General features: G+C 44.5%; 1 protein-coding gene and 1 long non-coding RNA gene across 2 annotated transcripts; one reads left to right on the top strand and one right to left on the bottom strand.

The window, feature by feature from the left end:
• Positions 1-4,307: 4,307 nt before the first annotated feature.
• Positions 4,308-5,690, bottom strand: LOC144151857 (uncharacterized). Its single transcript, XR_013318993.1, has 2 exons — positions 5,572-5,690; positions 4,308-4,482 (listed from the first exon to the last, which is right to left on the bottom strand). It is a non-coding gene; the product is annotated as an uncharacterized LOC144151857 (long non-coding RNA).
• Positions 5,691-17,865: 12,175 nt separating this feature from the next.
• On the top strand, positions 17,866-26,180 carry LOC144151625 (complement inhibitor CirpT4-like). The gene is made up of 3 exons (XM_077682738.1): positions 17,866-18,013; positions 24,195-24,306; positions 25,934-26,180. Exons 1-3 carry the CDS (start codon positions 17,905-17,907, stop codon positions 26,040-26,042), a joined length of 330 nt encoding a protein of 109 aa, XP_077538864.1. The 5' UTR covers positions 17,866-17,904; the 3' UTR covers positions 26,043-26,180.
• Positions 26,181-72,089: the final 45,909 nt, after the last annotated feature.

Raw genomic sequence — 72,089 nt, forward strand, 5'->3', positions numbered from 1 at the left:
GTCTTTAGGGGATGCTGCCGGTACCGGCCGCTTTTGTCTGCCACAGAAAGGCAATTGCTGTAAAGAGTAACGACAGGCAGCCGAGACATTCTGCCTTAATGGCAACAATTGCCGACACACACTCAAGCTCTTCCTGGCACATTTTGCCCCATTATTCCCAAACAATTATGCGCGCGCTTTCACTTCATATTTCGGGGCTCAAATGACTTCTTTAAAGGGCGTATGCTTATCACAGATGATAATTCATTGCTTATTATCGTCGAATTGCCTCCACCAGTAAAAGCTAAGATGTTTTTTGAAATGGTTGCGCATGCCCTTTTGCCAACCAACCTTTCCGCCGGCAGTCTCTTTTCCGGTTTGACAGTCTGCCCTCTCGAAGGTTTCATGGTGCCTATATTTCACGAAGGTTTCATGGTGCCTATATTTCACGAAGCTATATTGCATAGCCATACCTCCAATATCAATGCTGCGTAAGATGAAGCGAAAAAGTCTCTCCAAGGCCATTTTGTCTTCAAATGGTGGCAAGGAAACTACAGTATAGTTGTTTTGCTTGAGGACAGTAGAGCAGTTTGATATCCTTTTGCTGCGTAAATGTGTGAAGGTTTGCTTCTTGGTTATAGGCTGAACTAATGCATCTTTGGCAGCCTCTCAGTTCTTTTGTAAAATTGGAATATTTTGGGTGCTTTTCGAAGTTGGCGGATGGCAAAGTTTTGGCGTTGAGCTGGTTGTAAAGGCAATCCCCATGGCGTCGCTGTTTGGATAAAGGGATCAAAGCACGCAATGCAACAAAAAATACCTAGTCAACTGGTATAAATAGTAATTTTTGCAAGTGCTGGTATTAGCTTTGCTCTTCATCACAACTGCTAAACCACATTAGTGGCGAGGCTTTTCCGATCCTTTGCGTGGCAGGATTTTGCGAGTAAAAACACGAACACAGAACCCAAGAGGGGAGAAAACTGGTTCGATAAATCTGAAAGTGCACCGTGATACTCGCTCGAAAGTGAACATTAACTGATGTTATTTCTGGGACCGAGATGTTTTGCGTACCACCGAGCAGTTATGAATTGGTATTTCTTTGTCTAAAAAATTTCTCTCAAATATTCTAATTCTGCTTCTGGCGAACTCCTAAATTAACTTCATAAATAAATATATCACGCCGTACAGAAAACTAACAACATATTTTAAAAATTTATAATACTAAGTATGCGCTTGTGCTTTTGGTATTGTCTGCCATTAAAACCACAAATGCAAGCATACGCTCACGCGAATTCAGTACTTTGTATACCCCCATACCACACAAACCTAACACGAGTACACAGGCATAATTTGGGAACCCCCCCAAAAATTATGTTTTATTCCTTGAGAATACCAAAGGAGAGTTGGTAGTTCAATTCGTAGATGATTACGGGTGGAATCAGTATCCATCGGCCTGAATAGAAAGAAACTTTATTTCAACAGTTGAATCTAGATGTAAAGTTCAAACCGGCCGAGGCGCTGCCGCCTATTTTAAACAAAAAATTTTATGAAACATCCCCCTCGCGAGGGGCACGGTCAAATGCAGAGCATTTTCGGGGGGCGCACGACGTTAAGTAGGTTGGGTGACGTTAATGTTGTTGCAGTTGTTGCTGTTGGTTGCTATTGTTATTGTTGTTGTTATAATTATTATTGTAATTAATGAGGAGTCGTAATTAAGTGGTCACGTGACATCATTTATTATCTGGTTCGAAAGAAATTGACAGCGAGGGCGAACGCCGAGAACCGCCCCATCACGGCACGACCGCGCCACGACCACGTCACGACTACGTCACGATCACGCCACAACTGTTGCTCCCGCGCCAAACTACGACGCATTCGCGCCCCACGGGCCGTATTCTGCTGGGCATCCGGCGCGCCTCGGATTAGATCCGAGACGCAGTCCGGTGCGGTCACGTGAGGAGGCGCTCGGATGGGGTGTCACGCGATTGGCTCGGAGCGAAAACGTCAGCCGGCCTGCGTCACGCGGCTATATTTTGGCGACTTTATGGTGACGTCACGTAGCCAAAGGCTCCCGCTCGTTCTCCCGCGACCGGCGGGGGAAATCCGGCGCGGTTGAGAGCACATCGGATTGTACGATGGCTGCGTATATGCCGCCTGTGTTTGCACTTTTGTTGGAGCTGCTGGAGGAGGATCCCGTGCCTGAGCGTCGACTGAGCGACGGCGACTTTCAGCGCCGTTTCCGTGTCAACAAGGGCCCGGCGCGGATGCTGTGCGACGCACTTGACGAGTACGTTAGGCCTCGAGGTGCGACGGGGCTATCTACGGAAGCGAACGTGATGTGCGCGCTGAGGCTCTTCGCTACCGGCAGCTTGTCGGTAGCGGTGATACTCTTGGCATGACGCAGCCGTCGGTCAGCTGCAGCATTCACGCCGTTGCCAAGGCGCTGAAATTGGAAGCCCTTATCGGCCATCGAGGTGCAGCGAAGTGTCAACAGATACGAAGGTGCTGTGCTTGCTGTGTCCCTCTTCGCAACTGACAGTTTGCAAAGCGTTTTCTGCCACCATGAAACACTGTCGCACCCCGACGCCAGTCGCAGCGTTCAGACTGTGGTGTCGGCACTGACGGAGCTCCGACACACGAGGGTTTTGAATACCCCGGCGACGTAAGCACGGTGTAAGTACTACTTGTTTCTGGCTACGTTTGTTACGGAAGCAAAAAATTGTTTTGCATCGAAGGGAAAAGGAGCGCGATGTCTGAAAAGCGGTCACTGAAATGTGTTAGTTTTAAGCGGTGTGGTGTGGTGTGGTGTGGTGGCAGTGATCTCCCATAAATTTCGCAATTGTGCATGATCAAATAGTGTGTCAAATAAAAATAAAACTTAGCAGATGCATGCATATGTAAATAATCTTTTAACTCTCCGGCCTATGTTCGCTTAACTGAAATGATATCGAAAAGGTATGTCAATAAATGTAGCTAAAATGAACACGTTCAGAGGTATCGAATAGGGTGGCGTCTTGAAAGAAAAAAAGCTTATAAAGAAAGATAAACAGGTGTATTGTGTTGGTCGTCTAACTGACTTCATAAAGAACCGTGTAATATATGCGTAACGTATATCGCCCTCGCCCCGCCCCCATCGTGTGTCAACTGCTTCGGCGCCTTGTCACTTCGGCTGAGATGTTTTCCCCTGCTTGACACATAGTGAAAAGGTGACAAGTTCAGCTTGTCGGCTCGTTTTAAGGGTTTATCGATTTCGAAATGCGGGGTGGGGAGGGGAGGTTGTGTTCCCCAGTTGTACCGCATAGATGGGTGGGAGGGCCCTTATCTATAGTTGTAAGTAACCAATTTTCCTCTCAGGTCGCCTGCATGCTCTAATTCCCCTGCTACGCGAAACAGCGACGATTAATGAAAAGGCACATACAACACGGTGACGTCGTTAGTCGTTGCATGCAGTTGCGGAGTGAATCAGTTCCAAGTAACCCAGTTCTTTGTATTCTTGCTCTTGTTTATTACCTTTTCCTTTTTTCAAACTGTGTACTTGTTTAATGCTTTAGTACATATTTGTGTTATGTATTTCTTTCAGGTGTGCGACGCCAGTATGAAGGCCCTGACCGTGACTGCCGACTACAGTGCCTTTGTGTGACTGGCTGTTCACTTTTGCCCGTGACGTGTAAAGCCTGGCGAGTTCTGGGGTTGATGGTGGCCACCTGCTCGAGTCGTGGCTCATACTGCGGACTCTTCTGGACACATTTAGTTCAATCCTGTCAAGAGTTATATTATGACATAGCACAACCATTGCACGGTTACTTCGTTTGGAAATCTCTGACAGATCATTTTACTTAAGAGAACACGATATGCCAGTATGCATCTCCACTGTTGATACAAAAAGTAAACATGCTTAAAATGTTTGAGGCTGTCTCTTAACAAAGAGTTCACTGTCATGGTTTACTCTGAAATTCTCATGATAAGTGGAAAAATGGTCGCAAAAGTTTCATTTACCCCACCATTGCATGTATTCTAGCACTCAGTGCTTTGATGACTGCTTGCTTAGATTTTTAAAGTGATATTGCGATTTTTTTCTATCATGAAGGACACCTGCTTGTAAAAAATAATTATGATATGCCAACAGCAGCATCTACAAAGGCGTATTGAATTTTTCCTCAATAAATCAGGGTGTGACAAGTTATGTTGAACTGTTTCCTTTTCTCCTGCATGCAGCAGCACCGTCCAAGAGTAACCAACACTGGGAAAAAATAATCGTGACAAAATCAAATATAGCATTTCTGTAGTAATGGTACACAGCCTTATTTAAAGTGCACAGAAACCAACGCAACTTAATTGCAAAAATAAAGAAGGGCACATTGATGTTTGTGATTCAAATCCAAAACTGCTTTCTCTACTCCAGCTTGTTAAAGTGCTCATAGTTGGCATCTATTCTTGTTGAGGCCCACAGTACTGGTTGTTCGTTCAGGGCCTTCCACAACCAGCAGCTCTCCAGCTCCAGTGTGCCTGAAAATGTGTTCATTATGAGCTTAACGGCCAAAAAACAATAAGGGGTTGAAAATTCGGTCTCTATCTTAGTTAACGAAGCGTATTGCGGTATACTTTACCTATTTAACCCTCAAAGGTAGAGGCATTAAATAGGGAAATGGCATTACAAAATATGCTAATGTAAGGATACATTGCAGGTGCTCAATTACAAAAATTGCACCTCATTGCACAGTTGTACCTATGCTTGTAGAAACAAGTGATTATCGTGGATGGAAACAATACCTGCGGGAAGGCGGTTCGATTCTCGGGATGTTTTAAGAAAAACACTGAGCAAACTACTTCAAGTTGCATGATTAAGCACCAAAGTTGTGGGCGTGGTCAATGTGACGTGATACAGGCTTGGGCTGTTAGAGCAGTTCGTCACGCAGAATAGCATATTATATAGCTCATGAAACAAAGCTAGGCGGGAAACGTATCCTCGGGACGCTAAAGATTAGAGGTCAGTACTCTCAATCATTGACGTTGCACTTGCACCCCTGCTTTCATTAAAAAAATTAAAACGAGCTTGCCGTGATATTACCGCGAACCATGTATGCGTTTGTTTATTTATTGTTTGTTTTTATCGCCCGGCCACGCCTGGCTCTGTTATCTGTGTCCGCGAAGCGCGTCTTCCATTCTTTATTTTTATGCCGCACGGGCTATCTCATTCAGATAAGCAGACTGTTTCGCCCTAACGGCACTAGCCCAGAATAATCTTCTCTGATCTACAATGTTTAACACTTGCGCCGAAAGATAAAAGCGTGCAGAGCAGACGCCGCGGCATTCGATTCGACGACACTCGCCTGCACAAGTCACTCTGTTGACCGCTGCTTCGCCGCCTCTGTATTCTTTTGAGTTGTTAGGGGAGCACAAGTTCGCTACAATAAACTTGTTTTTCCTTCAAGACAACTGCGTCATCCTTGGCTTCGTGACAATATAAGTACACAATCTGATCGTGCGCAAAACGCGCACACATGCGTTTTGAAAAACGGGTTTAATTCACTGCACAAGCGAGAGTGGCAGAACAATGACATGGCGTTAGAAAATCCATCAAAATATCGTACTCACGTCACAGCCCTCTTATATATAACTGCCGGGCAACAGCGTACCGTTTACGTCGCTTTTCGTCCCAAGAGAACGCCCTTGTGGGACGAAATTTTTGCGCAGCAACTGTACTGAGCGTTGAAATATGCCTCCTTTAAAAACAGCTGTGCCGTGCGCAGCGCTCCCTGGCGCCTCATAACGGAACAAAGTAAAAACATAAATGCGTGTAAACCTGTTAAACTAGCATTAGCAGCAACGGCAGTGCCCGTGAAAACACACAAACAGGAAAGGCTTTGTTATATTTAAACAATTTTATTAATTTCGATCTAGCAGCATTTCAAAGTTATGAGATTGTCCCCGAAGGCGTTGACACGCACTTCCGGACATGACGTACTGCCCGCGATCTCCCGAGGCATGCTCCGAGGGCGGAGCTTTGGCGATTTTTACGTCATTTTGGCGTCACGAGCATCCGAGGCGCATCGGATCAGCAGAATACGGCCCAACGCGATCCGAGCACGCAGAGAACACGCGAGGAGCAGCGGAGAGCAGGCGGGGAGGAGTGGGGGAAGGGCGCTCCTGGAACGGCTGTTGCGAACGGGGCCGCGCGCTCCCGTTTGACTTCGGCGCCGCGGAGCGCAGCCGCGGCGGAGAGGAAGCAGACGACGCAGGCGACGCGCCTCCGTTGCCATAGCAACGCGGCGCATGCGCAGAGAGCAGTGGGGGTGAGATCAAGTGCGAAACGCGAGGAGCAGCGGAGAGCAGGCGAGGAGGAGGGGGGGAGAGGGCGCACCTGGAACGGCTGTTGCGGACGCCGAGGCACGCCAACGCCGGGTGACATCGTGAGTTAAAGAAATGCTCTACATTTAAAACATCCCCCTCGCGAGGGGCACGGTCAAATGCAGAGCATTTTCAGGGGGCGCACATACCCGATTTTATCTGGTTCGAAAGAAATTGACAGCGAGAGCGAACGCCGAGAACCGCCCCATCACGGCACGACCGCGCCACGACCACGTCACGACTACGTCACGATCACGCCACAACTGTTGTTGCTCCCGCGCCAAACTACGACGCATGCACGCCCCACCTGTTGCTGAACGCGATCCGAGCACGCAGAGAACACGCGAGGAGCAGCGGAGAGCAGGCGAGGAGAAGTGGGTGAGAGGGCGCACCTGGAAAGGCTGTTGCGGACGCCGAGGCACGCCAACGCCGGGTGAGATCGTGAGTTAAAGAAATGATCTGCATTTAAAACTTTTCGCGTGAACTTGTTTCATCAGTTAGAAAAACAAAAAATAAAACTACATTCCATGCATTGCGGGGTTACTGGTAACGAGGCAAAATCATTATGCAAATGTTTAACCTTAAGCCCACATTTCGTCAATAGAAATTTGTTCTCAGTGTTTTGTTCTGTGCACGAATGAGCTCTGGATAAAACGAGTGAGCTTCCGCCTCTCTCCAATCAACTCGTTTTGTTAAGCAACACGTTAATTTACTGATGTAATACAGATTTCGCACTTTAATCTCTTCATTGTGCCTTTGGTTACTTCTTGCGAGTAATTTCTTGCTATGCCTGCTTTCTTGCAATTTTTTTATGCCACTCCTGATTAATCCCGAATAATATGCGCGGCATTAGGCAAATATGTGAGTCATCAAGTCTTCGTGACAGATACGTAATCGTAGTAATGCGCTACAGTAAAAAAACAATAGAGAAAGCAGCGAATTTGTTAATTCCTTTTAGGGATTGCTACCCGAGGGGTACAGAATGCGCGCCTGATACAAATCCGCTGTATTGTGGCCGATATTCTCCCCAGCTTATAAACGGTGCTCACCTGAACGTGTTCTAGTATTCGACTTAAATATATGTATTAGCGCCGTTTACCGAACGTGCAGAAATATGTTGAGCATGCCAATTGCAGAAATAGTTAATCAGTCTTTCCCGAACCGCTTTTCTGATGGAGGCGAAAAGCAAAAACGCCCGTGTGTACGAGATTTCGGCGCACGTTAAACATCCCCAGGTGGTCAAAATTAATCCGGAGCCCTCCACTACGGCGCGCCTCATCGCCTGCGCTGCGTCGGCGCGTTAAAACCCTAGAATCAATCAATCAAGTCTTTCCCGAATAGCGATCATCCAGTGCTGACACTGGGAAGAAGAAGAAAACGCGAAAGCAAAAAACGATAAGGACGTAAAATGAAAGGTTTTGCTGACGTGATGCTTGCTGTGTCCTCCCCCGTTTTATTTAAAAATGATCGGATTTAGAATGCTTTTAGATTTGGGTACTTTCGCACGTCATGAAAATTCTCCTAAAGTATACCCTTCTATAGTTAGAGTATTCTTTTTTAAGTATTTCATATATTTTTTGGCTCTCAACATAAGGCACAAAATCATTTAAATTTCCCTAAATTACTTTCCTTGAGTTCCACAATTTTATATAAGATTTTTCTCTAACCACTGAAGTTTGTGAAATCTTTGAAGATCCTCAAAAAGGAAGTTGATGATAGTAATTATTGACTATATCGCACCGCTGAGCTACAGGATGAAATAATTCAACGGGAGGAAAAGGTCCCTTGTTATGCTCGGAGGTCATCTGTTGATGGAATAAAAATTTTAGATAAGGAAGTCGAAAGGCAAGGGCAATGCTGCAACACGTAAACATGAATACGCCCTGTGTACAGAGACTACTACACTGGACATAAATCCAGTTTTGTTCCTGTATTGATAAAGATGGTTTTATGAAAATGTCTGCGTTTGAATTACTGAGTTCTAATAGGTAATTTTTAATATTAGAGTAGGTAGAAAATCATTTCGCCAGTACTGACATTAACCAAACAGCGTTTTTGCATATTTTTGACAGAGTGTAAATAACCAACTTTATATTTCAAGTAACATGTATATAGGCGGAACAACATTCGGGTCGTCTGTTAAACTTTGTGCCCTAGACGCAACTTTCTTGGAAGCGTTGTTACGTTTTTGTAGAAATACGCAGAGGCTACGGGAAACCGCGGCGCTTGTGCGGTAAAATAAGTGCTCCAATTTGAGCAGTTAACTTCACGCGGTGATATCCGTATTCATTTTGTTGCCTTCGAGGTTGGTCACAAACAGAATAAAAAGTTTTTTTTTTATGGAAACAAAGGAATACTGTTTCATCGTTTACTTTAACCCCAAACTCTTGCTCAAAGAAACAGCGGTATCGAAGTACGACTTCTAAGCCGTGAGCACAATGCTATCCTTCATTCGTGCTGCCTTTTTGTTTCGTGGGTAAGCGTACCTTCATCAATTGGTTGTGTGGTTATGGGTTATCAAATAGGTATTATGTGTACTGGTATTTCCCGACGTCTGCGTCTACAGTGGCTCCCGACGGCACAATCAACACTCACTGTAGTGGCGCCTACCGGCGTTCCGATTAAAAAATGCCGCTGACCGCGCAACTACGCCCTACAATGACGTGGCGTAACATAACGTAACCATGGCATGAGACGGGCAGACAACGGGTGGGCAAAGAGGGTAAAAAATGAATACCAAGAGATGAGTCTAGAAGAAGGGAAAGGCCATTGACCCGATGAAGGGAGAAAATTAAGAAATTCGGGCATAAATTGTGGACTGGAGCAGCGTGGGATAGGAGCGGTTGGAGGTCAGTGAGACAGACAGACAGACAGACAGACAGACAGACAGACAGACAGACAGACAGACAGACAGGCAGACAGACGGACGGACAGACGGACAGACGGACAGACGGACAGACGGACAGACGGACAGACAGACAGACAGACAGACAGACAGACATAGAACTTTATTGAAGTACAGAAAATCATGGCAGTCTTAGTGACTGCGTCCTGGGAATGCCAGCCGTACTTGCGCCTGGGGCGGAAGTCCCTGTTCCTCCGACATCTCGCAAGCAATCTAGACATCGCGGAGTTGAGTCCCGTACTCTTCACTTTGTAGTTCTTCTTCCCACTCTTGTTCTGTAATACAGCCACGGCGCGGTAATGCAGGGAATTGCTAGGGAAAGTGGTTTAAGGAGCACGTGGTGCTACTACATTTTGTGCAGTGTGATTGGATGTTGTGTACACAGTGGCTAAATACGCTTCTCGAGGAGAATGTACCCGTTTGGAGCATTTTAAATGCAGTGGATTGGGATCGCTGAAGCTTAGCGTGCGGGGATGGGTATTTATGTCTCCTTAGCTTGTAGTGTGCCGTGATCTCGTTGAATGTTTGTAGTAGATCTCTATACTCTTCCCAGTCGCTGGTCCTCGAGCGTCCTACGCTGCCGCGGCGTGTGACTTCACGCGCGCAGTCGTGGGACACCTCGTTGGCGTTCGGAAAGTTCTTGGGTATTCCGTGTCAAAAGTGGGCAGGGAATCACGTAATGTAGTGATAGTCGTCCTCGCTGCTGTTGCTAATTATTCGCGCTACTCCCTTGGCTATCATTCATTTGAGGAACGCACGGACTGCTGCGCTTGACTCTGAGTAGATGTTCGCTCTCGACGGGTCGTTAATAGCCAGGAAAATCGCCCCTTGTTCTACGGTCGCAGGTTTGTGGTTAACTACAGATGTTGTGTTGGGTTGTTCGCCAGCTGGGTTGGTCACGACTGCCAAGTATTTGTTGAATCGGCCGTATCGTGTGCATCCACAAACGCCGTCGTTCGCCGCCCTTGTGCAATTCTCACTAGTGCTTTGGCCTTGCCCAAGGCCCTACTATGTCTTTTGTTTGTTGTTCTTTTACAGCCATACAAGGTTCACATATTCCGTTGCCGCTCCAAGTGCCAGTAACCCCAACCGGCTTTGAAATTTTTTTGGTTTTGAGAAACGGAAAAAAATTTCACAACATAGCTTCCGGTATGTTTTCCCCTGTCCACAAGGTGCTATACATAAATTGTTTGTCAAAAAAAGAGACGTGGACCCGGCATGCCTGTTTACTTTCTCTTGAAAACACTCCTTGGAATTATTGGCAAGAAAACCGTCAGTTTTATGCTGATGCAGTGTAAACGTAAGATGAAAAAAATCAATGACTGTGGGGAACGGCCCAAATCATAAAGGCGTGAAATTTCAGCAGAGAATTATACAGCACGTCAACAATAGGCAAATCTAGAATTTTGTTTCCACAATCTCGCAATGTTCTGCGCACAGCGAATATTTTCCCCCTATTTACCCAAGTTTCGGGTCAGTGATGCGTAACTATAGATATTCGATCGTAAAAATGTTGCCTTCACTCCACGCTGTGAAGGTGCTTGGAAAGCAAAGCTTTGAACGACGCCCACAACAACTTCCCTAGCGACGTCTATTGAATTCACACACGTGGCTCTACAAAGAGTAAAACCAGATATTCTGCCAGCCATTACCTGGAATACGCAGGGCCGGTGTCCCGAACGCAGCAGCGTTGGGCATGGCCGGTCTAGAGCACGGACACCTCCACTGTAGAAAAGGGAAAGGAGCGTCTTTCCAAGGATGAGACAGCGGAACCTAGCCATCCTGATGTGCTAGTTCGGGGAGACACCGCCGCGTGACACAAGCGCAGACACCGAAACAATTTGGCATGTGAGCTTAGTGATTCCCATTTATACCGATTTAAACTAGTTAGTTTAGTAAGTTGTAAAATTGCGAGAACACTGTGGGAACTTGTATAATCGCCGTTGATCAGATGCAGTTCCCCTTTCGCATTTTGTAATACCTCTTAAAACACAACCGAATTGGTATTCACCAGTTTGGACAACGGAGTCCCATTCGTGGCAAGCAGTACGCTAAACGTAGCGTTTCTCTAGCGGCCCGATGCCTGTATGTGGTCTCTATGTTTTCTTTTCCAGCCATGCAAACCACTCCTTCAAGTATTTTTGCCGTACGCTCACTTCATTGTGTCGGGTCTGGGTTACCGAGAAGTTGCTGTCCAAAACGTTAATCAAGCCGTGCGAAGAAAGCGCGGAATGGAAGCGCAGCAGCGCTAAAACAAGCTTAAAACAACCGTTACTGAAACAGACGACAAAGTTGTCCCGCCCGCGCCCGCCATTGCGTGCAGTCACCTTCGTGCGGGAAAAGCTGGGTAATAGCACCCTATCGCCGCGCCATCGACACTACCAACGCAGCTGGGGAACGGCGAGGGGGGGGGGGGGGGGGGGGGGCTCCATCTTCAAAGCTCCTCCCCCCCCCCCTTCTCCAGCCGTGTTGGAAGTTCCTTGTCCCGCACGCCACGAAGGAAGCGTTGGCCGGTGGAGCTAGAAAGCGTTGCTTTAAAAGCTCCTGAAAGTGCATATAATTCACGTATCCACGAGCGAAAAGTTCCTAGTTTAAAAAATTCTTAGGAGGATGAAAATAATCAAACATCTTCCAGACAAGAAAGTAAGTAAATGGAGACGCTCTTCAGTGAACACTTTGAACTATTCTCACATTTGAAAGCAGTTAATCATCTCACAGTCATAAACTGTACCTTTAACTAACCTCGGCGTTGTAAAAAAGCTCTATATGGGACATATGGAAAGGTATGGGTTATAGCAAGGGCGGGTCGTTATGTAACGAAGTGGACCGGCCGCGTCTACGAATGTTTCGTACGCTTGTGGCTGATGAGCCGTGTTCTGGAATAAAGAAGGGAAGCGCTATGCCCATAGAACAAAGGTCGAAGAATAGAGAGGTGCTCTTTGAAACAGAAGATAGCAAGTTGGGCTTTGGTCTCCAATGCTTTAGGCATAAACATTCATGCTCCAATATGGGTTCAAATACAGGAAGTTCTCCACTCAGACCATTGGCGATGAGGGAAAGACTCGCCGCTCCAGAAGACTTGTGCTAGACCTCTGTTCATCCAGAATACTGCTATGAATGTGAGGTAGAGGTATCGACAGTGTGACGGTTTATTGGAACTGAGGCGTAATTTCTAGGGCTTCTGATTGTGCGATATCATAAAAATTTGAGGCAGAACAGGATGCGAACAGAGGAGACGCTGCCATGGGGCCGGATGGTTGCCTCATACCATTTACACAGCGAGACTGGGGTGTTTGCCAAAAGGCACTCTGCCAAACTGTGCGGCGATCTGTCATCATTAGAGGCCGGATTTTAGGCAAATGCCTATTTTTTTCCTTGCGTTCCTATCGCCCCATTTTGATATATGAGCATGAATTGGAGGTCAAGCATGTCTTTTATGGTGGTTTTATAGTGCCTATAAATGCCTATTTTGAGTGTTGGTGCCTAAACTCCGATAAATGCCTATAAATGCCTTTTTTCTCAAATTGGCGCCTAAATCAGCACTATGTAGCGTCAAGTTTCACTTTGGAGTGCAATTTGATACCTTTATTCATTCTACCTGGAAATATTTACTGTTCTGAATTCTATGGGTTTCAACCTGGTCCTCTTTTTAACTCCCCCTTCTCCCTTTGCGCCGGTGCAACCGGAGCGGCGGCTTCTGCATGCTTTACGGGTGGCTTTCCTGCAGGACTTGGCTGTGGACGCACGACTCTACTCCCCAGGGGAACTATGATACCGTCAGGGGCAAAGAAAGTGACGGGGAAAAATTACGCCCACCTCCTCTCGCGGGAACCCTGGTGTGATGCAACGCATCTGGGTCGTTCCATTGGTGTTTCCGTTGGGTTGATTCTCTAAAGGAACCGTCGCATCAAGCAATCGTCGAGTACTGCGAGAGAGTTCAAACAGAGCACGGACGACCGTCGACTGAGACCGCGTTAGCTATCGGAGAGAGGAGAGAAGGAGAGTGGAGGAGAGACGGATGCCGCCGCCGGACAGACGCAGGAGTGACATAGCCCCGAGCACGGAGCAAGAATAAGATAGGAGGGGAAACGAAGCTTCCTAGCGCGGCCAGATAATGTCACAAGTGCTCGTCAGACGTTAAGCTAGGGGCATCTGCCGCGGGCAAAGAAACTGCGCGGCCACCGCGATCAGCATTGCACTGCACAGCCACGGAATGAATTGCGGCCGCTATCATTTCGTCCATCAGGTGCCGCTACCCTCTCCTTCGGAGTCGGAGCTACGAATTTTGGCAGTCCGCCTTGGTTTTCATTGAACATTATCTGGTCGCTCTCCCGCGCTTGCCGCAATGGGCCGTTTCCCCTCCTATATACTCTTGCTCCGTGGCCCCGAGCAAGAACACACTGTGACGTATCTAAAAACACTGTGACGTACACGCCCTTATCTTGTTTGTAATTTACTAGTTGAAAGGTTCACCACCAGGGGAGAAATTGGCTCTAGGCGATTGCACCCGACCAATAGGAGGCACCCTTCCCTTCTGGTGCGGTCTTTCAACGTGCACGGTCTGGCTTCCTCCGCTGCCCTTTTCAGCCATGCCGAAATGGAAGACGCCTAGAAGTGCGTTCATCCGACAGTGGCCACTTAACTCACCATGCTACAGAATAGACGGAGAGACCGTGTTCTGCCAACCGTGCGGAAAAAATGTGAACCGACGAGTTTTTACATGGCGTAAGTGTTTCATGTGTTATTCGAAACCCCGGCCCCTCGATCAAGTGCGCTTGATCCAGGGGCCGTGGTCGAACTCGAAACTATATAACGTTGTCCATTGCGCCGCTTTGGTTGGCGCCTGGGCGTCATGGCCGCGATTCGCTGTTATTGCTTTTAAGTGCGAATGCACTTTATAAGCGACCCCAAACCATCCACCGCCGGCGTCGGCGGCGTTGGCTTCCGCAGTGCTCCTCTATATTTGAAAAAGAAACAGCATCCGGCGCCAGGTTTCGATCCGAGGACTTTGCGGCCGCAGCGCGACGCTCTACCGACCAAGCCACGGACGCGACGGTGATATCAGTGTTAGACGCGCCTTATATCTAACGCATTCAAACTACGTCGTCAGCGGCGTGCGTTGGCGACTCAGCGGCGTTATAGCGGCTTGATAACTGCGTGGTGAACACGTGATACTACAAACCCGATGGAAGAGATGGAAGAGAAGGCGGCGAGGCGGTGGGCTGCGGGGGCCGAGCGCAAGCGCCGCAAGCGGGCCGACAACCGTGCATTCGCACTTTCACATTCTCCCCCTCGGGGAAATGCGGGGGAATTTTTGTTTATACTGCCCCTTCTTCTGAGAAAAGAAAGGAGGCACCTGTGTATTTTGAATACGGCAGACAGCATTCCTTTCGGTGCCTGCATTTTTTCAAACGTTGGTTATTTTGATTGCTAGAGTTGTTTATAAGTTCTAAACTTTCAATACCATTGCGATTATTGAAATGAAATATTTTAGATACCTTGAGAATGAGAATCACATTTTTATGTACCGTCCCTGTGTGCTGCGGTAAGTGAAAATCCAGAAATTTCTTAATCAAACGAGCAATTGATCGGTTGGTACTGAAGGATGATGTTTCAAAACTAGCGCTGATGAACGAAGCGTGTTTTTAAGATATGCACTGGACATCCGTTAAATCGAAGTCCACCTCGTAGCTACTCGGTTAATTACATGCAGGTTAACACGCAATTGAATCTGGTATCTTACTCCCCCGCCGTGCCACCGTGAAATTTAGGGTATTGATGGCGCGCGCCGAGTCAGTTGAACAGAACGTCAATGGAATCTCACCTTTTTGTTTTTCAAGTACGTTTTGGTGGTATGACACGCGTAGCAGCGCGGCGCTCAAGTGGAGTTATACCATCAAATAGTACGCAGCAGGGGTGTTCGAGCGCTTCTCTGCGGAAGTTAGAATGTTTATTGATGCTTATCGTATTTATTTGTCTTCTGTTAGCATGTCAAGACGCTTAGTATGCTAGCATCTTTGTCTGCGCTATGATGTTGAATATACGCTTCGTATTTAAGAAATCCTAACGCATTTGCGCAGATTCCTTGCGAGAAGAAGCACCACCTGGCTCAGCATGAGAAGACGGCAGGTCACCTGGCAAACCTTAAGCGGGACAAGCCTTCAACATCCAAACAGTCTTTTTTGACAACAGCCTTCAAGGACGACAGGACGAACGCTTTCAACGTTGATTTGTGCGAGGCCCTGGTGGCCGCAAATATCTCTTGGACCAAAATTGAAAATCCCGTCCTGAAACAATTTCTACAGAAATACTGCAATCACAACGTGCCGTCTGAGTCTACTTTAAGGAAGAACTACCTCCGGCCTTTGTATGAACAGACATTAGCAAGAATCAGAGAAGAGCTTGGTGACTCCTGCATTTGGATTTCCGTAGACGAAAAACAGACGTCAAAGGGCGCTTTGTCGCTCACTTTCTTGCTGGGAAGCTTGCGGCGCACGAGAAGACAAGGGCTTTCCTCGTGTGTTCGAAACCTTTGGAGGGAACAAATGGGGAGTCTGTAGCATTCTGCGTAAACGAATCCCTAAAGGTTCTTTACCCTACAGGAGTGTAGGCCACCAAGGTTCTGTTGCTCTACACAGACGCTGCAGCCTACATGCACAAGGCCGCTCATCTCCTGAAGGCCTTCTACCCGCAGATGCTCCATGTCACCTGCCTAGCGCATGCGCTTCATCGTGTTTGCGAGGAACTGAGGAAGCACTTCACTGACGTCAACGAGCTTATTGGTTCAGCCAAGGCCGTGTTCCTGAAGGCACCCTGTCGCGCGCGCGTCTTCAAGGAGATGCTGCCTGATGTGCCCCTTCCGCCAGAACCCGTCGTCACACGATGGAGAACATGGCTAGAAGCTGTTGAGTACTACAACTGCTACTTTTCGGACGTCAAGGCCGTGATCAACGGCCTTCCAATTGACGAGAGTGTTGCAGTCACAAAGGCTCAAGCTGTGCACTTCGTGAATAGCCTTCCAGGAGACCTGGCGTACCTTTGCGCCAACTTCACGTTCTTAGCGGATTCTATAAAAAAAAACTTGAAAGTGCGGGAGAAACTCTTGTTACGAACGTTGCGCTAATTCTCCACACCCAGGAAAGAATTGCCAATGTTCCCGAAGGACCCATCGCCGAAAAGGCACGTGCGAAGCTGCAATCGGTCTTGGACAAAACCAAGCGGTTTTCTGTCCTTAAAGAAGCTTCAGAAGTCCTTGCTGGTGAGCACTGTAGGATCCCAGAATCAATTAACCGATAGAATATTCCCAAGTATAAGTACGCACCAATCACATCTGTCGACGTCGAGCGTTCGTTCTCCGCGTACAAACTCATTCTTAGCGACAAGAGGCACAATTTTGAACACGGAAGTCTGGAGATGGTGGTAGGTACCTATTGTTTCTATAATTTTCATAGTGATTCTTAAACTAGGTTCCGCGTTCTGTCCAAACACAATTCTTAATATTTATATTTCGAATGAGCGTATGTGTATTTGGCAGTGCTGAAAGGTCTTGCGTGTATAATTATGGTACCTGTAGAAAATTGTTAAAGTTTGTACGTAAGTTCTCACGTAACAACATGTTAATTTCTTAACAAACCTTGTCTATCTTGCATTTATTATTTTCTTGCTTTATTGTAATTAAATTGCGTCAGGCAGACATAACTTTGCGCTTTTATAAATCAGTATTACCATATTTCAAGTATTGTTTCTCCGGCCTGTTTCCCAATATGCGACGCTTGAGTGACCTTCCCATCTGAACATGTATGTAAGCAATGCGCTTGTGAAATTAAGCCAATTGATCGCCATTATCCCAGAGGTATTACGGGGCAATTCCACGTCTAAGGTCACTGTATAGAACTTGTTATGAGAGAAAAATAAAGAATTGAATTGAATTGAATTGAACTGTTACTGCTATTGTGGCCTCATAGCAATGACATTTTTAGATTTCATGTCGTGCTTACAGTTCGCTCACGTCTTCACTTGAAATTATTAGCATTTATCTAAAAATTTATTGCGCCTATTTTGTTCTTTTTAGTGCGTAAAACGTTGTTTTTGCCGCCTATTTTTGGCGCCTAAAACGTGCTTTTTTAGTGCCTAAAAATCCGGCCTCTAGTCATCATCATCAACTGTTTTATTGAGAAAACAGATTATAGAGGAAACTGGAGAGAAGAACCTTCTGGCTCTCCCTCGGTCCCGACCCTGTCGATTAGCTTGCGCTCGTCGTCCAAGATTCTACTACCCTGGTTTGCATCCCATGTATCTTGAAAAGAAGGAGTGTTGTTTCGCGCTTGGTAAAAGATGAAACGATTGTATATGCGCTCCTTTTGGCAAAAATTCTTCTCCCACCTAATTGTTCTGAGACAGATATAGTGAGGATTGCTACAAATGAAGGCAGAAAGCAAACATTCTGTACCTTACACGGCTGTGGCCTTGGCTCATTTGGCCTTCAAGCACGGGGCCAAGTTGGTTCTTCTTTTCTGGTATCATCACAAACTCCTGATAGACAAAAAGGCTGCTGCAGATATTTCTTCAAAGCTATCGAAAATTCTAAACAATATCTGTACCAGGATTACAACAGTTATTCAGGGGAAACAATGTGGTGAATCGGGTAATGCTAGCTCCTAGATAAAGAGCCCAGTATGATGCGGAGCCGCGTTCCCGTACTCGTTGTCGTCTTCGCCTTCCTTGGCGTGAATTGGCCCCAATCCACTGCATACGTCGGTCGAGCGAATGTGGAAGTAGTGGATGGTAAGTCCTGACTGATTCGTGAGGATGAATTACGCATGTTTATTCTGATTTTACTCTTCGCGAGAAAATAAACATTAGGCTCAAGGATTTCACTGTAGATTTGAATTTTATTTCATTTCAGCCACTTAGGGACGTGAAGCAGTCCCTTGTACTTTTAAGGGCGTGATAAGCCAACTTTATTATCTCCGGAAATGGAACGAAATACAATTGGCTTGTAGGTTAAAATGCGGCATATTTTAAGAGGAGCCAATGCGTTCTAACTGTGCGGAAAAAGATATAGAAAAGGACTTCTTTTTTGGTTAAAACATCTGTCTCTTTCGGCGACAGGAGCTCTCCTAAAGCACTCACGCTTGCTTCATGAATTCAATAAACAAGCCAAAATTGATTTCTGAGATAAATTTAAACTGTTTCTATAATTTTCGGTTCTAATAATGGTGACACTGTCGAGGCGAATTTCATAAAACACACAGTAATCAAACGTGTATGTTTGAATACTTGCAGATTGCCGAAATACATGCTTTGATATGTGTTAATGGCATAACCAAAAATCTAGAAATTTGAGTGTAACAGTTTTACTGACGCAGGTTTTGTGAGACTTATATAATCACTTCGCTGTAATGAAGCGGAAAAGACGTGTTGTTATTGAAGGCACGATAGAGGATGCATTATACTGCACCACATGATCACATCTAAAAAGAAATATTCATCAGGGGTGACTTGCGGTGGGCATTTCCATGCGGGTGTAACTTCAGATCCATCCAAAGAACAAAGAAAAATTCTAAAATTCAACTAACGGATTGCGAGTATTGATGTCAGCGATTCGGCGCAGCCGTTTATTCGATCGAGATGGCCGCCGAACAGCAAAACCACACAATAATGATGGTGCACAGATGAAGCCTAAGCATCCTGAGGCCACCGCTGGATATTCGGGATTTTCGCGTGATGCAGTGAAAGGGTGGCTTGAGGTTGATATCTTTCCAGACGTATATTCCTCCTCCCCGCTCCCATGGGTGAACCAAGCCGCCTGACCTAATCTGTCCTCACCGAACTCTTATCCCTTGAGACCTCGAAGACAGTACCTCGGAGCTGACGGCCCCGATTGCCAAGGGGTTCAACGCAAGATTGTGTGATGAGATGAATTTCTAGATATTCCACTGTAATGTAAGGTAGATAGATAACAAGTTATTGCAATCTTTTAACGCACTTCTAGCGGCGCTTTCTTTGCAGCTTTGCACTTACGAAAATGCAAGCAACAGGAGCCATCTTTTTAGTTTGCTGGGTTTAGCAGGTGTATGTTGGTACAAATTACTTTCCGCCGGGCGTGGTAGGTTAGCGTATAGGACATTGTGCTCATGAACATGTGAACTCGTATCCAATTTATGCCGCGACGGTGACTCTGCAGGTCAAGGCGAACAGCAAAAAAAAAATACTTGTTTGCAAGGTTTTGGCATGTGTAAAGATATTTTGCTCGTCAAAATAAACCCGGGGCCCTCCACTGTGGTGCGCGTAGGCATTCCGAGACACAACGCAAGTTGGGAGTACAGTGAAAGCTATTTCGGGTATATTTAACGCTGTGAACATTGGTTTGTAGAGATATAGCTTGGTTTTTTGGGCACGTATCCGCAATTTATCCGCAATCACCACTCCGCACACCAGGTGGTCAAGCAATACATTACTGAGTGCATTATCACATCGCTTTTATTCCGACTCTTTATCTCAGCGTTTGGCCGTATAGCGGGATTTAATGCATCGTCCCGTACTACACTCCTCTAAACTTGGCACCATACAGCCCCACCTATAACTTCTGGAAAGCACGGCCAACTTGTACGGTAGCTGGTGACTACGTGAACACCTGCGCACTTGTCAACCGCCTGCGCACGGCTCAACGACTGGTGCTAAGTCAACCTCCCCAGGATGGCGTCTTCAGTACGTTAATTGGCCAATGTATTGCCAATCTTCTCTTCCCATCTTCTCTCCCCGTCTCCCCATCTGATGGCCCCAGCTTCGCTCACGTTCGGGAATATTTTATGGGCGCAACGGCCGGCGAATTAAGTATTTTCCGGGACAGGATTTTCCCGAGTTGGGCGGATTCGACCTTTGAGTTGGTTTTTCAGCAGCTTTATCTATAGGCTGGAGACTCCTTCGAACCTTCAGGCAAGCGTTCAAACTGCATCGAGAACCAACCGCTTCTGCTGTGGCAGCAGAATACTGAGCGGCTTACTTTACTCGGCGGGGTGACGCTCTCGAAGGCAGTACTACTCATTCCTTGTCACCTATTCGGCTCTCTCCGCCTCATCGCCGGCGCAAGTCGCCGTTTTCTAAATATAGAGCCAGTTATTTCGGAGGCCCGGGTTTCACCCGCTGAAGCTGAAATCATAATACACCACTCCTGCGTTCTGGGGACATTTTCCGGCGGTATTGGCAAGAGAAGTGGGTGGGCCCTCCCGAACACCTCTGTAAGAGTCCATGATACCTTACACAAGCTCGACCAGAACATTAACAAATTTATGACAGGCGGCCATTTTAGCTGTTCAGGAAATTAACACATACACTTCGGTTTTTTATTGCGAAAGAAAGCCTTCGCGGTCTCTCCCGTCGATCTACTTGTTTTGAGTGATCGAGCCCCACCAAAAAATTCGCATAAGCGACCTCAACATAATGGACGTCGGCAAGGCAGGCCGCATCAGGCTTGTATAAATAGGTAACTTTTACACTACGACGTCCGTGTTCCATCGGAACAATGTCCTTCCTTTTCTCAGACACATAAGTTAAGCTTTCGCCAGCAACGCTGTCATAGAAACGCCCCCCAAAATGTTTTCCCTGCGTGGGAAGCCCTGTTAGACATATTCTAGGGACAGATGCGGCCTAGAACTCTGAATATTTGGCGAACCACTGGTCCTTCCAGTGTCTGCCGTGCGAAAGGAAGGGGGCCACGGCGTTGTTATTAATGTCCTATGTATTTGCCCCGCAAGCGTGCGAAATAAGATCAGTCCGTGAACAGACCTCGGCCGATTCTTATGCTTCAGCCTGGAATATCAGCTACATCTTACGATCAGCGGAGCCTCTGAACAAGCTATTTTAATGTGAGTACGGGTCGCTGCAGCCTATCGTCATATAAACCGAACGTTCATTATATGTCATTCCCTCTCTATCGTATTGCTAGTTGCATATTTCCCTCCCGTGGCACATGCTAATTCGTCACCAATAAATTGAGATTTTCTTTTAAGGGGCTTTAAACTGCAGTTGTCTACAGATACCAGAAGATTTGTCTAAAATATGGTATGGTATATCAAAAACACTGGCTTCAACAGTCAATCTACAGAGTCAATTTAGCACAGAAATCTTTATGCGGTCAATACCGCCATGAGTGTTTATGCTGCAGAACTTCTGGGGATTCTCCCAGGCGTAAATAACTTCCAAGATAAAGGGACCGTTACAACGGAAATATTTTACTGTTTATGTGGAACGAAACGCTGCCATTATAGGTGGACCACATGAGGAAGTCCAATATGAACACCCCGATGAGTATGAATGCACCTATAGCACACTCTTGCACTATGTGCACTCTCTTGCAGTCTGTGCATTTTCTTGCACTCTAATCTCTTGCAATTTCTTATCAATTCGTCCTCGCTTCTAGGTTTGCAAAATATAGTTGTGCAGACACTCGCAGAAGGTGTTTTTAAAAGAGGAACTGCTGATTGCTCCAAGGTAAAACACGTAAAATTTTTCGACCCCACATTAACAGAGCAGAAATCTTATGTAATCCCTTCAATATTCGGCAAGGACCGTCCTGATGCCATGATCATCTGATCACCCTTCCTCCGAATTGCAGGCCTTGAACAAGCTTCAATCTAACGTGCACTAATAGAAGGTAGCTTTTTATGCTGTGTATTGCTATACGCGTGGGGTAGTACACAGCTGCGACCCTCGACGAAAATATTAATAAATCATCCTCCTTCTCTTTACCGTCTTAAAAGTAATAAAGGCTGGCCAAAGTAGGAGCCGTATAAATTGAGGTTTCCCTATTGTTTCCTTAGACGGTTGGACAGTTAGAGGTCAAAATTTAGGCGTGAGTGCTATTGTTATCGTAATCTACACACGACGTTAGCCATCACGATGAAGCAAAACCATCGTAATTTTAGTCGAGGGCTTTGAGCTGGGAATTTTTTCGAAACAACATTACAGAAACAGAAATGTGTTGCCATGATGGTTACAAGTCTGTCCGAAAATGTTCGGGTTCACTTATACCGAAGTTCCAGGACATGTTCAGTTCTCTTCTCGTCACTTTAAGCGAGGGAAATTTTCAGTGCTGTAGAAATCAATATCTGATATATAAATTCGTGTTCAAGGTCTACAGGACAAAGTTGATTTAGCTGCCGCTTAAGTGAAAGTTCTTACAGCAAGTACAAAGCCACTTTTCGCCAAAGATATATGCGGGTTGTGAAAACTATACGCCGGCATAAAACGTGACAGGGCAGTGGCACAAGTAAAATGTTCAGCGTACGTGCATTTCATCTTTCACATTTGAAAGTCTAACTGTTACAACTGCCTATCAAAAGACGCTTAGTTAAAAATATCAGATACATTTGCGGCTGTGTAAGCCTTTGCATCACTCCGCGTGTCAGGGTACTGCATGACTGACATTCCTCGACATCCGTCCTTCACGCAGTGATCTGAGCTGCAGTTCCCCCTGCCACATCTGTGTTCCCGAATTAGTTCAGGCAAGCGGACACGTTGTGACACAAGTGTTCAGTTGTCACAAATAATCGCATTGAATTATATGTGCGCTGCAACAAACGGGGCTTTGCTCAGCAATGTAAAAGTAGTGTTTTGGTCTAGCATGCTAGCGAGTTCAGTTCGCTAGCATGTCAAGCGAGCATGTTAAAAACAGAGTTATTTTTTGTTTAAATAACTGGAATACGCTTTGATTAAACGAATAATTACTTAATGTCAGCTTTGTACAGTATCATTGAAATTAAACGGACATTTACTTCTGAGATCAGTTATAGCTTTGCTTGTTGCTTGTGGTTGTTCCCCTCGCACAGCGGGGAATACCCGCTATGCGCGAATTCGGAGCCTTCTCGTGGGAAACACCTAGCCACGTGTCCGTTCAGGATCCAGTAACACCTCCCGAAAGGCATGAGTAGAGACAGGCTATGATTTGCCTTATTAATTATATGTTGTTACGATAAACGCAAAAGGATCAAGTGGAGTGGCTATAGTATAAGAATGTGCACTTATTTTCTGTGCGCACAGCATGTGTATACGACCGGTGCAAGGACTGTTCATTGGCTAGGAAAGGCCAGCCTTCAACAGTCTTACCGAAGTACTTCCCTTCAAGTCAACAAATTTTAATACGGGAGTGCGGGACGAAATCCCCTAGTAAGCAAACCGTAAAATTATCGTGTGCTATGAAATAAATAACTTGCATGATTGAAGTGCAAAAATCTCTTTTGGTACGCCTTGGTGATGTGGATGTATTAAGAACAAAAGTTAATTGTCTGTAGATTGACCCATTTTGTTTAGTCTGTAAGCATAATTCGTAGATACGACAATGTTTACATCATTTGTGGTTAATTGGGGACTTGTGCAGTTCTAAAAAAGAATGAACGAAGTGACTGGGTTGTAAAATGAACGTTATAGCCAATCTAAGGTACAGCAGGAGGGCATTAGGAGCGAGATGGGGCGAGTGACGCGCAAAAGATGTCTGTGACAACTAGAGCTTTTCGGTGACCAAGAAATCATCGGGGAGCGAGGGAAGGTATTTTACTACAAAGGTTCATTATTAATCCACTTGAAGTACTCGGCGCAGTGCACCTAATGGCACATACGCTGAAGGAACAAATTCGTTAATGGAAGGCCTTGGGATGACATAGGCTTGCGTTTGACCCTGCACGTCGTAGTTTTCCCACCGGTTGAGAATTGAATATTGTGATTTTTATGATGGCAAGCCGAATGCCAGGCAATGTCCAGCGTCAGCATCCGCATGTGTGAGCCAATTCAGCAGCCTCCGTCGTCTAGCGGTGTCCGCTGACGCTGAAATTTGGATGACCTTTACGCGGTCGTGCTTATAACTTTTTATTTTTCCCGAAATATTTGACATGTGAACAATAGGTTTATTTATGTTGGCATTGTAGACGCTCCTCGAGTAGAAATCTTCATACAGCTTTTTTTTTTTCAGGCCATTGCATTTTTCAAAACCACACTTTGCGGCACCACGAAAGCATTCAGTTGGAGAATCCTTGCCAAGGTTGGTTCTGCGACGCCCAGGCTGGGATTGTATCCATCGGAGGGTAAGTTAGAGTCAGTAAGCTCCGCTAAAAAATGCTTTGATAAGTGGTAGTATTATCAGCTCCTTAACCTAACGCGCAAACAAGTTATTAACCCTGCATTTTTTGGCAGTATAATCTGTTTAAATTGACAGAAACCATAGGGCGTGCAAGAAAAAGCATCTTCACTTACCTTCTAGAACAAAACTTTTCTTATTCTCATAATTTTAAAATTACTTCTTCTTGAGGATTGAAAGCTAATACCTTAAATTACTGGATGTTGAGCGAAGCTATTGACACCATCTTTTCCGACACAGGTGGGCAAAAGTCTCAGCACATTCAAATATAAACGGTAGGCATGGATATCAGAGGCGCATGTTTTTTGTGGACACCTAGCTGTGAGGAAGGCAGCAAGGGTTAGTAACGTTAGAGCTGGCTGATACTTTTTCAATAAAGGGCCTACCTGCGGTAGGAAATGCAACAAATATACTATGTGACATATTAGAAATTTGGCAAAGCCAAGATGAACCATGATGATCTAGCAAACAGAAAATTTTATTCTGAATTCTAACATTACACCTGGGTACCTAAAACAAGATCCTTTAAATCTGACTTAAGGTAGCTCTATATTAATTGTTAGCTTAACTTTGTGGATACATGACTTGTATAACAATATTCGTCAAGATAATCCGTAGATATTCGTTGCTGTTGTTGGTTGATGCTCCTAGGACAATGTATTTTGATCATTGCTTTAAAGGAGGTTAGAGTAAGTGTAACCAAGTATTGAAACATTGTTTTTGAATTTATTGTTTCACTTGCCTGCATCGGTTGACCTCTTCCTTTCCTTATGACCTTTGTAAAAATAAATTTTCTCGCGAGAAAGTGTAGTGTCAGCGAGTATAATTTTTATTTGTGATGTCGGTATTATCACCTAGCTGTGGTCATGTCGCGTGGATTCCCTTTTTAGGGTCAGATGTGCACCTAGAAAGTGAGAAGTAATGTTGGATTGGCAGTCTTGGAAATTTGTGTCCCGGAAATTAGCGATCTTCGTAAGTACATAGTCTGAGGCTGTGATTCCACCCTTCCCCTCATGCGGCGGGGCATTACATCTAGGTCTTGCCTCATTTGGGCAGGAGAGTGGGTTATAGAAGGGGTTCGCCAAGTATCCAACAGTATTTGACGTATTATGGGTACATGTATAATACTCTCACACCATGTGCAATTGGGACTTACAACTATTTTCTGACACATGAGGTTTTATTATTAGTATGAAAAAGCTCAAAATGTCGTGAAAATGATTTAACTCGTTCTTTCACATTTTGCGAAAAAAATCGCAACTTCAACACCATTCCTTTTCCATTTTTAATAGCAAGAATATCACCCGTCCTCTGACGTTCTCGCTCCAGTCTCTGTAACATGAAGCTTCAATCATTGGAACATCGCTCTGGCAGGTGTTTATGAAATCTGTACCCTGGCAGAGTGTGCAGACTCGGACTCTTTGGGAACAAACTGAGCATCGTAGTCTGTGACATCACGTCTGCCTAACCAACATTTCTGAATCTTTGCTATTCCCCTTTTTATTCTGTTTTTAATTCCATCATTGTTGCCCAGTGACAGCGATTTAAACGAGTTCTTTTTTTTTGTTCCTCAGCTGCGCCCCACACTGGATTCCAGACAACTGCTTCAAAGTAGACGGGAACGGCACTTATCCACAATGCTGCCCACAACTCCGCTGCAACAAGACCGAAGAAGCGCACTAACGTCCCTGCTTCAGCGCTAAATGCTGACGACCAGAAATTGTGTATTTATATAGGTGTACAATTGACGTGTACACGCCGGATTATTCTAAAATGGTTTTCGAGCTTATTAAAACTTTCCACCAAATCTAGCACGCTCTCGCATATTTTAACAGTGTTTAAGGTTGAGCTTGGCCCGGCGGCTTCAGCAAAAAAAAGCGAAGAAAAAACTCCTGGGCGCTAGCCGCGAGGCACAAACGCCCCGCCGAAGCCCTTGTGACTCCAGGCCGAGCTTGTCATTTTACACTTTCTTAAAACATGGTTCGCCCAAAGAAGTATGTCTCTCCCTAGGGAGAAGAAGCGCAGATCGAACACCGTCGTGTGGCTGCTCGACCACATGTGAGACGACCACGATCGAACCCCGTGTATTGCGGCGAAGCCGCCGCCGCTATCCCGCAGCTAACTTGACTGCTGGGGTATGGGTGTTCCCTCTCTCCTGGGATCCGCTGTCAGTGTAGAGACCGATCAGAACGCCCCCGTAAAAAATGCTTGAATTCACTTGCCCACGCTAAAACTTGCCCTACCTTAGTAGTTGGTAGTAATAAAACTTGCCCTACCTTGGCCTCTCACAAAAGTTGGCGCAGCTTGCGCTGTTCGCCGCGATACCGACATGTAGGTGGCGACAGCGTCGCGCTGTTCGTGTGGATGCTCCACTGAGCGGCCAGGAAGAAGGCACACTGTGGCTGCGTTTTGTGCCTTTCTCACACCGTATGTGCACACGAAAGGTGCGGATAAGAATGATATACTGTAGTTTGGTTAATCAATGTTCAATGTATAGCATAGGTGCGGCAATAACTTTTCATTACTACCCCGAAAAGCGGCGACCTATCGGAAATCTGAAAACGGCCGCAATATTGACAATGAACATGTGCACCGTGGCTCGTACCGAGCTTGATCTTTAGTGATTATGGCTTTCAGCCTTCAATAAAATCATAAATAGAAACAAAATAGGAAGCTTCGATCTCTGTAATTCAATTTACAGCATTAGTTTTAATCGCTGTAACTGGCAGCATGACGCATTCTTGCATTTCGGGATGCCCTGAAATGGTAACCCCATGTAACTGTTCCGACATTTCTTCTGGGAGCTTACGACATTTCTGTGTGTTTGAAAGCCAGCATAAAATTACTGAATTTTAACTTTTACCAGCGCAGATACATAAGTGCAACCGTTCTAACAGGTGTTTTGCGCGCAGCTTTCGTTACATAAAATTTTAGTTACTCCGACGGCTGGTTTGAAGAATAACGGTGTCGGATCCCTTATTCAAGGCTTTCATCGCTAGTGAACTTGCCAATTAAATTGCTTACGCGCAGAGTACAATCAACATCTCATGCTTAGCTAGAGTAGGAAAGTGACAAGCAGGTTTACAGTGTCTAAACCAAGCTTCTGGACCTCAGCGCCAGCACAGATTTTCTGTTACGGCTGCACTGTTGATAGTTTGTGCTTCTTTTAAAATCTAACAGGTACCTACAACAGCAAGATGTGTTTGCATTCTTGCGTAATGTCGCTTACCAACCATACAATTTGCAAAGGAAGTGTCCCTGTTGCAGATGTAGTAAAACGTTCTTTTTGATTTCTCCTAGTCAAACAGCGCATCGGGTTAACGGTAGCTACTTCGTGTTGTAAACTGAACCTCGCATTTGTCTTGGCATTTAATTAGTGAGGATTGCTTAAAAAAGGCACGGCTAAAAGTGTTCTGAGCATTTAGTATTTTTTTCTTTGGGGGGGGGGGGGGGTGGGGGGGGGGGGGGGGGGGCTTGCGAACGTTCCAAGCGCAGCGAGAATAGAACGCATGTAAGCGCGGAAAGCCAAACTTCGTGTTCCGTAGCGGTGAAAAAGCAGCACTTCAACAAGTTGACGCCAGTATTTTCAAACCTGATTAACCCCTATCTTGTCCCGAGGTTGTCCAGGAATTGCGGCTCGGCTTTTTCAAAATTGTATTGGAATTGAGCATTGTGGGAAATAAAAAATCCACCGAGTCTTGGCTAACACCCTCCATACATGTGCGCAAGGACGTTCATTATATTACGCAATTTTTCCTCCTTCTTTAAACTTAGGTCCACCTTAAGAGGTTAAGACGTGACAATATTAGGCATTTGGTTATGCTGAGTAAGGCACATTTCTGGAGAAGGTGATTCATGTCGGTATTTGAAAATTTGATATATAAAAACGGTACACGAAATGCCACAGCACAGGCGCAAGCTCACAACTGCTTAATTTCACCGAGAAATCGCCCGAAATACTTTTCAGCATCCACAGAAACGTATTTTAACTAATATGTAAAATAAGCGTAAAGTAATGCGTAAATTTTAAATAACACGTAAAAAGCTATGACTCACCAAAAATGATATTTATTTCAAACAGGTACGGGAAGAATTCGATCACACAGACGCTTGCGTGTGTAAAATATGTCCCCGGTAATGTGTGGGTGATGGAGGATGGGTCGTTTGCATTGTAATTGTTTTTGTTTTTTTCTTCTTGCTATAAGGACACAGCGGAATTTTACAATGGTGTGGCACATGCATGGGTATGCACAGGTCTTGCCACCGCTTACCCGTTTCGTGTATAAAACTTTTATCCTTTAATAACCACCACGCCACCCTCACAAAGCACGCTTTGACGTTCCCAAAACGGCAGATGACGCACTTGAATATAAGAAAAGTGCAATGTGTGGAAGGAATGTTTACAACACGTTTCACACCCAAGCGGTGTCCACGGCGAAGATGTTTCTTGGAATTAAACCAGTGCATTAACCCATTGATAATTGCGTTTCTAGAGGAATTGTGGAAGCAGAGGTAACTATGTCATTGCTTACTGCTAAACAAGTACACAGATTGGTTGTTAAATTGTGTGCAGCACGCATATTGCGCCGCGCGCAATGTGAATGAGCAGACGACGCGAGAGCGCCTTCCACACTAGTAGCGGCTCGTCCCGCCGCCGCCAGCAGCCGACTGTGTTCGATCTCGGGGCGAATAGCGGCAAGGCAGGAGAAACAGTGGATGTGAGGGCTACCTAGCCTCTGTCCCCATAAGATCTGCTGTCAGTGTGGAGGACCGACTGGAGCGGCCTTGTAAAATCCGGCGAAACTTGGCTCCGTCGTTCAACACTTAGCTTAGACTAGTAAGAACATCGTAAAGCATCGCAAAACTTAGCAAAGTGTAGCGAAACCCAGCAAAACATAGCCAAACCGGACGAAGCTACGTCGAAGCAAAGCCCTGCTGTTTCTTCAGCCTTGCAGCACCGGTGCAGGCAGCTCATTTTTTGTCTGAAACATTTCAAAACCGGCCTTATAACTCCTTCGAAGTGCTGTAGAAAACTCGTTTCCACCCCACCTATTGTACAAGAACAAAACTGTCGAACGACCGGGCAGATGAGCCATTGCATATGCCCCTGATGAACCTCTAAAGTTTTTGTCCCTAAAGTCTTTGTCCCCTTGCCGTGCAGTGGACGTAAGGCTGGCTGGTCCTGAGGGAGATAATGAGCTTCTTAGCCGATCCACCGGGGGAGATGTTATTTCCTTCTGATAATTGAAATATATATATCTTTCAGGTGAGCTGATTACGACGAGGAAACATCTGATAGCTAAGACCTTGTTTCCGCCAGCTGATTGAGGTAGTTCAGTATTGCCAGTTATACAATAATGCCCACAAATACAAAAGGTGTCACGGGCTTTATAGCGAAGTGGGCTCGCGATAGGTTCTGGCTGAAATTGCGGGCATCTATGGTGTCTCGTCAACATAAAATCAAAAGCCTTCGCTCAAGATGGCTGCCTTGCAAAATGCTCTGTAACTCTCAATGTAATTGTAGGTATTTTTGAGAAGAATAAAATGAGATCGACCGCCAAGACGACTCTACTATTACACCGAGCTTCTTTCTCTTGTGACGATTAGGTCACAGTAAAAGTGTGAGCGTTACCGAATTACCATCTGGCGGTACTCTATGAAGGGAGTACAGTTGCGGAACAAGGCTTTCGCTCTTATTCTTCAGAATTTATCTCCAAACACATTGTAATAGATTTGGTCATAATACGACTTTATCATTACTAGAGGGCGGACTTTGGGAGAATGCATGTTGGCTCCCTTGCACTCACACCCCGCCATTTTGATATCATCATGAATGACGGGTTAAGAAGGGCTTTGATGGTGTTTTTTGGGGGCCTATCAATCCTTGCGAATTTTGGCGTTTGTGCCTCAATTCATATAAATGCGTACAACTTTATACGATTCAACCGCGTCTTTTGTTCAGCCAACTCACGAAAAACTATCCCTAGTACAGTAGAATAGGGCGCTGATTCCTAGTGACAGTTGGAACAATTGTGATTAAAAAATATCAAGAAGGTGGTAGTTTGCAATTGTCCACAATTTTTACCGTGATTCGTACACTACTTTCCAAGTGCTCTCCAAATATATTTATTGAAACGTGAGCCGTCACATCCTCGCTTCTAGAACAATACTCAAATGGAAGTCTATTCTCAACGCAACGGTTGAGCATCGAACCCGCCTTTGTTAACACATATCTCCCATATTGAAAAGCCAATGCGAAACATTACTGTGTAGCTGATTTTCTTTATGCATTCAACTACACTCTTCCAAGGGCTTGAAAACGCACTTCTCGACAAAAAATCTGTTTGGCTTCTAACCACCTTTAAAAAAATGATCTTTTAGTGTGTGGAAGCGCATTTGGCATTGTTAAATTCAGATATCATTCTATATAAGAAAATTACAAGAGCTGTACCTAACAGCCCCCATATAATAGCTATTTTTTTCTAATAAATCATACCCTCCCTTACGTTTTTAATTACGTCTGTTTTAGTTGGGTCGTAGTTACATTGCTTCAGGCAGACATCAACTATACGTGGGCACAACTTTAAAACGAAAACGAAAGTTGCCACGGCGCCTGATCACAGCCGCCGGCTGTTCCTCCGCGAGCCGTAAAGTACGCCTTTCTGCGAGTACATTGAACGCGACCCGAGTCGTTTCAGTAATTTTGAGCACTAATCTGCATATGGATTACTGCAGCGGCGACAAATGAGCTACGTGAGAAAATGCTGGCGATATCACGCATTAAGCGCCATCTCCTTTCACGACGCGCGCCTGTGCTTACATCCGGGGCCGTATCTTCGGCGGAGTGATACACGCATGAGCCATTGCCGTTCTTAATTTGTGCCCGAGTATAGCGCTTTTCTTAAATCAGTATTCCCAGCTCTCATGTAATCTTTTTTAAGCCTGTTTCACTGTACGCGACCCTCGAGGAAGCGACAGTGCTTTTTGAAAAGGAATATGAGCGGTGCGTTGAGCTTGCTTAAATAGGTCAGTATATCACCATTAGTTCAGCAGTTCTACGGGACAATTTAATGGGTATGTTCAACTGCTAGCCGCTTAGTGCCAGTTTAAACAAAAACAATTTTAGTTTTCCTGTCGTAGACACAGGTCGTTCACGTCTTCGTGTGAAATTATTTGCATTTATGTAAACATTTATGATACCTATATTTCTCACGTTGGAAGCCTAAAACGTTTTTGCCTGCCTGTTTTTGCGTCTTAAACGCTCTTTTTATTGCCCGAAAATCCGGTCTCTAATCGTTACCTCAACATTTATTTACTGGTCGTCACCAACGTAGTTGACAGTTAGGCTGTGAATGTTACAGAATTTGTGTTTTCTGTCAAAACATCGCCGCCTACAATGAAAGTACCGTTATAAAAAACGGCTGTAACTGTTCTTCTATCGAAACTAGTCCGAATCAAAGTATATTAGGAATAATTTGAAAATAATTCTATTGATGTTTTGTCTGTTATCGTTCAATGAATAAGTAAGCCACCTCACATAACTTGAAAAGAGTTAATTGCCAGTACGTATTTGCTTGTCTTTCTTATGAATAGTAGTGGAAGAGCTCTCAAGTTCTTCTCAGGCTTTGTGGCCATCATATTCTTTTTCTAACTCAGCGTTCTCCTCCTCCTCCTCTTTTTGGAAGTTTTGCGGAAATTCTGTTTTTTGGAAGTTTTTGGAAATTCTGGGCAGCGTAGCTGAACAGTGCATGGTAATAAAACCTACAGGGCACACAAACAGGACAGAAATAATTAAGCTGCGAGATTGAGTGCAGACTAGCGCGCAGAACACCGTTAGTTCTCTGTTAATTTATCGTTCTTGTGAACAACCTGAGACTTCTGCACGAAGAACACTGCCCGCAATTACTTTGAAGAAGTACGTTCTGTAGTGAAGAGCTGCATAACTAACGTGTCCCTCCATAGCGTAACATTCTATCAATGGTTGCCTTGACACTCTTTCTGGATGTCTCTTTGTAGACCGTGCTACATTGACCTTACCTGTGACTAACCTTAGGCAACGCTATGGTAGTCATGAATACATGTCACGTGCGCTACAAGAGAATAAACGAAGAACCCTGCGCTATAGAGTTTGGAAAGAAATATTGAGTTCCAGAAAACGCTTGTATCAATATCTTTTGCCACTGTTGAAGCGCTTACAAATCCAGCGTAACTATCGTGATCCCCTTGTTGCTAGCAATACGTATAAAGATCCTTTTCATGGCACGAGCGGCCTGCTGTTACCGGTTTGAAATATTATGTGCTAATCTGTATTCTGGGTATCATTTTTAGCGCCCAGTCCATTCGCACACGAATGTGGTTCGGACACGTGCACAAAGTTTAGTGCCCTAGTTCAGCACATGGCATGTAGCGCAGAACATAACGGCGGGATAAAGTATGAATCAGACCAGCTGGTGTTTCGCACACTTCTAGGAAACGTCATACAATTGCCGTCATACTATTTACCTCAGTCCCGCAGCAGTTCTAACGGCTGAGGACGGAAGAAGGGTGATTGTCCCCACAAGTGGTATTTGCCATAGCAGCAGCTGTGGCAAAAGGTAGTTGTGACTTTCCGGTAAGGCAGTTAGTAACCCTGCAAAATTAGTTAGCTCGCACGGGTCATGTGAGTGGTGGTATTTCAAAAGAAGTGCCTGCGTTGAGGTGTTTGAGCGGCCAAAGAAGCACTTGGGTATGTTGTGCGGGCTGACAGTGCATCTAAACTTTTAACACTCAGCCCTACGTTCTAACAGAAATTTTTGTGGGCGTGTTGATTTGAAAAAAATAGTTCTTGCCATTTCAAAATAATACGCCCTAATATAAAGTGCCTTGATCATTAGGGTGAAAACTGCAGTTCGCCTTTTTCCGTAAAAAAGCGTCGTCGTCGTTGTTGTAATAGCAGTTATTGTTGTTGTTCGGCAAGGACAGAGGCCAAGTCCGTAACGATTAAATGGTGTAAATATTATTTCTTTGCTTGTGTGCCGTCATTATAATATAGGGACAACCTAAATTTTATAATGGTCCTGTCTGGTGGTTTTAGGCAAGAAATGGATTACAAGAATAATTATAATTCCGAGCATTCCTTGCCGAGTACCCCCAAATACCCACAAAAATGTATATTTGACGGAAGTAACGCAGGTAATCGTTATATTAGCATAAATGGCAGCACAGAATATTGGACAACAGAAAACGAAATGTAGAACTAATATAAATTTTACTCCAAATGATTTGACAAAATAAAAAGCATGCGGTGTTACATATCCTTCCAAATCCGAAGCATAAACAAAAAAAGTCCGCTAGAACCATTAAAAATGCAACTAAAAAACAGCGAAAATGGCGATAAAGAGTGTAACGTCCTGCATTTCCTCGAAAATGCAAACTTCAGGAAACAAATACCAGTAATAATTATTATAGCGTAATTTGAGACAATTGTCCCGAGAGAATATTTAACAAAGTAAATTTAGAGAAATACGAAAAATAACATTTTCACGAAATTGAACTGGCAAAATAAAAAAGATAATTGTCATACACTTCTTCCAAAAGACAAAAATCAACAAAAAAGTCCCCAGAAAAGTTATAAATACGAACAAAAATGGCGAGAATTGTGAAAAACCGTGTAATGCTCTGCATTTCCAGAAAAAAAAGTAGTTTTGGCACAAAAAACAAACACGTGTATTCCTTGTAATAGAGTAACTGGTGGTAATTGGTAGAAGAGAACTGTGGTTTATTTCGCAAAACTGGCGTGCGAAATTCTGCGAAAGAAAGCGTGGTAGCTGGCATAGAAATTTCGCACAACGTTTCACTTCAGCTAAGGCATTCTCGAAAGCAAAAGCCTGCCCTAAAATACCGTTGGTCATGTTTCCTCGAACTAGTGGAAGTTTAGACAGTGTCAAGCCCTCTTTGTAGCTTAGTGGCTAAGACGTTACACAGCTCGGCTTGCAATAGATGATCGGGTTTTCGGTCTGTTTTTACTATACCGGAAACAAGCAGAAATGCCGCGTTCGGTGTGACGGCTTTCACTAAAGGACATTCGGTGGAAGGAATTATCCGCTGTTCCTCAATAGCATACGCTTAACTCCCGAAGTGGAGCTTCGATGTGTTAGTAGAGTACCGTTTCTATGATTCAACTTCTTCACCCAAACTTCCTTGCCGACAAATGCTTACACACCAGAATATAAGAAATAAAGGACGAAACATTACCGATTACACGCAGTGAATTTCAAAAGACGATCTTAGATTAGCGTTGGTTTTGCGCAAACCAAACTAAAAGATAAAAGAGATAAAATGAACATATGAACCCATTTACTTTCTCACTTCAGAATCCCCTCCTCGACCAAATAACACTTCGTCGGATGCTTCCAGACCCCTCGATACTGGTCACTATTGAATATCATAATAATCAGATATTATTCACTTTAGACAGCAAGAAATTTGTCAGAAAGGTTCTAGATTGCCTGAATCCAAATTCCCAAAGCTCTTCGCACGCCCGATAATACCGTTTTGGGAGAGAAAACCACAGTGTGGCAAAGGATGGCTTCCCCGACTGACAGAAACAATTTTTATAGGAAAGAGTCGTGACACCTTTGCGCGAGAACTGCACGAAGCGTATTTTATTCAGAAAAACAGGGCAGCCTGTATCAGTGAAGCATCGCTATCACTGTTTTCGAAGGAGTACCGGATCCTAGACCACATGCGATAAAAAGGTATGATTGTTGACTTCAGCTGTGGCTATTTTGTGTTTTATAGTATTTTTTTCTATCTATTATCTTTTGTGTATGTTTGTGTGTTTGTAGAAAAGCTACTTATATACCTGTCTTTCCTTGGAATAAATCAGTTGTTAGTAGCGCATCTGTCTCGTCGGTCTTCGCTTTTTCTATCCTCGTTTGCAGCGCTCGTTTTTTCCCTTAAGCAATGACCCAACTAGCCCAACAGCATATTTTACTGAAGAACCTTTTATCTAACTTCAAACATGGATTGAGAGGAAGTTGTAGTACTGTTACGCAGGTAACCGAATTTGTGCGCTGCATTACTAGTAACATGGACATTGCAAATCAAGTTGACGGACTATTCATTGACTTTTCGAACGCGTTCGACACTGTACTTCACTCCAAAATACTGTGTAAACTAAACAGTATATTAAACAACCCACAACTTGTTACTTGGATTTCTAACTTTCTTCCTGAGCGCTCGCAATACGTTTGTTATAACTCCACTACTCCGATATTGTTAGCGTTAGTTCAGGTGTTCCACAAGGTTCTGTACTTGGCCTGTTACTTCTTAGACTGTATATTAACGATTTGCCTAGTAACGGCCGCTTTAAAATTCGTCTGTATGCGGATCATTATGTTTTTTTATATACCCATTGACTCTACTGAAGCTCACAATCATCTAAATGAATTCATTTTGTGAATGGGGTTAAACCTGGCCCCAATAAGTATACATTTTAACAAATCCGTGCTTATGTTTTCACAATAAGTCCCCTTTCTGCTGCACGTACTTGCTTAACGGATCCACCTTAAAAAAGTAACAGAATACAATTATCTTGGTGTTATTCTTTCCAGAAAACTACCTGGTTCTCAGCTTAATAACTTCATCTGCGCAAAACCTTTAAAAAATTCTGTTATTTAAGACGAACGCTGTCCCAATCCCCTAAAAAACCCTAAATTAGTAATGTACAAAACACGGATTCGTCATGTGCTTGACTACGCATGCCCCGTATGGACCACACAAGCAGGGTGAAATCGATAAAATCGAGGCAGTTAGAAAAATCTATCAGATTTATTGGAATTCGCTATGACCGCTTCTCTTGAACTTACCACGCTACGAACACGACGACTCAGTGATTGTATAAAGTTGCTTCAGGGTTTTATTCTCTCAGTACATCGCATGTCTGACAATACATACATCTCATTTGCCTCACCGTCCATTACTAGAATAAATCACCACCTCAATATCCATACTTACCATTGTAAACCAACGCATTCTAATTTAGGTTTTCCTTTTCACTGCCGAACTATGGAATGAATTGTCTGGTGACGCTAGTTCCTTTCCGCTGGAAAGATTTTTGTTTGCCCGTTCTGAATTGTATGGACTGTTCTTTTGTTGTATTGCTGTGTTGATCTGTTCAATAGCCATTTTTTTCTGTTGATTGCTCACTCCTGCCAGAGCCCCAGGTGGCGGCTGCAGCATGGACAAAGAAGTAAATAAACAAATGGCACATAGCAGAATGGGTGCTCGCCAAAACGGTGTCTTCCAAACTGTGCTGCGATCTGTCATCATCATCGTATATTTTGTTGGGAGAGAGCTGAGGTTATAGAGAAACCTAGAAAGAAGCCCACTCGGGCTATTCCCCTTCCCGACCCTGTCGATTAGTTTGTGCTGGTCGTCCAAGATTCTGCTGTCCAGGGTTGAAACCGAGTATCTTGAAAAGAAGGACTCTTGTTTTGGGCTTTACAAGAGATGAAGCGATTCAATGGGCATTACTTTTGCCACAAATTCTTCTCAGACTTTATTGTTCTCAGACAGATATTGTAAGTATTGCTACAAATGAAGGCAGAAAGCCAACGTTCTCTTCCTTACCCGGCTATGACCTAGGCTAATTTGGCCTTCAAATTCGGGGCCAAGATTGTTCTTTTCTTTCCGCAGCATCACAAACTCCTGATTAACAAAAAGGCTGCTGCAGATATTTCTTCAAAGCTATCGAAAATTTCTAATCAAGAGCTCTACCAGAATTACAATGGTTAAGAGTAAATATTTCTGGTGTTTGCGAGAAATACTCAGTTCGGTTTGGAGATAGCCGCGGCTTTTCAAGGATGCGTTACCATGCTGTGATTTTGTCGGCTATCTTATTTAGAACAGGCTGAGTTCAATGGTTGGTTTTAAGTTTTTACTAAATGTGAAAGTTGCTATAAGCTTGATGTTTTGCTGCAATTTTGTGCTGTTGCAAAAAAGGTATGATTTTACGCCGCCCACCATATCTCCCTTAAAATGATACATAAGAGAAGTCCCGTTAGTTAGCATGTGACTGGGCCTGTAGAGCGGATAATTGCGACACAACAAAAATTCTCTGAGAGTTTGAATTACTTTGAGTGAATTGCCTTTATTTAGCTCCCACGAAGATTCCTCTACTGAAGGCTTGGTGTGAAATATTCCTGCAGTGACCAAACCTAACCTTGAAGCTCACATCGTGCCCCCTAAAGGAACGGTGGCAGTTCAATCCATCACAGCAATCCTCTGTTAGAATGCACTGAAAAAAACAAAAAATAAAGTCAGGTCATGCAACGCTAAATGTTAAGCCATCAAAAATTCGTAACAAATCTGTGCAGTTCAAGCAAGTAACTCTGGCGAGCTTGATACATCTCTGAATTCCCCTACGATTGCCTGTGCGCATTTCCAAAGTTTCTTTTGAGGTCACAGGTACACAATTTACTCCTACATATAGCGAATGGGCCATTAAAAGGTGAGTGAAATAATAAACAAATTTACCCACAGGTGCTTTTTTTCCTTGAAATCTGCCGGGAAAATACTTTGACAAGCAGAAGAAATTGAATATCTAAGCAAAGTACACGTAGACACGCTTTGCTCGGTATTCACGCGCTGTGGATTTCCTTGGCTGCAGTGTTCCGCTACAGAGCCCAAAGACGCGGGTTCGATGTGGGCCGTGGTGGCTGCTTTTCGGATTAGAAAAGCAATATGCGCGTGCATCGACATGTCGGTGCACGTCAGACATGCACGGGTAGTCAAATTATCCAGAGGCACCTGCTACTGGGCGCCTCGTAGCCCGGGCGTACCTAGGGCGAGTTAACCTTTTTAAAATTACAAAAAAAATTAGCAGGTCATCTCATGAGACACCAAAGGGAAGAAACAAGTTGCCTGTGCCGGCAGATAACGGTGCTGCGAAACTATATGCCCCATGGGCCAAGAAAGAAGTAGAAAGAACAACCGCTGGTTGCTTGAAGGTTATTACAATAAACAAAAAGTAAGCACAAGCCCAATACAATTAGAAAGTGTTACAGTCAAGGCTCAAAATTTGGCTGATTGGTGTTGAATTAGAACCATATTGCTATTGAGAAAAGACACAGGGACCAATAAAGAAGCATACACGACAATCTCCAGTGATCCTCTCTTCGTTCCTGTCTCTTTTGTTCGCTGACAATATATTTATACATCGAAAACAATTAGCCCAGCTTTCAGCTTCAACTATATACACCATTTTTGCACCAAGCAGCGGTTTAATACCACGGAGAATACCAGGACCCAGGAATCAGGTGTCCGCAAGTCGTGGGGTTTTGAATACTACGTTGGTGAAGTTACAGAAATTGAGAACGTTGAAATCTCAATTGAGAGGCATCTATAAATATTTTCCTCGAATGAATGACTTATACGTTTTAGAACACGCCAAATGAATTGAAATCGCAAAATTCTCTGAGCCTATCAAAACCAACAGAATGAAGTTTTCGCATAGTGAAGACAGGCTGCTTACCGTGCTCTTCAGCCAGCCATCGTGCTTTAATTTTCGTTCAGGAAAAGCATTGGTTCGTAAAAATCCAATAATAAAAAGTCAATAATCTCCGACAGTACAGGCCGACAGTACAAAGCAATATCCAGACAGGAAGTGGCCAAAGGAACAAGATGCACTGCATGGGATTAAGGGACCTGCCTGACCTTCTAATCCCCCGTTCTCCACTCGCAGATTGTTCTGTCTGTAAGGTGTTACCACCCCCAGTTTGATCGTAATCGGCCGTAAATGGTTCAAGGTTATCTATGCATTGGTGAACTTCCGATGCAACCATATGCGCTTTTGCTTGCCGTGAGCCGCACTTGATAAACAATCCGTGAATCGTGTGTGGCATACATCTACCCTTGTTGTGTTTGGGCGCAGGCGACCCTCGGCCTCGAGGACTACTCGACAGTGTGGCCGGGAAGCAAGTGTGTATTTAACGGCAGGTTCTCGTGAGAGATAATAATACGAGATGGTCGTGATCACCAGACAAGGCGGGGTGAAGTTGGGGTGAAGTGACGCTTTTCAGGGAAGCTAGCCGCCCTCCACGTAATTTCACATGCTTGCTCCCACGTTTGAAGATGTTTTCGGGCGGCCGCTTGGTTGGATCTTGCTGACCGGAGTAGGCAGGAACTCCGGTACCTCAAGCATTTAAAACATATTTCCTTCCGCCAGTAAGACATAATAAAAGTGAAATCCAGTTTAGTCTTGTTTGAACAAGTTCTATATGGTCGGCCATGGCCTGGATACCTAAAAGTAACCATTGTCGGTGTGAAACCGCCTCGCAGCGGACCAGCGCCAAATCGTTACTCTCTATATGCACCGATACCTCGCTCCTTCTTTGTGACGTGAAGGCTATGTTGCGCAAAAATGAAAGCGACACAATGGAGAGAAGTGCCAGCTTTATTTACTTCATTCACAGCAAATGACGCATCGTTTCTCGTGGACAAAACATTCGATATTTCAGATAAAACTAAATTTCTTTCAGCCTTTAGTGTCCGTGCAACGTCTGCTGCAGCTATCTGAATAAACTTGGGCCTCACAAGAGCTCTTCACTAATAGTGTCGCTATGAGTAGTTGGTGCTTCATTACTGGAATCTGCCAATGAAAGCTGGTATTTTTGCCACTGAAAGTGGTTGCGATGAAGAATAACGACGGCCAGTCGAGTACTTCTGGAGTTATTGTAAGAATTGCCTAAAAAAATTTTTTTTACGAATATCGCCACCTTATCTCAATAATATCATGCATCCGCTCTCACATTATAATTCAAGGCGTTAAATTACTTCTGTAAAAGGCCTATATTTTGTTCGAAATCATGCTTCATTTTTATCATTTTTAACTTGTCTCGATCAGAACAAGCTAAAATTCTTTTCCGTGCCTGTTGTCATCCTCACCTTAACGCGGACAGCCTCCCCTCTGCTTGGCCGTTCGGCCCTCTCGAAGGTTTGATATCGTTGGCTATGCTGCATAGCCATACCTTCAATGTTGTTTCCCCAATGCGGTGTAAGATGAAGAGAAGTAGCGCCACGGCCATTCTTTCTTAATTCATTACAAGAGCACTACACATTGGTTGGGGTTTTTAAGTTCAGGAGAGGAGTTCAATGTCATTTTGAGGTGCAGTTGCATAACGTACTGCTAGTTGGTTATACGGTCACAAGCGTTTTTGCCGGTCTCATATTTAATATGTTTCTTAAAGCAGGCCATATTCAGCGTTTTTTAGAATTTCCGGCAAGGTGCTGTTTGTGCATGGAGCTTGTTGGGCTGACACTGCCCTTTTAGTTAGTTGCCATTAGGAACACGCGGATAAAACAAAAGTGCGGCAAAAAAGCACCAGACAATTGGTTAACCATCAAATATGCAAAAGAGATACTACCATTGCCTTCGAACAGCGCTCCTAACTTTTAGGCGTAGTAAAAAAGACGCGTACAAACCCAACCAAAGATAAAAGCACCGTGGTCAAGCCGAAAATACAAACACAATAGTCAAAAACTACGTAGCAGATCATCTTGCGCTAAACTTGGCATTGGATGACGAAGATGCCATTTATCCCACCAAGCACAAATGAAACCGTATTTCTTCGTGTCACTTTACAGAAATTCTCAATAATTTTCAAATCTTGTTGTGAACGATATCTCGAACAACTACATGAATTAATATGTGATGCCTTAAACACAACTAACAATCTATTTTGGAATCTTGATATTTAAAATTACTTGCGTTTGCATTCCGTATTGTCTGGCTATTGCAACGCAAGAATACGCATGCGGTCGCTAGAGTTGAGAACTTTGAATGCCTTCATATCATAAGTTGAGAATGCGAGTCCGCACATACAATCTGTGAGACCAAAACGAAGAAAATGTATTTTATTCGTTGAGAACGAATAAAGAAGCGCTGTTCGTTTTATACGTAGTCAGTACGGGCGAACTGGTAATCCGTTTACCCTAGTACGAAGAAACGTCGTTACAACATTAAAGATAGACGAATTATTCTCCGTGTGAACTTGTTTTATTAATTCGGCAGCTGAACATTAAATCTAGATTACATGCATTGTGGTGACACTCTCAATACGGCCTAATCAATATGCACATGGGTTCATCTTATCCTTAGAATTCGTCAGCAGGAGTTATATCCATTTCTTCCACAAATGACCTCGCAATAAATTGAGTGAGTTGCTGCCTCCCTTGAATGAATCTGTTTTGTTAAACCGCACGGTCATTTACTGATGTCTTGCTATTTCACCCTTCGCACCATCAGTGGACTACTCAAACATAGTCGGCTGGAGAACCTGCAAGCTGCAGTGGCTATTCCTCCCTTGTAAAATATCAGTCAAGAGCAAGTACACCAATCCCTTCATAAACGCTCATTTACTCATAAAGGTGTCTCCATCATCGCCTCGGACAGTCTGAAGCCGTTACAACCCCACGTCATTCCACCGCCTTTGGCTCCATGGAACCGCCTTTCAGTCACGGACTCTACGGCCCCCCCCATCCCGCCCCGCGTAACACCCAACCCGTCCGCTCTGCCCGCATCAACTCCCTCCGGAATAGTAAACGCCCCCACGAAATTGATATTTACACCTACGCAAGCATAGCTCATCCACAAGTTCGCACCGCATGGACATCACCTGACCTCCCCTCCATCCAAGACAAACGAACACTAACTATTCCATGTGCGTCCATCCTGGAAGCGGAACTCAATGCCATCGTTCAAGCCACAGACTTCCTCATGTTCGACTTTCACTCCTCCGTCCCTTCACAGATATGCATCCTGACGGACTCATTCGAAGTCCTAAATATTCTACAAAGTCCCAAATCGATCCATCCCATTGCCCACAAAATCATGCATCAAATGTTCATCCTAAAATCTTGCGGCATAAAGCTTTGCATAGACTGGTCGCCTGGACTCGAGGAGTCATCTCCGGGGAACCAGACAGCCCTCTCGGCTGCACGGGAGTGTATAACCTCCAGTCCTCCGCTGCTACCCGAATTGGCTCTTCCGCCTCCTGAGTCATTACCGCCAGCAGTGCAGATTCTACGGTACAAAAAAAGCGACCGCCTCAAGGCTGTCACTCCAACCGGCTATTTATCTGCTCTGCCCGCGCTCCCAAGATTAGCCGACATTTTTATAAACAAATATCTTGCCAATGCTAGCTTAACGCCAAAAACATTACAAAAATGGTACCCCCCATCCCTGCCGCCTCGATGTCCCTTCTGCGCCTCCGTCACACCCGCCAATATTCAGCTCCTAATTTTACACTGTCCAAAATGTAGCGTTAGAGAACTTTCAACCCTTTTCCAAATTCCTCTTCTTTATACTTCGACCGCGTACAGTGGAACTTTCCACGTTGTCTTTAATTGCGCACTACTCTCTAGAAAGCGGTCTAGCGCGAGCAGTTTAGAGCCGTGATCTTGCTCTCCCACCCCCACTACCCCCTTCCGCCTTCATAAGCAGTGAACCAGCTTCAACTTGAACTGTCAATTTTCAAGATGTCCCAAGCTACGAACATCCCACCGTCTACTCTGCTCCCCCCCCCCTTGACCTAGCGTCTTCCTGATGTCATAAAGGCTATCTCTTTCGCTCTCTCCATTTTCGCACTTTCATCTTAGGATTGTACCTTTGATTGCTCCTTTTCAATACTTTCGTCCTATGCTCTTTTTTTCTAAATTTTTCCTGCAACCCCTAATTAAAAAAAAACATGCACCAGTACGCGAATACACAGCGCACATCATCGGCGTTACAGAAAGGTAATCCTACTAGTGCCCTAGAGTTCAAAATGATATAAGTAAGCAAAAGTGAGAAGTAAACGAAAGTAAACGAAGTAAGCAGAGCGAAGGTTTCTGAATTCGTTGTAAGGATTCCAACCCGAGTCCTGCAGAATGCCTGTCCGACACGCATCCACTGCATGGTCACCGATGTCTTTCCCCCTCTAACAAACGTTCATCCTAATGTATGCGTTCAGAAATACGGCTTGAAAGCGTGTGTTAGAGAACAGCATTGAGGCTTGCATGAATATTTGGAGCATGCCAATTACAGGAGTAGAGACGCCCAGTTGCGCGAAAAGAGAATATGCCGGGCTGGCTGTGCGAAGAAGCAGAGGAAATACAAGAAAACAAAGAAGTATAAGGAAAGATTCTGTGGCCGAGATGTTAGCTCTGCACTCATGCGCTTTTTTTACATATTCTAATAACTTTTCGATGCAATTTCGTGCGTTTACCGTCACCCATCATAACATATATTCTAATTTTTACACTTCTGAAACTTGTCATTTTATTTCTTATATGTCATATATTTTTCGTTTTCAAACTTGGGCCCAAAAACAATGAAATCGATTTAAATTGCCCTGTTTGAATGCTGTATTTAACGAAAAACGTTTTCTGAGCAGAGATGTCTGGATATTCCACGAACAAACACAGAAACAAACACAACAATTAGGATGGTAATTAGAGACACTATCGCGACTCTGGAGGCATGCCGAAATTTTTTGTAGATTTTACACAGAGCAGACAAAACGCCGCGAAGATGGAGGTGAGTGGCTACTTCAGTTGATTTTATTTTGCATCCATAGCTTCCTATATAAAACAAGCACTGATAGTGCTTTTCCAGCATTCCTTGTAACATGTCCAATCGCCACAAAGGTAGCGACATGCTGTTAGTTGTGTTATATTCCTGCCACACGACAAATTTAATGTCATTCCCATCCAATGTCATCCGTTCAAAATGACGTCTGTTTGCTGCCGCACGAAAAAAATTAAGGATGGTTTAGCTAGGACATGCCAGGATATACTGAAAGTGAGCTAAGGTTCAGCTGGTTATCTTTGACTTTCCTGGTTGTCTAGTATTAGCTTGATTATCATGCTTACTGCTGCTTCAATGACGGACACACCGTATACGCGTTATGTGACACTTGTATATTTATCAAGGGGTTCCGCCGCAGAGTCACCCGTCGTCCCAGAGCTAAGCTGGTTCAACAGGCGCACGCCGGTGTTGCTGTGACGCAAGAGCCATCGGATCTCTACCCGGCCACCCCTCGCATGATCATCAAGTGGACCGGGCCGCCACGCGTGGAACGGAGGTGGGCGTACACGCTGGGCACGGGGGGTGTGTGAGAGACGCTGGACAGCAAGCTACGGTCCGTGTGCCATGTGACGTCACTGCTCCTCCCGCAAGCACGGCATGGCTCTGCAAGAGCCACAGGAAACTGCTCGACCTCGGCCAGTGTAGCTCACGCCACAAAATGTAATGACAATTGACCAAACCGACATTACGGTCCGAATGAGTATACGGAACCCATTCGACTGCGTTCTGCAGGCAAATGTATGTTATCGACAACAAAGACGGGTGGGAGAGTTTGCAGAACCCATTTGAGCATGTTCTGCCAGCAAACGTAGTATTTCGACACCAGAGGTTCGGTGGAAATGCCCATTCAAAAGAGATTAGTAAAACGTGAATAGCCTTTATTATTTTTACGCCCGTAAATTGTTTTCATTTATTTATTCTTATGAAGCCAGCCTAATAAACTTGTAAGAAATAAAACTGCTCGTCTCACGACCAGTACAACCTCAGCCGTTGTTGGGAACAAGCGGCTGTGTTTGTTGAGAAGCTCATTCTGCTGCGGTGACAGTAGGCGACACTGGAGTGCTTCAGTGGCCCTTATCTGGTGTAACGGTGCTTAAGGGGCTTTCAAAAGTGCATTAAAGTGCTTTAGCTCCTTTCGCTTCGTTTCTCAAATATTGAAGTGCTTACTAAACGATTTTCTCTACGGAAGTTTTTACCCATCGTACTCATCATCATTTGCAAAGGACATTAATTTTGTCGAGTAACAGGGCTTCAATAAATGGCATTAAGCCGAACGAACGACATGCTCTGGGAATGACATTACATTTTCCCTGTGGCAGGGGTAATAATAAAGGATATAAAATCTGACGTCTTATGGAGGGCTTCGAATACATCGTTAAAACCTGAATACACGAGGGGCTTCAAATGTTACTTACAGTTACTAATTACACAACTGCAAATTTTTCGCATACTAAGTACGAACGCAGACACTACTTATTTTCAAGAGCTGAAATACGCCCACACTGTTTTAAAAGATATCCACTGCCTGCATCTTCACCCAGAAAAATTACATGGCATTCATGGCGAATGAATCGTCAAAGTATTCCACGGCCTTTTGTTACGCAAGAAAAGGAAGTTATCGTAACGGCGTAAATCCCTTTAAACTTTCACGGATGTCTCGTGTCTTCAGAAAAATTCTGAAGTTCGCAGTAACATTACACATATCTCTTTATTATACCTCCTGTGAATAACCCCGCTCAGCTTAAATATGTGATACGTCAGAAGTGGGTGATAGGGATAATCAGCGGGGTCTTCCTTTCACACCATTTAGATTTTCGATAGTTTCATTCATGTTTTCGTACAGCTGAAATAAAGCTTTTCATTTTACATCAGTGGGTACACATTGGCGGTGTTTGAAAAAGTGCAATTTGTCTCGCTTGTTAAGATTGAAGTTGCATACAATCAAATGTACCGACGGAGTAATAGAGAGAAACAGAGAAAGTGTTTAATAAACGAATAATGTAGTACGAGACCATGCACCTTGAAGTTGTCCACATTTTCCAATTTCCTATGGCACTGAATACCATGAACGCACCACAGATTATTTTATTACAGGGTTTAACGCCTTGACGCAGCGTCGGCGTTTAAGTGCGCTGTACTGGAGGGTTCCGAAATGATTTTGACCACCTGGGGAACTTTAACGTGCGCCGAAATCTTCTACACACGGGCGTGTTTGCTTTCGACTCCAATGATTTTTCAGAAATTCTTAGAGCGACCGCCATCACCATTTTTTATTGATAACATTAAAAACATTTAAAAGCATTCGAACTTACTGGTTCACCTTTCGAAGCGCAATAATAATTCCTTTCAGTGTGTCCAGCACGCACAACTGTCGACATCTGGAAAAACAAGATCTGGCCTCATGTAAAAGTGTGGGATTTATAATGCAAAAAGCTTCATGCTTGTGATTGCTGTGTTACCGAAATGTTTTTGCTATACAAATCGTTGAGTCAGAGTTTATTGTACAATATGTACATGAGGTAACCTTTATATATGCTTATAGTCTGGCGGTCGGTTGAGTGTACATAGAAAAAAACACGCATGTTGGAGCACTGTAAGTGAATTGTTGTCGAATCGACATATGTACACCCGATCAACACTTCCGGATATGTCCTATTTTTGCAGTTCGTTACAAGGAAGACAAGACCATGCTGCTGATAACTCTACCCATCAATGCAATCCCGGAAGGTTGCGTTTACATTGTTATTTCGCATTGCTAGTTTACTCAAGTCCAGGTAATATTCTCTATAAAACAAATGGCTTTGAAGATATTATTACAGAAAAGTAAGAATTCATCAAACAACGCCACAATGTATATGGAACTTGAGGCCATTATCATCCCGTTGATTTCTTTGTGGGTTTATTGATAGATATAATGGGTTATGTAAACAGCAATATGAAATTCGCGATATTCTCCTAATGTCATACTTGAAGAACCTAATAATATTTTCGTTTAAAACCAAATATTTTTTGAGGTGCAAAAGTTGTAAAAAAACTAGAAACCTAATCTTTTAGCACTGAAGACATACAGAATAATCCACCCGCCTGTAAAGGCAAGAAAAAGAGAAAGAATCGACAAAGACACCAAAGAGGTCAGTACTGACGGCTGCTAAATACCAAATAAAGCATAAGTCCCGCACAGGACACAGCAAGTTTTTTTCTCAACTTAATATTTTGTGCACGTCATCAGCGCAACTGAGTCAAGGTACACGGAAAATCTGCAGTGCTGTTTAGAATCGACCGCTTGAGATCCGTGAAAAAACCCTCACAGAAACGTTGAAAGAACGCTCACTATAAGAGCACTAAAACGTCGAATGGCTACAGGTCCTCGAACTAGAACCCCCCCACCCCCGCCCCCCTCGGCCGCCCACGCGCATGAATAAAAAAAAAGGTGGCGGAATGTCTTTCCGGTAGGACGAATGTCACCTTTATGTGGCATAGCAGGATGGTGGCAGGCCTATAATGGTACCTGTAAGGTAGCAAGCAAATGCAAGCTACGCGAGTAGCGATGTTGAACTTTAGTGTTCTTGTGGGTACCTTGATAACCGTGTTGAATACGCATGGGGCTAGAATCTTTATTGCCGGACAGCACAAGCCAAGTTTTTGAATTTTGGTGTTTACGCAGAAGGTGATAAATGCAGGCCTTTAAAGAGTCGTCTCCTATGGCCTAGTAGTGGTATGTGGGTGTTCATGGCGCAAGAGCAGCCAAGGCCAAACAGCGCCAAGGTCATGTTCAGAGGTCCTTCGCTGTCATTTTAGTGTCTAAGATGTGTACAGTATGAGTATAATCCTAGTACTAAAAGAGCTTAATGTATGGGTGTAAGGGTCCCTGATATTGAAAATATGAAGATGGTCATAATACTGGATGAAGGTGACCGTGATGGGAGCATAACCCTCGGTAACTCTCTTAATGCTGAGAGATCCGAAAGTTATATGTGGTACGAGATGATATTTAAATATCAGCTTCAGCTAGATATGATAAATCACGTTTTCTCGTCACCACTGGTTCGTCTCCTAAAAATAAAGGGGGATGAAGTGGAATTCTATACTTTTATAAATCAGGAAAGTGTCGCTGTCTCACATCATTTAGGGATTTGCATTCAATTAATATGTGTAATACTGAAAGCCGCTCGGCACATCTACGGCAAACTGGGGGCAATGAACGAGTTAAGAGATACGAATGTGTCACATGCGCGTGGCCTTTTCGAATCCTGTACATGGATGTTTCATAGAAGCTATTTTGTTTGTCTGTCACGTATTTGCCTATCTGTGGTTTTATTGTGTGTAGTTGTCTTTCTTCATCCCAGTGTTGTTGCCAGCATTCGTGGAGACGTCTTCCTAATGACTGACTCGGTTCTCGGTTTCTGACGACATTGCGACTGTTTTCGTGAGTGTAGTGACCTGACGACGCTCAGAGAGTGTAAAAATAATGGATTGCCGTATTTTTGTTCGTGTAATGTGCTAGAGTGTTAGAAGAGTTCCATATGATTCTGCCGTGAAAATTCTAGAATTTATGTTCATTCTTTTTTCACTGCAAAAGTTAGGGCCACGTGCAGCTCACGAAACAGCAGTAGCACTTTTCGAGTCACCTGTATAGAAAGCATTGTATTGGTGGTACTTGTGCTGTGTGTGTAGAAATTGCTGTACAATGAGATCTTTTGGTGCAATGCTCTTAACGATGTCTCGATAGGAAAAGTCGCAGGCAAATGATGACTCATGCCAGGGTGCAGTAAGGCCTGTTACACACGTTTCATAGCGTTTATTGAAGGATATCCTTAGTTTTTCAGCTTGTCTTCTCACTCGCAATGCAAAAAGCAGAGAAAGTGAAGGACAGTTTGAAAACAGGCTCATGATAGATGTGTCTTTGATAATAGTGTTACACGGAATATTTATATTTGAAGACGTCTTAAGAACATACGTTAGGGCCGTAAGCATGCGCTGACACTCCAAACACGCCTGGTCACACTATACGTACAAGCTGTCAGGGGGGCTTGTCCGGAAAGCGCCAGACGCAAGACGGAGCCCGAGGTGTAGAACTGGGTCTAGCATTTTTTAAGCACTTTTGCTGCTGAGCAGTATACCACTCTTTCATTATCCATGCGGGATCCAACCAGGCTAGCAAAAAGATGCAAGAGGCACTCCTTATCTGCATCCTAGGACTGATGAGGCAGGACTTCCAGTATTATTAATGGTTTTAAGCCTTTTAGTTTTGTTTTCTCTATATTTGACATCAATGTCAGCCTTTCGCCAAGGACAAGGCCCCGAAACTTGTGTTCTTTTGTGACAGCTAACGGTAGTCCACTTAAAGTACGGTGAGGTTCAAGGCAGAGCCCACGAGGTTTTGAGAACAAGATAAACGTACTTTTTTGTCAGTTTAACTTAAAGCCATTCTCGTCTGTTCATTTAGAGAGTTTATTTATACCTAGTTGAATCTGCCTTTCACACATTGAGAGGTTGCACGACTTCTAACTAATCTGTACATGGTCAACGTATATGGAGCATAATAATTAAGGTGGCAAAATACTTTCTGAGCGTGTTGGTTTTGATAATAATTAGAGTACAGCTCAACACTCCACCCTGAGGAACCCCATTTTCTTTTAGAGATACTCTGGAAAGTGCCGTCTCAATCCTTACAAGAAATGTCCGTTCTGACAATTAGCCTTCTATTGTGTTAAGCATATTTTCTGATATACCAATAGATTTGAGGTCACGAAGAATGCCGTAGCACCAAGTAGTGTCGTGTGCCTTCTATAGGTCGAAAAATACAGAGACAATATTGTTTATGTATGAAGGTAGCTTTGACATATGACTCAAACTCTAGCAGCTGGTCTGTTTCTGTTGTGCATCTACCTGAACGACATCCTGCCAGGGAGTTATCCAGGAAGCCATTATACTCAAGGAAATATGTTAGCCTTCTATTTATTATTTCCTCAAACCCCTTACTTAGACAACTGGTGAGGGCAATTGGCGGGTAGCTTGTTGGGAGTGAGGCACCTTGCCTTTCCTTCAGTATCACTGCAATTACCTCTTTCCAAGACGTAGGGAAGCGTCCTGCTGGCCATATTTTGTTGTAAAAATAAAGAATCGTTTCTGGATCATGGTGAACGTGATGCTGTCTGGTCCAGGTGAACAAGACCTACAAGTGCCTAGAGCAAACACCATCTCCTACATTGTGAGTTCAGAGTTGTACCGCTCCTCTGATTGTCTCTTATCCCGAATGGGCTTGCGTGCCACAGATTTCTTGTATTGGACGAATGTATTTCTGTAATTGGCAGAGCTCGATATGTATTCAAAAAGTTGTGCAAGTGCATTTGCTTGGTCTAAAAGCGCGTCACCAGTAGCACACACCAAAGGCACGTTGTGCGTTTTCTCTCCTTTGAACTTGGAATTCTATTACATAATTTCCGCGTATCTGTATACAAGTTTATTGAAGTTAAAGACGTCCGCCAGCTATCTCTTTTGGCCTGCCGGCAAGTGCGCCTACCCAGTGCCTTTGATCGCTTCAAGGCTAGTAAGTTTTCGGCCGTTGGATATCTGCGTAGGACACCCCACGCCCTATTTTGGGCCTTTCGCGCAAGTCTGCATTCTTGATTCCTCCAAGGCCTCCGATGATTACGAGTACCACTTTTAGTATGCAGAATGGCGCTTTCAGCCGACTCAAAAATATGCGATGTGAGGAAGCTACAAGATTCATCAATGCCTAAATGGCTGATGGTAGTGTAGGGAAACTTCGATTTTACTCTAAACTTTCCCCAGTCGGCATCACATTCTCTGAATTTTTTATGTGAAATTGAACTCTGGAGGCAATATTCTCCAAATGTTAGAGTGACTAAGAATTGGTCACTTCCGTATGGGTTAGTGTCCACTCCCCATTGAACAAGCGGAAATAGAATGGAAGAGCCCAAAGCCATATCGTTGTGCTAGTATGTGTGATGTGTTGTACTGTAATATGTGGGCTAATTTTTATTGAATAGGCAGGTTGCAGATGATAAAAGAAACTTTTCCAGCAAGCGACCTCGGGCATCTCTGCGTTCCGATGCCCCTAGTTGACAGTGGGCATTAAGGTGGCCTACTAGTAAAAAGGTTCTGGAAGCTCCCCAATGAGGGAGTAAAATTCTTAACTTGACCGGTGGTAGCCAGGAGCAATGTATAAGCAGCATACTGTCACTAACCTATTAAAAATTATTGCCCGGACAGCTACTGCTTCGAGGGCAGTAAGTAGCTGAATAGATTGACAGGAAACAGGTTTTTGCACGACAATTGGTACAGCACCAGACGAGTGAGTGTAGCTGTCTCAGTCTTTCCTGAATACAGTGTATTGAGTGAGGAAATTGGTTTGTGTGGGTTTTAAAGGCGTTTCTTGTAGGCACATGATAATCGGGTGGTGTTTGTGCAGGACTTCATAGACGTCATCGAGGTTTCTTATGAGGCCCCTACAGTTGCATTGGACAATGTTGTGAACTGAAATAAAACTCTACAAAGAAAATTAATGCTGCTAGTAGTGTAGTTTCATTATTCAAGGAGTCTTTTATGTGCGTATTATGTGTTCTATGTAGAAGCTGTTACCTTGGGCAGTGGCTTTTTTGGCGCTCAACAGAGTGCCGTCTTTCCTTGGACGTCTGTGATGCCGGTGAGGATTGCGTTACACCCATTTCATCGTCTCATGCCTTTGGAGTTGCCGTTGGGTCACGTTCCTTCCCACGGGTGCCCCGATGGACGCTTGGTGGCCGAGGCCCATGTGCAGGCCACGGCAGGGTGGATGACGCAGGGGCAGCCGCAGCTCCAATGTCAGTGTTCGAAGCGCCCCCAGAGCCACAGAGCGGCATTGGAACAGGCACAGGAGAGGCGACACCACCTCCAGACGTGTTTGTCGCCACTGTGACTGCGGAGTCCGCAGGAAGTGCGGTGGCGTGAGCTGCCGTGGGCAGCCGGTGGGCGTTGGTGTAGGAGCCAGGTGAGCAGTGCTTTACTGGGTTCCCACTAAAACCTGACGCCGCCGCACCCCCCCCCCCGGCGAGCAGCGTCGGCGTAGCTTCCTGAAGGAAGTATTGCGTGTCGTTTCCGAGGCTCTGGGTATGAGATGTTTACAGTTACTTTGAGATTTATTATTTCCTTCTCGTTTTCAAACTTCTGACAGGACCGAGAGTAAGCAGCGTGAGGCCCATGACAGTTACAACGTTTGAACTGTGTGGTGCGGCAATCGTGTGTCTTGTGATCATGCTCTGAGCATTTTGCACATCTTTTTTGGCTTCGACAGTTGTGAATACCTTGCCCGTACCGTGTACAGTTAAAGCAGCGTCGCGGGTTCGGGATGTATGGTGTCGTCTGGCAGTGCAGGAAATCTGCTTTTACGGACTCTGGTGGGGTGCTACTGTCAAACGTCAGGATTCTTATCTCTTTTACGTCGCGCCTCATTGTGGTACGCCCCACTGCCGTAACACCTTGCTCACGCAGACTTTCGAGGATATCAGCATCACTTTCTATGAGAAGCTCAACTTCGAGATAACTCCTTGGCAGCTATTGAGAGTACGGTGGGGCGTCACAGTGATCGGTAGATCTCCCATGCTTGTTTGCTTTAGTAAGTTACACCACTGTTCTTTACTCTTGACTTCAATCAGCATGTCCCCAGCGGGTAGCTTTTTTGCCTCGTAGTTTTTCCAACGACACTTTCGAGAAATTTTGCGATCAGGAACATGGACTTCGTGGTGATTGGTGTTTCTTTGTCCACTGATTGCATGGCCAAAAATTGTGGGAAGTGTTCTGGGTTTGCCAACACAAGGTGTGAAATTGGCTTGAAGGTGGCTTCTGTGCGGGTCCTCTTCGGGGCCCGTTCAGGTTTAGAAAAGGGTTTAAAAATACCATGCGAAATAGTTTAGAGCTGGGAACAGGGGTGATTTCTTCTCCAGCCTTACCCTGATAACTCGAGAGGTCCCGGAGCTCTCCACCCGGTAAACGGACAGGGAGCCCATCGGCCGAAGCTTGAACAAGGCTCCGGTGGCCACCGTTAGACGCTTATGTCCCTCCGCCTTTCGACTCATTGCTGCGGTTGATCACAGCGTGAGTTTGGGGGCTCGGGGTCTTCGGTGTCGCCAATACCTTCACCAAGATTGCTCAAGGTGCCCCGTGCGGGACTCCTATGGCCCAAACCGGTTTGTCAGTATCTTCTTCCGTGTCTAAGGTTATTAAAGTGATAGTAAACACGGAATAAGATTTTGAATTATTTGAAACATTATCATTTGTCTAGCTATGGGCTTTGCGGAGCATCATGCTAAATGATAAAGGAGAGAAGGAGATGCAAAGAAAAGAAGGAGATACAATAGAAGGCGACGCGAGCAGAAGGAGACGCCGTACCATGCAGTAGTAAAGAAGACATAAATAAGTGTAACCATGGTTTCGCCAATAAAGAATGTACGCACAATAAATGCCCTTAGTTTAATCTTCGTGAAAATCAGCAGGGAACGCAATTTCCCCTACAGTCCTGTACCCAGGATGTTTTCTAACTTGACTGCAGAATTTACTGCAAGAGAAAAACCAAACAATCCCCCTGTCTTTAACGCACGGCCTCATGTAACTTAAAGGAGAGGGCTTAAGGAGCACCTACCAGTGTGAAGGATTCAACTCCCTAATGCGTAAAAGCGGTCGTAGCGTGTTATCATTGCACGGCGGATCATGAAGACAAAAACTAAAAAGAGGAGTGTGAAGTTAATTTTCTGCGGCCATTTTGAGGTCGTGATCCATATCTTGTCGGTATACGTTTTTTCAGGTAGCCTTTTCTTCCGGGATGAATTAATTGTTGCAATTAAGGCATAAAGTTGGGCTAGTTGGTTATCTGACTGGTTATCAATTGTTGCAAATGTGTATTAGGGTCATTGGACGCAATTTTGCAGGTGTTGAAAATACGGTTTACTGAAGCTAAACTTAATGTGGTTGAGGCGTAAATACAGCGCAGTGCAAAGCGTGTATAAAGAATAACAGCCTGCGGTAGTAGAACCTGTGTGTATGAGTCTCCTGATAGGAAGTACAACTGTGGAAGGGTTGTTGTTTAACACAGAAAATGTGACTGTTCTAATTACACGAATTCAGGACAATGATAGCTGTATCGTAAATTTTCTAAAGTGTAATTTACGTCACAGCAATATAGTATCCCTATCACAACCTGGCAAGAGATTACGGAGTTTTTTCACCGTTTAAACAAGTGAGGACCGTAAGCAGTTTAAAGTTGGTTTCCATACGCACGGCGAATTTAGCAGTACTTCATATAAACATAAGTGGCTCAGAATACTCAGCGACATTTTGCCTTATATTCTGTATTTTTAACTTCAGTACACATGAAATGCTTTATCTGATGCACCAGAGTGTGTTTTCAATAAATTTGTGTGCTATTGCGGCATGGCACGGACAAGTCTCTTCACGCGAAAGTTTCCGGCAACAGTTTTTGAAAGGAGCCATGCAAACAAAACAGGAGTTGAGTTCATTTGAAAGATTGTCTCGTTAGAATCATACTGACACCACTTTTAACATAAAGTTCGGCCAAATAAGCTATATAATCGAGGAAAAATTAGTGTGCCTATTCGATCCAATACCTCGTTTCCTGCCACAGAACCTATAATGCCATAGGCCCATCTGTGCGATTGCCTGATGCAGGCAAAACAAACGCAAATTATAGCCAGGGCCTAAAACCTTGTCGAACGTGCTGTTTGCGCTTAAACGCAGGGCCCATTCTTTTTATATCAGAAAGAATTTTGCCGTAAATAAGTAAAGTTACGAACAAATACGTAAGTATCTAAGAAGTTAGTGTGTCACTTTGCCGGGTGACGCTGACTGACACAGCCGCATGATGCGTTGGACTTGTGTAACATAACCATGACCAACTAACATTAGCGGCACGGTCAATTACATGACCATATTTGTCAGGTAATAGCTGATGCTTTACGAAAAGATAACTGTGAAATTAATAAAAATACGGCAGGTATAAAAGTCCGGCCAGAAGCAAAGTGCGAACACAGGCACTTCAGTGGTTTGGCAGGGCCATCTACGAGAGGGGCGATAAACCAGAAAACCAAACGGCCGTCTGTGAAATGGTATCACCCAAGTCAGCAGGCTTCTATAGTTTTACATCCTGATATGCCATTTTCGACGTCACTAAAACATACGAATGACCTGGAGAGCGGAAATTTCGGCTTAAACTGCTGAATTTCACAGTAAATAAATCGTCGTTTTCTGTCGGACAAGCGATGAGGGCACTATAAAACTCTAAATCTTTCGAAAAGACGAAAACCACTTTTTGTGCATGGCCCCTTTAGAGCCAATCTGCCAATCTGATTGGCAAGAATTAGTATGTAGCATATGGGTATAAGCTATTCGTTGACCTCTCGGTGTTGCATGAACAATGATACCGGCCCGGTAGACAAAAATGTGTTTTTTGGCTGTAAAATATGCCTAGAAGTTTGTAGAGGTAAGTTTAGCTGCTGGTTTTATTAGCCGTTCGCTATCAAATAACGTGAATCAAAGGCGCGTCATATCGTGGTATTTTGTACACTTCTAAGGGTATCTTGTTTACTAGGCCGCGATTGGTGTTGAAACATCTGGTTTATACTTGGCAGTCTTGCGATTTACAAACAGATTGACAGCTTCAAAGAAACGGCTGAGTTCAGTAATCGACATCAGGCGGATGGTACCCAGTTAAAAACTGGGAACCATTGGTGAATAATTCAATCGCCTATTTTAACGCGCAAGCTGTCCGGAAGTACTCAGTTTTGCCAAAGGATGCCCTTTGAAGATGCACTGGCCAGAAGGTTGCCAATAAGCTCTTACAAAGTAATTCTAGTACAACATGTTGAGCGGTTGTTCCCCAAATTTGGCCATGTTTATCACGCACTTTAATATGTCGTGCCGGGAAGACCAAGGTGAACATTTTTTATTTCGCCATATTTTTGGGGAGGATAGTCTTTTGCACGAGTGTTATGAAAAAATTAGCTGAGAATTGCTTGCAAAGTCTATGTTGCTATTATTCTTAAGTTGAGTGACTTTACGCATTTCACAAATTATTTGTTTCCTCTCATTTATTACAAATGTTTCGCGCCTTTCCCCATAAATTGAAAAAAAGGTGCTCACGCCCTGTATATTTAAATACTTGGACCGGTATTCCAAAGTACGGCGTTTGAGAACCCCTGGTGGCGGTAAATTTGCGCCATTCATACGCAAGACACCACGAATAGCAAATATTCTATAAAACTATATCATGTTCTATAACACCAGCAATGTCTAATGTATGAACTAATAGGTTACATTTCCCGTTTCTGTGATAATTTTGTATTTCTTTACTTAAAATGTACGTTTTCAGGACGAACCATTTCTTAAAACCTTTGCAGAAGTTGTAACTGCATTTGGAATTTGTATAACTTTCTCCATGTTATATGCAACCAACAGGCACTGATTATTTTGGCCAGTATTCGAACTCTCGTGCATGAGATTTCCATAATAAATCAAGAAATATCATTTCACAAAGTAACGAACCTGTAAAACAAATGTCGCTGTAAAAAAGGCCACAGTGAGCACCACCGCGAAGGTCCTGGTAAATGCCATGTTCTCAGTTCTTCAAATTGGCGTTGAAGTCTGCCTGGAGAATAAATAAACAAAAGGAGATCCATGAACCGCTCAACAAGGGTCTATAGCATTATGAGTGTTACGGTTCCTTATCGTTTGTTCAACGGCTCTAAAGAACTGTTACCAAATTCATGAAAACAAAAAACACTCTTAGGTTTAAGATTGGATATTTAGAAATGACTTCAGAAATAAAGAACTCTTCCCTCAACCGCTGTCAGTGCCATTTGCAACGAGCAATCGAGACGTCTAGGATGAATATGGCACTGGTAACAACATTTTCGAATATTTGGTTGGAATGATATTGGAAAAAAATGCACTGACTGCCGCCAGCATACGATTGGGCCTAAATGAAGACCAATATGGTGCACTTCCCAGGTGACGTGACAACCATGCAATTGGACAATATTTTACACAGACAGGATTAGCGCGTGGGACTGCACCCTAAATTATTCGACCATATGGTTTAAGGATCTGACACGGTCTATACAGTCGCCGCTTCGTATCCCGGGTGAAGAGCTATGACCGTTGTGCCTTCTGCGGCCGAAGACCTCATTACACGCGCATCAAGTCCCAAAATCCACTCCAAAACAGGTGGAAGAAGTGTTCCTCTCCCGAGACGTTATACAAACTACTGCAGAAATAATCATTACAGAGAGCCAGCAATGATGTGGAACCTTCTGCAGTGGTTTCATTCACAACCTGCTGGAACAATTTGATACCCTCCTTCTCGAAATGCTGTAAGGATCATCTCAACTCCAGCCCACTCCGCCGTGTCTGACAACGAAGCTGCCCATCAGCATGCCAGACATTTGTCCCACTAGGCAAGCCAGGAGTCCCTCGAGCAGTGGCAGGTCTGCCTCCTCTTGCCTTTCGACAAAGTCACCCAGCATTCGAGTCAGAAGCGAACGCTATATCCCGCTGCCCAAAAAACCATCACTAAAGAACAAGAACGCCACCTCTGAGGCATCCAAACAAACACATTTCTCCACCCCGCTGGAACCCACAATCTGGCCCCCACCCTGTACTCCTCGCAATGGGGTTTCTGACAGGCGCCGGGCACACCCTACCATATGATGTGGAGCCGTTATAGAACCCCAAACTACCCCCCATGCACTTCCCCTCCCCTGAGCATTGGGAGAAAGCACTCTCCACCTCGAACCATAAAGACCATCTCTGTCTGCTGTCTAGTGAAGAGAGCCTAAGAAACGGGGCGGACTCGAGCGGTCCTGGAATGATGTCTCTTCACCAATGCTGACTACTTTAGAGAAACTTTTATTCCTCCTAATCTACTTAAAATGATTCGATACGCAATAATATTAGCTCTGAACATAAGCCTTTATTATTCGCTTTTGTCCGAAACCATCATTTTTCTTCCCTCTAATACTGCGATGTTAGTAAGCTTCACATTCTTTTGACGGCTGTAGGGGTACTTGCTTTGTTTAACTAACTAGACTCAAGCTTTAAATAAGATATGTTCCAGAATTTCCCCTTCAGCCGCGCGCAGGTCGCACAAACAGTGAGCTACGTAATTACTAGCATTAGGCGAAATACGCTTGTGAGCGGCAGTATAAAGTCACTTGTATATGACTTTTTTCTTAGTGTGGGAATTAGTATTTTATATACACACTTCCATAAAACATACTAGTAGCGCATACTAAACAATGCTACGCCAATGGAGTACAAGTGGAGCTGGCATGAATAACTGAATAAAAAATATTTCAATAAACTTCAAATTAAGGAGCCTTTCTCACTACTTGTGAAGGACGAAAACAGTTTGAGAGCCAACGTACATGTTCAGTTACATTCACGACCAGCTTTATAGATAGCGACATGCCGACACGCCGATTCTGCCTGGAATTTTTATAGCTTGTTTTTGTAATTCTTTCTGACGCCACTGACCGGCTGGCGCTGCATTTATCCCACTTTCTCAGCTGCCTCATTTTTTGCTCCGCCTTCTGTTGTCGTTAGTTCATCTTTCTCTTTGTCCGTTGTACTCTATCTTCGCTGATTCACACTGACGGAAGTTCATGCCATCTGAGGCATCATCCGGGTATTGAAATAAGAGTTCTTTAGCGCGAAATTATTACACTGCTGAGCTGACGACAGCACGCACCTGGACGGCATGCACCGAACGTATACCTACCCTAATATTGTTGGCAAAAAACTGTCCACAGCTACTTATGGGTGCTTACACGCTGCAGGGCATTCTACGCGTTTGATAGCGCGGGCACACCGCGCGTAGAGAACAGAAAATAGCGCGAGTACAAAACAGAAAAAAATTTGCGAGTGACCTCTACAGCTCTGTGTTAACATGTATGTCGCTATTGCGTTACTTCGGCGTCGAGGGAAATTTCCCGGAAACGAAGTGGAAGAAATGTATTGAAATTCTCCAATAATAAGGCCAGGAAACGACTAATGACAACTCAGGTTTCCACTTTCATATGAGTCATCATGGCAATAAGTAAAAGATTGTGAAGCTTTTGGAGAGGAGGCACCAAATGGAGAACAACTAAATAATACAGAAGACACGCCATAATAAAGTTTCCAAAAAGTTTTCCAGTACGAATATTTCGAATAAAGGTGCTTTGCACCAGGCGCCTCGGTTGCAGCAGTCAAAGGTGCCACTCGTGTGGGCATAGTCAATGCTTTATTTCAACCGACGCGTCTATCTTTAGGTTTTAGTTTGGCCAAATGTGATTCACATGTATTTGTTTCAATCGAAGCGGTCACAGATTGTCCTGTAGTTTCGAACAATGGACCAGCTTATTTTGCGCACTTAAACGCATGGTGAGCAAGTCATTCCCTTCATCGGATCAACGACATATTAAAAAGTACGCTTTTTGAAGGATTTTACCACGCACCGTTTTTCGCTATAAGTTGCCTAAAGTATGCGCGCGTGTTACAATCGGAGCTTTGAATGTTCCCCGTCTAATTTTTACGCCAGAACAGCTGGATAATCAAATTTGTGAAGCACAGGCGTCTTTGCGGCAACTGTTGCGTGCGTCATATGAAATGTTTTTTTGGCCAGGTACATGCATCAAAGTCGTTTTTTTTGCGTCTACGCGGTAGAAATGATGTAGAGGTCGTCACATTTTTTCTCAGCTTTGTCGCATTAGTAAAATGACACACGGGGTACAATCGGGGACGAGTTAAAATGGGGAAATTACGGTACTTGCCCAATACTGGCCGGTCTTCGATTTCACGTGCGTGAACCGCTCTTGCCCACCGCCGACGTCTCGACTGGAAGGCACGATCACAACGGACGATGCAATACCAATTTGATAAAAGGCATTCAGACCGCCTGCAGCTGCGCGCAGTCATGAATCAGCAAGCAGCTGAAATGGTTCAGAAAGGAGCAATTCGTGAGAACTTTTGCCTGTAGGTTACTCCGGTGGTCTTTGACAGAAAGAAAAATATTTCTTGGAGGTTTTCTGTGGACTACCGTGAGCTCAATGTAGTCATCAAGAAGGATAAATATCCCCTTTTCTGCATTGATATCGTGATTGATTGCGCAATTTCTTTCCCGCTTTTCACACGTCGACCTCCTGTCTGTGAAGTGGCCAAATACAAATGCACCCATCTGACAAAAAGACAGCTTTTGTGAGGACACAGAGAGATTTTGAATTGACTGCGCTGCCATTCGGGCTTTGCAATGCGCCGACTCCATTACAGCGGTTTATGGGCACCATTGTACGGGAATAAAATGGGCGATATAAATGTGTCATCTGCACGACGTGATCAACTACAAAAAAAAACATTTCCGGAGCATAACAAACGCCTTAGCCTCAACCTCGACCTAATGAAACGTGCTGGCCTGGCCTTAACTTCAACGAAATGTTATTTCGGGTAGCGCCAGACTATCGTTCTTGGGTACCTAGTTGACAATAAATTTGTCCTGCTCCGCCGAAGATCACTGCTATTCGCTATTCTAGTACTCTACAATCCGTAAAACACCGTGGACGCTTCCTTGAATTGTGCTCATATTCCCACCGATTAATTAAAAAAATTTGCTAAGGTTGCTTCTGCCCTAACTCGCTTCCTTCCAAAGGATACACTGCACTGCTGGACCGCGGAATGCGAATCTCCGTGTCCTCAGCTACAGGTCTCACTTACCCTAGACCTATGCTCCGACACTTGGAGCCGGTTTCACCTACGCAGCTTCGCACAGACGCCAGTGGCCTGTGCCTCGGCGTAGTGCTTGAACTCATTCACGAAGGATCCCAACACGTTATTGCCTATGCTCCCCGCACCCACTAATGAAGAGGCCAACTATACTGTTTCGTGCCTTACAGTGGCGGCTACCATATTTTGCATGTAAATCTCAAGTTGGAACTCCGGCTTCTGAGCCCATGTTGGTTCGTGATCATAATTGCCGACTCCGGCGGTCGCCACTGCGCAACTGGAGACCTGGCCTCTTTAAGTTGTAAGCGCTAACTGACGGCCGTAATATTTTAAATGAAAAACAGCGCAGTTGTGGAGTGACACAAAAATGTCTGTAATGAACCAAGACTGCAAATTATCGGTATGTTCGAACTATATGTGTTTCAGTTCTCTGATCTGGTACTCGCGTGTTTTCAAACTTCAGGAATAGCACCTTGTGCAATTGTCTGCTCACTCAAAATTTAGGTAGGCCGAGAATCTCTTGTTGCCGAGAATCTCTGTGGCACTATAGGCGGTAGCCGTTTGACGACGTTCAAAGAAGCCGGGATTAACAAGCTGGTTAGTCGGCTCTACGGGATTTTTTGTTCCAGTATCCAGGTCTTTAACGATAGGAAAGTTCGATTTTGAGAATTTGTTTCCTTATGCACTCTTAAATAATCAGCACAAAGCACGCACTGCTCACTACTATTGAGCCATTGAGCCTGCTTTGGCTTGTGGATGTACGTGAATCGCCGCAGGTGGTGACCACGCAGAAACTGTTGCTAGCTAGGGCGGTTTTTTCAAACCACCTGATCACTCTATCGCTCTCGGCGGCTAAGGTCATGGCTACTTGATGATTAGGGTTAATATTTAATGGCGCAAGGCCAACATGGGCAAACAGCGGCGACGAATGAGTTATTTAATAAGTGATACAAGCGTAAATACTCAAATATGTGTCTAAACAAAATGAAACGAAACAAAACAAAAGACAATTCATGTGACTAGTGTATAGAGCCAGGGTGATTACGCGTGATATGAGAAGAGGTGCAGAAATTGTATCTCAGCTAAAAACGTAAGAACACGTTGAGTAGAAAACATTGGTTCACCGGCTAAAAAGTGTGATGGGTGCAGTGAAATGTGTCGTCTCTACAGTTCCGACAAATGTTTATATCGTGTTGTGTTAAATGCTTTGTATGAGATTTGGATTCGGACTAGAGATAGGCCCTTCCCACATTCGCTACACAGTGGTAGTCAAGATACAGTGAGTGGGTGTGAGTGTGTTAAATGTGTGTGGCCTATTCGCAGCCTGCCGAAGGCCATTTCAGTGTATGTTGTGTGAGTCAGTCTTGTGGTGGCCTAAGTGTGAGTCATAGTTAGTTGTTTTGTTTGATACTTTTAGTTTTCCTGGGAAACATGAGATCATATCTTTCTTAAAACAAGCAGGAAGTTCAGCCGCCATTCTTCAGTACTTATTTATTTCCACGAGAAGTCTTACCACCCGCTGCAACTTCGACTAAGGCCGACCATAGCCTGTGCTCCGCGGTCGCTCCCGAGAGGTCCGGATCTCATCTTACCAACTCTGTATATGTGAGTGGGCCTCCACAGCTCAGGAGCACAAAGTGAGCAGTGCATGTAGAGATGCACGCAGAAGAGCGAGTGTGCTTGCAGCAATGATCCACTTGGGGATCTTTTCTATGACTTGTTAAAATTCTGGCTACGTTATTCACGCGTAATTTTATGAAATCATGCTCCCGCAACACCTATTTATTGATTTTTAACAGTCATTTCCCGCCCCACATTGCCGTCGTAAGCTCATTACAAACCACATTGGTTTGCCACAGCAATACTGCTAAGAAGGCCATATTTTGCGCTTTGTAGCTGTGAAACAACAAACATAGTGCAACATGTTCTTGGTGTAGGTGATAGAGAGCAACCTTCGCTTTAATTTTGAAAGTTTCAAAATATCAAAGATGGTTTTATGTCAATTGGCTTTCAAAATATAGCAAAATGCCTTACCTTGCAGCAGTACTGGTCATTTTTCATAGTGAAGAGTTTGCACCACAAAAACTAAAATTGGCAGGAAGTTTTCAGAACGGTAGAAAAATAACACTAAAAAAGTGCAACTACCCAGCTGGTATAAATTTTGAGAAAAAAGGCCACAGGTGGGCAATTTTCAAAACATTTTATAATTTTAGTTGTTTTATGAAACATAATTCGCTTTCCAAGCCAAAGGGTAATACGTTACATCATTTGAGAGTATGCAAAGTCGTTACATGAAAAGAATCAGGGTGATGGCTGCAGATGTCTGTTTTACAGCGATAAAACCTTCCCATTTTCCGCGAACCACTTAACGTGCTAGTGTCGATTGATTGATTGATTGTAGGGTTTAACGCGCCGACGCAACGCAGGCGATGAGGCGCGCCATAGTGGAGGGCTCCGGATTAATTTTGACCACCTGGGGATCTTTAACGTGCGCCGAAATCTCGTACACACGGGCGTTTTTGCTTTACGTCTCCATCAGAAAAGCGGCCGCCGCGGCCGGGAATCGAACCCCCGACCTTGTGCTCAGCAGCGCAACGCCTTAGCCACTGAGCCACTGCGGCGGGTAACGTGCTAGTGTTGCGAGCCGCCCTTTAGAATTTTCTTGAAAAAGGTGAATTTTTTTCCCACAAAGAGACTTTGCATAACTTTTACCCACGTGGATAAGGAGCTGTATATAAAATTTTCGTGAATACTAACGGTGTCGACCAGACACGCGTGTGCAATATCTCATGAAAACACTTTAATATCACTGACACCACCGCTGAGAATCGGGTTAAAACGGGGCACGATGCAGTCTGGTGTTTTCGTTCGGTGAGATACGGACGAAAAGTGCATGCGATGACACAGCGGGCAGGGTCATGGCGGATTTTGGTATGTGCAAGTGAGGAAAAGAATGGCGAAATGTTTCAGTGAATACCATCTATTACAAAGTCATTGTGATGTTTTCTAATACTAATAAAAATGAACGAAGCAATCCGAAAGTTTCCTGGAGTACAGCTTCATGTAGAAGCTCTGGTTTGGAATTATACCTAATTACTCTTTCTGGCTTTGGTGTCGCTCTTTGCTGATGTCTTCTATTTTTCCGCAATTCATGTTCCCAGCATTTCTTTGAGGTAGCACTCTTCTCTCCGTAACGACATTGTGAGCACACCGAGAACTACCCCTGGACATAATCGGCTCTTACAAAATGCCAGCCCGCCTTACAAAATGCCCCAAGTCGCAGTATGCCTATTACTTTAGGATGGTACTTCCACATAGGGCAATGTTTTGTACGCACGGGTTTCTTTAGTAACTGGGACATTTGTGAAATAAATTTGAAGCTGCAACGGTTTGCTTACTGTGCTACTAACAACACCAAAAACAAAAGACTAATGAAAATAAAGTAGCAGAAATGTTTCATTATATTTATTCTCGAACAACAAAGCCAGCAAGCATTGTTAAAAAGTGAGACTGACATTTCTTTTCTGAGTTTCGCCGAAAATATATGAGAGGTCGTCGACAAGCTGAAGATGAAACTAACTCAATATCTACGAAAGAATAAAGATACGACATTATAGGTTTTGCAGCCTAATATTACAAGGCCTCATTATTCGGTGTAAACGCACTGTCACACTTCACATGAACCGCAATGGGCCCCTTGAGCAGACGCCCATAATTTTGATATTGTACTGTTTGGACAAATATTTGACGTAGAGCCTGGTCGGGAGAAACGGCTAAAAGTCGTTATTAGAAAAAAAAAATAACGATTAAGATTGTGGGAATTGCGGAGGTCCGCAATATTCCCTAGATCTCCCGGCCCGCCACGGAGGCCAGAAGGGAGGTCCCTCTCTCGTCGCGGCCGCGCTCCCCTACCCCAACCCCTGTGGAAGGATACCCGTGAGAGCGGGGGAGCGCGGCCGACCCCCTCACGCGACCCGTTTTAAACGCGGAGCGTTTCTCATTCGCACGATGTCCCTCGACCGTCGGCGGCGGCGTCCACACGCTCACTGCGCATGCGCGTCGCGGTGAGGCGCAGGTGCGCGTCTCTCCCCCGTCGCTCTCAACACAGGTGCAGCGTTGTTGTCCGTCCGCACCCCTCCCTCTACACTACAAAAAAATGGCTTCGATCCCACGACCCTGTGGGCGGAACGCGAGGTACATGGTGCTCTTCCCACTGCGCCACAAAAGCGACACAGAATCAAAGGCTACGAACGCGCCTTATATCCTTGATTCATTCAAACTACGTCAAGAAGCTGCTGATACACGGCAGCAGTTTCATCGATCTCGTCTTCACCAGTTGCTGCAACGCACGACCACTGCTTAAAAGACCCCTTAAAGGAGCCATGAAGAGAAAACACAAGTTTGGTTCATTCAAAAGATTGCCTCGTTAGAATCATACTGACACCACTTTTAACGTAAACTTCACTCAAATAAGCCACATAATTAGGAAAAAAGGGAATGGCCCTGCGACCCACTAGCTCATTTCCCGCAACAGAACCTATGATGTCACACGAGACAGCTCTATGATTGGCGGAGGGCGGCAAAAGCAAACGAAAATTAGGCAGTGTATAAGCCTGCCGAACGAGCTATTTGCCTTAAATTTAGGGCACATTCTTTTTAAAGCCGTAAGAATGGTGGTAAGTGTAAGTTGCGAAAGCACATGTAAACATAGAAGTACCGCTGCGTACTGCTGTTGTTGGTACTGCGCGCAATATTCTTGTTTAGCTGCACACGACTGTGGGGCTTTGGGGTTGTCTCAAACGACACTGGCCGATTGATTGACGCGACGGTGTCTTACGTGAACATATTTGTCGAGCGAGCAGTATGTTTCACGAAACGATTTTCTCCCAGAACGAAAAAAAAGGCAGAAAACAACATGCCATGGTATGGTGGTGCCATCTAGGTTCAGGAGCGTAAACCAACGCGCGAATACCTCGATACCAATTCTGCCGTACAGGGTGGAGACACCCAGGCGGGTAAAGCTGGCTCAAAAATGTGTCTAAACACGGATGCCGCCATGATGCCACGCTGTAGTTGCCAGATCAGTAGTTGAAGATATGGCTAACAATTTTTTTTGAAAATGAGGCACAAATTTAGGGCTCTAAGCTAAAATTAAGCAACTTTTATCGCAATAACTGAGTTTCTTTACGAGTTTGTATGCTTTTTATTAGTTTTCTTGAAGTATTCATGCTTGACGAACAAAAATTAATGAAATTATAAGAAAAAAGAAGACGTCGGGATGAGGCGCCAAATTCAGTTTCGGTATATTGTGAGGAGCGTCAGTCGTGTGGGGCTAATTTACAAAGGTTCACTCTAACACGCCTTAGTGTCTGCTGTGTCACTTCGTTACTTGCGAAGACAAGCTTGCGAAGACTGGCGACGATACGGAATAAAGCCGCCGCCGCCTATCTTCAAGGACACCTTCTCTACATGTCCGTAGTGGCTGCTGCCGATTTGAACTCGCCGTCAGCCGGTCATATCATGTTACGCGAAACATGTCTGGGCAGATCGGCTCCTTTTAATCGTGTATGATTCGTAAATTAAAAACAAATAAATGCACGAACCATTTTACCATGCCTAGCGTGTAACTAGGCTCTTGTTTACGGGTAATGTTATACTTTCACTGAACGGTGTTTTACTTGAGACAGAGATAAAACAACCGCCAACTAATAATAATAATGGTAACTTTATTTGCACGATAAGGTGGTTTTCTAGAGGAGGACAAGGCGAAGCCGAAAGGTAATCCCGAATGTATGTGCAGAAATCTCCTGTATGGGTGTGTGCGATTGGTGCATGCTCCTTCGATCGCTGAAACACGCAATCTGAAATTTTCGAGAATATATTTGATGCTTTGCATGCCACATTTCTTAAATTCGGCGGATCAGCGACGTTGCTTAATTACGTATACTTGCACCTCTGCTCTCATATGGTCCATGTATATACCTGCACAGAGGAGGTGGGGGAGGAGTAATTTTCGTTCATGTGAGATAGGCACCCGTGTGGTGGGGCGTTAAAAAAATTATTCTGTCCTTCCCTGGGTGCCTTCGCCAATGAACGGAAACGGCCACTTCTGTTCACGCCCAATTATCAGGACCACCCCGCCTGCAGGCGGTTTTGCCTGAAATGCCTGCGGGTTTGGCCGGAAATCTGTCTGTCAACAGAAACCGCCTAGGAAGCATGTTGAGGTAACACACATATGCGCTTTCTTGGGTCGCGATGGGACCGTCATGTATTTTGTGCAAGGCGAAGTCGACGAAGGATATACGTCTCCCTTGAAACGTAAATTAATTTGAGTGCACCTATAAATTGTCATTACCGCTGATTAGTTCAATCATAGTGGTAAATTTTGAAACAGCATCCAAACATAACTATAGCAGGTGAATCAGACTGCCTGGCATGAGACTATCAATCCCTAATATAGAGTAGTCAGACACTTAATGTGCATTGCATATGGCAGTCATTAAGAAAGCCGACAATAAATTGAACTTTCAATTTTATTATTTGCAATCTGCACGTATCGGTTCACCCAGGGCCATCTGGAGACGTTCTTCAGCTGTATACACTAGATAAAAGGAAGGAATGCGATACGCGATAGAACGAAGGAATTCAATATGTGTAGCACAGCCTTCTCATTTATGCCAACATCAAACCGGTGGCCACAAAGGTGCCACACCAGACCTTGTAGAATTTCCACGCTTCCATTCCAGCGTGCTCACAGCAACAAGGATGATGACGAAGTTGCATTACCGAAGCTGGGTTCCAGTAATGCTGTAGCTGATTATGAAAGTTGTGGTCAGATTGTGGTCATCAGCATTCTTATTTTCATCAAAAATAATGGGCCCTCGCAATGCCATCAGTCCGTGTATCAGAAGCAAAAATAAACACAGAAAAAGCAAGAGGGTCATATGTACAAGCAATTCTTATCCAACAAATTTTATTTCACCACCAGTAATACCACCAGACCTCTAGGGAAGTTTGTGATGGTAAGAGCAAGGCTAAGATGACCTAATGTGCGACTTCAAAGAAAGGAAGAAACTGTAGAAGAAAGCTAGGGAGGTTAACCAAGGAAAAAAGAAGAAGAACTGTCCAGCTGGCTGTGCTACATGTGGAAATGGGAACAGGAAACTTGAAAGGAAAGGAAAGGACTGGCATAAAATAAAGGATAAAAAATTCGGGAAAAAAAAAACATGGTGTGGAAATGGCCAGTACAAAGACAGCACCATATGGGCGAAAAAATGGTAGGCATAAAAGAAGCAGGCAAAATGACATAATGGGCAAACGAAGGATGCTGCATGCTGGTAACACCCCTACAGCACCTGTGACTGTTTTTCTCTCTTAATCACTGCAATCTGCTTCATCAAGGCAAGAATTGATTTGGCTACTTCAGCTCCATCTTGTCTAAAACCACTGAAATATGTCTGATTTTCTGTGTACATAATGTAAATAGGGTACATAATTTCTAATTTTTTAAAAATTTCTCCTGAAGTGTCTGCTGCTTCGTGGAAGCTTTCGTGACTAACTGCCTCGTAGAATTGTATTTTCTTTGTTCATTTTTTGCTCTTTTATGCTGCCTCTGCTTGTATTTGTTTATTTCGTTCTTCTCCTCTTCTCCAGTGCTTAGGTTTGTTATCATGAAATTGTTTTTTATTCAAACAGGTTTTTTGGCTTTTAACCCTGTCTGTTTATTGGCTTTAAACCTGCCATAGCTTTGCTGGAAATAGTTAGTTCCTCATACAATTTTCCTCTTTCTTTATTCTGGGAGAGGGGTTATGAAATTTTAAAATGTAAAGATCCCTGCAGCGACTAATGGACACTTGCACTACTTTCTTTGTAGTTGGAAGTACTGAAAGCTATAGTTCCACAAACCCAGAATGGAAACGCGCTGTCGAGATTTTGTTTAAGCTGCTATTAAATAGAATTATTGCGACCTAATTTAGCCTAACAACATTAATCATGTACCTTGTGTGGCGTCCCCAAGCATACAGTCAATGACAAATCTTCTAAGCGTACCTAAAAAAACGGAAAATCTCTTGAGAGAGTTTTTTGATGCACATAACTTAGTAATATTAGGCTTGGGTATTTCACGGCTATTGAATCTAAGCTAATGCAAGGGCCACTACCTAAAAGCATTTCAACTGGAGAAAAAAGTTGACACTCGTGCTGCAGGGGCCTCGTAGACAGGAACAGGAACAGGCACAGAAAGCATGTTTGTTTAGCATAAAGTGCAGTCACAAATACGATTTCCATTTACATGCATTTCTTGGAAGCGTTGTCCAGTTTGAACTTCCATTCGCTAGAACAGCAAGTAGCTGTAAAGAGCACCTCAATAGATTGCGAAAACAATCAGCTGACGCATACAGTGTGTGTGTGTGTGGGGGGGGGGGGGAAGGAGGCGTGTGAAACATGTTAAAATAGCGCTGTACAGACGGGACAACAAAGAAAAGACTACACAGGACTAGCGCTGCATATCAACTGAACTCCTTTAGCACACACAAAATGATATCTACAGAAACAGCGGATGCGCGAATACACGGGAAGCCACCAGGAAAAAAATCAGGGGAAAAAAGCAATCAGGGGGAAGTGATTTCTTTTTAAGGGAAGCAGGAAAATAAATGGACTGGGGATATTATTGAGCTCTCATGGGAGCTCACCTGCATTTAACACAGTCCGGAAGCGGGAATAGTTGGGGAAATAGGATAGGAGAAAGAAAAGTAAAGATTAGAAAGGTGAGGAAAGAGTAGAGAACAGTAGTTCCACTGTGGTCGATTCCGTCGCACACAACACACCACGAACACTGTTGGCGGGCGTAATGCTGCGTCCGGGAGACGAGAAACTTCGAAGGGAACAGTGAAGCGCGGAGGCGAGCATGGTGCGACGAAGAGCGAAGTCTGCGGCGGTCCCGACCGCTTTGGAGACGGGTACTAGGGGGGGGGGGGAGCTGGCACTCGACCGCCCACACCAGCACAGCAAAAGCCGGGCAACGTCCAACGGCCCGCGCTTGCAACGGGCCGCCGAAATGAAGCCCCTCCGAAGCACAGGAGCACGGAAAAACGCGTCCGCTCAACTCAACTAAGCTACCTCTCCGAGCGTACGAAGTACCCGCTAATCTACGCGCTGCCCTTCTCAGTTGCGGAGAATGCAAAACTGCATCTAACGCGGCAGCATATTCGCTACCTACCACAGGAAAAACTTCACACAACGTTGCTGCACATCAAAGTTTCCACGGCGCACTCACAGCAGCGGTGACTGCCATGATGGAATGCGTTGGTTACTAGGTGAATACCGACTACTGCCGCCAACTCTAGTAGGCAAAAAGGCAGCGGGCAACGCTGTGAGGGTGGCATCATGTCAGCGTCCGGGTGTAGCACGGTTTCAATGCACGGGCTGGCCGGGCAGCTTTTGCTCTAGAGTTAGTAGTATTAACTCTATGGAGACACCCTTTCAACGGTCCCGTGCCTCTGCGATTGGGTCAACGTGCTCAGCGTGTTGTTCGTTTCATTTCCCACGTGACCCAGAAACGAGAAACAAATCAGTAGATTCAAACTTCGCTAGTTAACCACGTAGCGGCGATACCTTTAGCGCGATTTTGATACAATAGAGATTTTTAGCATAGCGTGCTCCGTCCGCTAACGCTACGGCGGCGGGTAGCGGGGCGCGACTGGGGAGAGCAAATTCGTCACGGTGGGGTGGATTAGTTCCGCGCGGCCTGCCTTCGCCATGCCCGTTCTTTCCCTCCGCTGAGGCAGGGGAGTGAAACTTCCTATCCCTTGCATGGGACGCGATATTCGCTCGCAGCGCCGGAAAAACCCCTAATGTTTGGGGGCGGTACTAAAAACATTGAGGTGCGCTGCAAACATGCACTGGGAGGCGCCATCTGAATGAGGACTGAAAAGCCGAGGTTGGGGGGAGGGGGCTGGTGGGGGGGGGGGGGGCAATGTAGCGCCAAATTCATTTGGGACACACATGCAAGGTAAATTGAACGAGTGGAATATATTCAGATGGTCAGCGCACTACCTTGTTCCTGTTGCGCAAGCCGCCACATTATCAAAAGAGCAATGGTTTTTTCCTGATTGATGAAGTTTTGCGCGTCCACTTCTTTTTGCACCACTTATTATAAGTACGACGTTGTTTTGGTTTATTAGTACACACAATCTATACAAGAATAAAGAGTACAGTTATTTTAATTTTTATTGCCTAAATGTACCAATCATACAGTAAAAACACAACTTGGATATTTCGCGCTTTTAGTTGCAAACAAAAGTGCATGGCACATGCTAATAACTATCCAGCCAGTGCCTTGTCTGTCCAAGGTCCGTGTAGTCTCTGCTGGTGAAATGGACAGGACACAGCCAGTAGCTGCTGTAGATCTGTCGAGGTGGTAAATGAGCCAGGTCCTGCCTTGTCGCACACTGGAGCCAAACGCGAGATCTGGAACATCAACAAGCATGTTTGTATATTTGGGTTAGAATGAATACTAGCTTTTATGCTGCTTTAGGCGCACATAGGTTTGAGTGAAAACTGGCATCTGTATTCGAAATAAACGTGAGCTGATATATTTCGATATATCTGATATATTTCTATCTGATATATGTGATATATTTCGATATATTTCAACATTCTTAAATTTATTTTGGCTACAAAGGCGACTTGTGACAACATCAATCGTAAGGGCAAATTTAAAATTAAAATCAGCCTTTATTATTAAGAGACGTGGATACGTTTTAAGTGCGAATGCACTTTATAAGCGACCCTGAATTCCGTTGACCGCCGTCCGTCCACATAGCAACAGCTGCGGGTGCGCGCGTTCCTCGTCTTCCTTGGCAACGGGGGGAGATGGGCGCGCGCTGCCTGGCCGCTGACATGGCACATACCCACGTGGGGGATTGGCCAGGAATCGGGCGTGAGAAGGGCCAATGCACCCGCTTAAAGGAGTACTGACACGAAATTTCAAAGCTGAGATCCGCTCTAGCAATCAAGTACAACGACAACACAAATAGGTGTCTGTGCATGGCACATACCCACGTGGGGGATTGGCCAGGAATCGGGCGTGAGAAGGGCTAATGCACCCGCTTAAAGGAGTACTGACACGAAATTTCAAAGCTGACATCCGCTCTAGCAATCAAGTACAACGACAACACAAATAGGTGTCTGTGAATAAATGCATCTTTCTTTCTTTGTAGTTGTGTGTGTGTGTGTGATCTCTCTTTCGCGAACATTACCGAACCGCGCAAATTCAACTCGTGCATTCGCGCTTTCACATTCTTCCCCTCGGGGAAATGCGGGGAGATTTTTTCTAATTGTGCGATCATAATGTT

This window comes from Haemaphysalis longicornis, unplaced genomic scaffold (assembly GCF_048455015.1).
Source record: "Haemaphysalis longicornis isolate Haplotype H1 unplaced genomic scaffold, Haemaphysalis longicornis Haplotype H1 scaffold_9, whole genome shotgun sequence".
Classification (NCBI taxonomy): domain Eukaryota; kingdom Metazoa; phylum Arthropoda; class Arachnida; order Ixodida; family Ixodidae; genus Haemaphysalis; species Haemaphysalis longicornis.

Excerpts from the sequence above, each read along its gene's own strand:
- LOC144151625 (XM_077682738.1), top strand. The coding sequence starts at position 17,905 with ATGATGCGGAGCCGCGTTCCCGTACTCGTTGTCGTCTTCGCCTTCCTT. Across the intron at positions 18,014-24,194 it reads GAATGTGGAAGTAGTGGATG|GCCATTGCATTTTTCAAAAC; the intron begins GTAAGTCCTGAC and ends TTTTTTTTTCAG. Across the intron at positions 24,307-25,933 it reads GGGATTGTATCCATCGGAGG|CTGCGCCCCACACTGGATTC; the intron begins GTAAGTTAGAGT and ends TTTGTTCCTCAG.